This window comes from Pelmatolapia mariae, linkage group LG9 (genome assembly GCF_036321145.2).
Source record: "Pelmatolapia mariae isolate MD_Pm_ZW linkage group LG9, Pm_UMD_F_2, whole genome shotgun sequence".
NCBI classification, from domain to species: Eukaryota; Metazoa; Chordata; class Actinopteri; order Cichliformes; family Cichlidae; genus Pelmatolapia; species Pelmatolapia mariae.
Window position 1 is genome coordinate 36901745 of NC_086235.1, and position 72089 is coordinate 36973833.

A 72089-nucleotide genomic window follows, 5' to 3' on the forward strand; every position below is an offset into this window, starting at 1 on the left:
CTCTTCATTCTGTCAGAAACAGTTATCACAGCTCGTACATTTTCCTTTTTACACATATATGTAAGCATTGAGCCAAATGTAATAATGCCAACATATTAAAAACAATATTTGTCTCTTATGTATAATACATCTATATATACACTGTCAAAGGTACTTGTCTTTGAGTGAAGATTTAAGGTGATAGGACATATAAATAACTGCAACTTAAATCTTTGACCCAGAGTTCAAGCTCACTGCTGTAATATATCCTGTAATATATATATATATATACCATAATAATCTGACAATACATATAATATTGGCCATATTATATTTACATTACCACAGTGAGATGACTTTAGTCTCATGAACAACATTAGCTGATTGTTATTTACTAGCTAATCTTAAATGACTGTTCAGTACAGAAATGAAGCCCAACTATCATGTTTTACAGTCCTGTGGTCTCAGCCTCAGATACTCAACTAATCAAAGTGATGTCATGACAAAAATGAAGGACCAACAAAACATTTTTTCTCCTTCATTTCTGTCACACACTGCTGTATGACACGTTTCTCGCGGTTAGTATCATGGTTGCTAGGCAACGTGAACAGCGCGACGAAGGCTAGACCGTCCCATTTCACAAGCCTCTCACTTCCGCACTTCCCGTACTTATAGTACGCACCGTCCGTAGTACGCGTAGTGTGCGTACTTCAAGCGTGCATACCCTGAATTGGGACACAGCCAGTGGTAAGAATCAGCGGAGTTAATCTGGTGTGCGCCTTGTCCCAAATCAAGCGCTCCTTTTGTGATCACCACACCTGCTCTCCTTTGGCGCATAGACAGAGGACAGACCTGCTTCAGACGACAAGCACGTGCGATACGAGGAGTACAGCTAGCTGTGCAGCATTAACCAGAATGGTAAGTTTTGACTTATGTCACATTATAATATTGTGCTTTTGGGTTAATTTGCGTCGCGTTTGCACATTATATTAACACACAAAGTGTTGTGTGCAGCTGTAACTTAATGGTATGACTTGATGGTTAGCTAATGTTAGCTAACAACGATGCTAACTGAGTTGCTGTTAAATCTTGGTCTGCAGGGCTCGCAAAATTTCAAAATCCCTGGTAGCCCTTCGGGCAGGGACTCTTCAGTTTTTGGTAGCCCAAAATAAATTTAAGTAGCCCGAATAAAAAAGGGAGCAATTTTTTTTATGTTTTGTTTCCGTTACAATATTGTAACGGAAACAAAACATTAATCAAAAAATTGTTGAAACACAAATTACAATATTGTATAAAAATTACAATCATCAACTCAAATACTTGGTTGTAAATGAACAGAAATTTCTATGAACTTGTAAGAACTGTACAACAGGAATTAGTCTGTGTCAGATCCTGAATTTGAAATTTCCACTGAAATCACAGGTAAGAGGCAAGTGGAACCAAGATCTAGGACATTTGCTTTTTGAAGTTTGCAAAGACTGCTAAATTTTGCCAGTGGTAGTTCACTCTTTGCAACACAGTACGCTGTTCTAAACAGATTTTTCAGGTTGATTTTTAGTATGTTATTTGCAGACTGAGCAATAATCCATTTCTTGCACTTGTCGACTCAGAAATCGAGGGAAACCAACAACACACCCGGCAGAACATTATGTTATTTACACGGGTGCACATAAGTGGTCCGCATGTGTGCATTCGCTGTCAAAATAAAAGACGCGCACCAGATAAGAAGTTGCAACGCGCGTTTGCGTCCATATAAAAGGCACTGTTTTTGTCCGCTAGAGTGGGATTTTCATGGCACATTCTGCACCAAATCTCTGTGCGTTCATCATTTGTTTAAAGCCAGCTCACCTCCTGCAACCACTTTTCCTAGAATACGCGCTTCTTTTGTGGTTCGGACTCCATCTGACATTTCGTTGGAGGTGGAGGAACACCAAAGTAATTGCTTAAAGGAGCTTCTTCGACATCTTTACGAGTTCTAAACAAATGTCTGTCCTCCTCCAGAAAATCTTATGGACGCAAACGCGTGTTGCAACTTCTTATCTTGTGCGCGTATTTTATTTTGACAGTGACTGCGCACCTGCGGACCACTTATGTGCACCCCTAGTTATTTAGCTTGTCATATTGCAGCCACAGAAATTCTTTTGTCCATGAAACCATAAAGCTGCACTTTCTTTTTGCCTTATAGTCTGATTTGTCATAACTTTTCCGTTTTGTGGTAGGCTTTTCTTTGGCTGTCACTTCTTCACCCTGACCGGTCTTATTTGGCTCAGCAGAACTAAAATATATATCCTGCTGCCTTTACACACGCACTCACATAACGCTCAGCGATTCTCTGCGCGATCAGCCTCTCACATGTTTAAGCTTGCTGCGGGAGATTTCACTTGTCATGTTTGATAGTAAACTAACGATTGATAAGACGATGTCAGAGGAATTGGTGCGCAAATTATCGTCACTCACCAATCAGTACTGTCGCTCTCTATACACAGTTCGCGCGATTGCAAAGTGAAAGCAAAAAACAAGTGCAAATTCAAATGAGATTTCAATATGTCACATATAGGGCTGCTCGATTATGGCAAAAATGATAATCACGATTATTTTCACTGAAATTGAGATCTCGATTATTTGACGATATTTATTTAACAATAACAATGTATTGAATAATGGCTTTAAAGATTGTCAAAAATAGTATAAAATAGTGTGCAAATACTGATAACAGTGCAAATGTTTGCAATATAAAAAATAAAATGTAAACATCTATGTTTAGTGAACTTTGCCATGTCGCTCTGTGGTGCAGCTACGACACCAAAGTTTACACACTATGTCTACTTGATCCACGTCTGACTCCGCGAACCCATAATGTTTCCACACCACTGAAGGGTTTTTTACCTGTCTTTTCAACCAACAGCAGTCACTCTCCTCTTCAAATAACTTCTGCTTAGCTTTCCGAGCTTCCCTCTGTTAGCTCCTCTTAATTGTTGTGACGAGTGTTCGAAACGCAGAGAGGTGCGCTCGATTTGCCACACGGAGCAGCGCGAGTGTAAAGCACGAGGGAGGTGCTAATAATCGGCTCAGTCATTTTTAATGATCGTTGAAAGCCCAGATCGTAATTTATATTAAAATTTGATTAATTTAGCAGCCCTAGTCACATATTGACAGTGGCTCACCGATGCCAATGACATATTTACCCAGCTACATTTCCGAAAGAATGCAAAAGCATTGACATATATTTTTCCTTCCTATGATAGCCCGACGGGCAGGGCAGGGATAGATTCTGGTAGCCCGACTGGAAAAATCGCTAGCCCCGGGACGTCGGGCTAGCAATTTTGCGAGCCCTGGTCTGCCTATGCTTTTGTCAAGTAAAATAAGTTTAAAACGGTGCAACAATTGGCTGTAAAAATACTACGGACTGTGGTGATTTTTATTTTAATGCATCTATAGTATTTTCAAAATGAATTTCTGTTATTGGTACTTAGTTGATACGAAATATTTTGCTTCAACACAGTGTTACATTACACAAACTACACCGTTACAGTAAACTGTTCAAACCAAACCATCAAAATATACTGTTTTATTGTCTTGATAGATATTTCAATTTATACTAAAACTGTAATGGTGTTACGGCTGTAGTTGATCCGCGATCCCTTTATATCACTCTGCACAGATGCGCGTATATGCACAGATTAATTCAAAATTGTAAAGCTTCAACATCATACATCGTGTTTTAGTGGAACTACTACTATTTAAAGTAGATTTAATGTTTCTCTACGTCGTCTTAGAGCTGCAGTGAAAAGATACCATGTAGGAAGGTTATCACGTGAACGGCGCATAACCGTGACTGTCATGGTCAGCGGAGGAACGTGAGCTGCCTCGCGCATCATTTCATAGTATGTGATCGGTGCACAGGTGATGAGGGACAAACTAGCTTGTATTTAATTAGCACATGAAAAGAGCAGTGAGTGAAATTAGCAGATGTGAGAATATAGTTGAGATTTCTGCTCTGTCCTCTCTGTCTGTGACCGAGGGCAGGGTTCAGCACCTGCACGCAGAGCGGGCAGCAGGCACTGAGAGAGCGTAGGTGAGCTGAGACTTTAGTTTGTGGGACCTGACGTGTTACTGCACACACGACAAAGGTTAAAAAAATTAAAAACAAAATTAAAAACATTATTCTGACACGCTGTCAGAATAATGATAACGCCGCGTCTGCATTCACCTATGCCACCAAGCTCGTTAACCACAACAAGCTTGTTTGTAAATTGTTAGGAACAAGCTAAAACGAAAACCCGACTGTATGTACATCTGTACTGCATCTGTAATTTACTACACACTTTAAAATTGAGCTGGTTCTGGTCACTGTGTCTGACAACAGCTCTTAGACAATGAGAGCAGTCCCTCCCTCTGCCAGGTGTAGCATCCCTGCTCAGCCATATAAGAATGGTAATATATCACAGGACCACCCGTTCAAAACATCAACCTTGTATGTAAGGGAAAGAAGACAAAGCTATTGCTGTAGTTTTTGATGATCTGTTACATCCCTCAAAATTCTAATAAATCACCATAGAAATTGTAGTAAAATATTTTCTGTCATTGTACTGCTTTAATCATACATCAGAATTTAAGTTAGTAGCTTTGTCACTTGACTGTATATTGGCAATGACTGTACTTTCATAAAGATTTCACAGACAGGAAAATATTAGGAAATGTTGTGGGTAATAATAACCACCGTGACAGGCTATCATGTCACAAAGTAACATACATCAATATACTGCCAAGTTGTACAACTGGAGCTCACTGAAATACAGTGAAATTTGATTATGTTGGTCCTTAAAGTTTGACTAACTGTTTCACTTGTGCTGATAGGAGGATGGCCCAAGCTTTGCATCTACCAATGGCAGTGCTGAATGCACAGGTAAGAAAGCTCTGTATTACCCTACATTTTGCTTTTTTCCTTCATTGTTGGTAAAACTGTAAATTGGCTTCTGTCATTTTTAAATTGCAAATTGTACAATTGGTTCCAAACCTGAATATATCAAATAAATGCAGTTATAATTCTCATTGAGGTAGAACTGCAAATCACCAGAGAAATGAAAAGCTACAATTCAGATGTGTCTTCAGCAGATACTCTACTGTCACTGTAAGTAAATAACATGAAAGAATCATAATTTTTTTTGTTAGAAATAATTTTATTTGGTGTAAGTAGAGGTTGTGCAACAACTATTCTTTTCCAATAAATTCAGCCTTTCAAGTGTTTAGGCTATTTTAAGGCAAAACTCAATATATTGTAAATTAAACACAATGCTCAAAGACAGTCTCAACTTGCTATTGTTAGTTCATCTTGAACCAAGTCAACATTTTTAATTTTGCGGTTGCTGATGGGACATATGCCTTTAACCCTGCACACAAGAAAGAGGTAGGATATGCCATCTTCTTTTGTTTCTTAAAATGGACCAGTAAACCAGCTGTGCACTTAAACAGCTGTGATAGACATTGCACATTGTTAACGCTGACATATTCACTTTACATTATTATTTAAGGAGCAGTTTAGGGTTGTTTGAGTTCTCATCTACACCTTACACATTATACAGCTGTCAAGCCAATATTGCAATTAATAATCCATTAATATTGAAATTTCCACTATTCATTCAGTGTACATCATGCTAGAATGACTCTAAGAATGATTGCTGAAAATATCACATGCACACATTATGTTTTTGCCGTTGAAAATAAGCATTCTGGGATTGTTTGATGTGTAATAGGTACAGTTCGTTCAGCTTAAAGCAAAGGTTAGACTGCAGTGTGCTCAGACGGTTTAATTGGTAGAAGGATTTTAAGTAGGCAAACTCCTCCAGTTTGGACCTCAATATAAAAGGTAGTAAATTAGTTTATGCACTGCAGATACATATTCATGATTTCTGATGTGATAAATATTCTTAGTATTTGTTTTAATGATTGGTTCCATATATTTTATTTATGTCAATATATGTACATCTTGTGATGTGAGAGCTAAGTGGAATCAAATCAAATTGTGGCCTTGATTTTTATGTTTTTTCTTAATTTTAATAAAAAAAATTACAAATGTCAGCCACATTAAAATGTTTGAGGACACCGTTAAAAACAAATCATTCGTTGTAATACAGTTGTTTATAATTAAATACAAGGTATGATTAGGCCTCGTCTCAGCAGTAAGGCTTCTTTTCGTACCTAGGCTTTTTGCTGTTTGTCATTCCCTCTTTGTTCTGTCTTTTGTCTCTCCACTACTATCTAATAAAGCAAAAAACAATAAAACAAGAGTTTTGATTTATTTCTTTGTTTGCAGGTTCAAAGTCGTGGCTTGCCTCGCCTCCAGAAACTCAGGAGACATCATAGTGTATGTGAGCAACGCTACGAGAGGGCACATAGTAAAAGGTTAAACGACCAGAGGGAGAGGACCTTGTTTCTACACCGTAGCCTCAATACGAAGGTTAGTTGTACTACTTCTTCTTTTGGATCCTCCTTTTAGGGGTCGCCACAGCGGATCATCTGCCTCCATCTCACTCTATCCCTAACATCCTGCTGTCACACGCTGTCTTGACTTGTTAGCACATCTCCATTTCTGTCTTTAATCACCCTAACCTGCTGCGCATCCATTCCAGCTCGATCTCCGTCTAGCCAATCAGTACAAGTCCTTCCTTCGATCCTCACATACAACTCACTATAAGCCTTTTTCTTCGTCTTTGCCACCTCTCTCTTGGCTGTACGCCTGGCCTCCCAATGCTCATGTCTACTTCCTTAATCTCTCTGACTATCACACCTTTTCTTTGCTAACCTCTTCATTTGGACATTTTCCTGTACTTCACAATACCATCAGGTTTCCTGTCATCTTTTCTCTGTCTAGAGGATACCCCAAGCGCTTTCTTGGCAGTTGCCCTCCCACTTCAGCTGTACTTTCCCAGTCATCTGGTAACTCTTCCATACTGCCCAACGCCTGTCTCAGCTCCGTCATGAACAACCGTCTTCCTTCCTCATTTTCCACCATTTAATTTTTGCCTCTGCCTTCACTTGCTTCTTTGTCGTTACGTCCAACTTCATCCTACAGACTGCCATATGATGCCGCTTAGCTACATTCTCCCCTGACACCACCTTACAGTCTCTTATGCACCTTCTGCACACTTGTGTGCACCTATCTTCACTCTCATACATCACAATATGTTCCTCCCTCTTCTTGAAGTATGAGTTAACCACAGCCACTTCCATTCTTTTGGCAAAATCCACCAACATTTGTCCTTCTGCATTTCTATCCTTAACACAATACCTAACCAACAACTCCTCATCACCTCTGTTTTCTTCAACTACACGTCCATTGAAATCTACTCCAATCACCAGTCTCTCATTCCTAGTAAAACTCTCTACCACTTCATCTCACTCAGTCCAGAACTCCTCTTTCTCGTCTACCTGACATCCAACCTGTGGGACATACACACTGACAACATTCAACATAGCCTCTCTCTTCAGCTCTACCACACTATTCACATTCTCTTCCTTCAGGATTACCCCTACTCCATTTCTCTTCCTATGAACACCCTGGTAGAACAGCTTGAATCCACCTCCAATGCTCCTGGCCTTGCTTCCCTTGCACCTGGTCTCCTGCACACACAATTAATCTACCTTCCTTCTTTCCATCATGACTGCCAGCTCTCTCCCTTTACCAATTATAGTCCCTACTCTCACATCCACACTCCCGGCACTAAGAGTACACTTAGTACTCCCACCCCCCTGTGGCTGAGTTGTACTACATCTTCTAATAATGTACTTTAGACAAAATGGTGTAATGCTGAAATATTTCCTTTTTTTCTGTCATGGTACAGATTATTTCTGGCTTCAGCTGCAGTGTCTGTCTTAGCTTTGTAAGACTTTTTCCAGGTTCTAACAAAGAAAATAAATACACTGCAGTGGTTTGAGCTGAAGGAGAGGAGGTTGTCTGATATGTGTACTTATTGATTTAGGTATATTACATCTTGCAGTAGTATAGCTTAGATGTGCTACACTGAGTCACACAGAAGATGATTTTCATACGATACAGTATGATTTTATTGCTTCACTTGCTTAGGTTCAGGAAGGTGATCATAGCAGTGTATTGTGGTGACAGCTTGTCAGACTGCTGATAATAAAATCTGCGGTTAAGAATGGTGCTTTATGTACAGTGCAGAAGCACAAGGAGAAAGTAGTATTATGATAACTCAACATGCTAAACAGTGTAATACTCAGAAAGGTCTTTCCACCCTGCCGGAAAGTGTGAGCCTTTCACAATGACAAAAACAAAAACCCTTGTTTAGAGTTTATATTTTGCTGGCCAAATCAAAACTGTGACCCATCTTATCTGAAATTGACCACAATTGTGATATTGCTAGAGCAACTGCTGCAAAAATGCATTAAAACACATATTTACAAATCTGTGTTGTAGCAATAATTATTCTGTAATTTCTTTTAATCTGTAATTGTTATTTGTATCTTTTTCTGTTTACTTTTCAGATGGAACAGCAGTTGTCCAGTGACAGCGACAGTACCATTATCATTAAACCCACTTCAGCTGATTCTGACATGGATACAAGTGTACCTGAGCTCAGAAGGACAGACAGTGTTATTGTAAGTTTATTCGTACAACTCCACTACAGATCTCAGATTTTTGTGCACAGAGCACAAAGTGAATAGACGGTAACAGTCAAATTTAAAACTAACAACTAAGTGTTGTGAAAAAATATAATTACAATAACTATCCTGTACAATCATGTCACCTTCTTGGATTAAGAGCAAGCCTTGATAGAACGACTGTAAGCTTGAGACAAGGGGTTTCTCATTTATCAATATTGTCAGGGACACTGATGTTTAATGTCTTTTCTAGTGTCTGAAGTTCAGAGGTTTTAGTGCTTCAAGTTCAAAGGTTTTCAAGGTGTTACAGTTACAGTAATAACAGTAGCTTAAATTCAATTAGCATTGCATTTGCATAGGTAGTAATGTATGATTGCATTTAGTTTGCAATAAAAGATTTTAAGGAATAGCTTAAAGTACGTAATGACTTTTGTGATCAACTGTATATTCTGTATGTTCTCATAAAAGGTGATACATGTTATTTTTAAGCTTTCTTATATTTTATCTGTGACACATTTTCAAGTCTCTTTTGTGTAGTGAGGCAACAGGATTCTTCATTGTGATAGGATCGTTTGGATCATTATTTCTTGTGAGGTGGTTCCAAAATGCCCATTTTATTGTTTATGCGCTATGACTAAAATTTATTTCTTTGAATTTGACAAAAGGAGCTCAACAACTGACTGTTATGCTTTTGTCGCCTACTAATTAAGCATTTGTCAGTCTCATCCCCTGACATTCCTAAAATGCAATGCACTACTAAAATCTTCAGTTTACCTGGAACACAGTTGATACTTGAGTAGATACTATTCTACCTTACAAACATAAAAAATGTTCTTCAAAGGTAATTGATCCAGGTAAAAATTATATCATATATTTATATAAAGAAAATCAATTTCTATAAACATTAGTGTATATATACAAAAAGAAAACAAAGTTCAGCAATTTCCTAGAAACAGTGTTAGCTTAGGTTAGTTTTAAACATCTGGGACAATGTAATCTCTAAGTGACTGTTAATGAGTGTGACATCACAGCTGTATTGACAGTCTTTGGGTAATGACAGCATATCCAGACAAAGCCACCCAGGGTTGTTTGGTAAATGTGATGCAGCAGAGGAAAGATTACTTAATATGACTAGTTCAAATTAAGTTGTGACATGTGTGGTACGGTAAATGGTATTAATACCACTGTCAATACCAGTACAGCTGTTACAATTACTACTGTACTACCTCTGGTCATTAAATGCTTGTGTGAGTGGAAAAATTTAACTATTTTCTTTCTTTCTTTCTTTCTTTCTTTCTTTCTTTCTTTTTTTTTTAGCTTACCAGACAAATGCTTGGATGCCCATCTATATCAAGTCCTGACATCAGTGAGGAAGAATATGCTCCTCAAACTGCTGAAGAAAGTGACAGTTCTGCAGAAAGTATCATACGACACAAAAGTAAGAAGAAAAAAGCACGGAAAACTACTTCAGGTAACTCTCAGGAAGATGTCCGACAACTGAAGAGAAGGTGTACCCTAACTCAATGCAATTCCTCAAATTCAAATGCTAAAGAATCCTCTTCACTTGATGCAGAAGACACAAACACATCTGCTTCATTTGATGACACCAGAGAGTCCTCTTCACCTGATTGTTCTGATGTGACGGTTATGACACTAAGGAAGAAGAAACATGGTGGCAGATTGTACAACAAAAAGTTCTACCGTAAGTTTTGCTGTAAACCTTTCAGCAAGATGGCACGCCATTTGCAATCAAAACACAAAGACAAACCAGAAGTGGCAAAAGCAATGGCTTTCCCAGTAGGGTCTAAAGAGCGGAAAATACAGTTGAGTTTATTAAGAAATCAAGGGAACCGTGCCCACAATAATGAGGTGATTAAAAAAGGACAAGGAATGGTGATACCTCGTCAACAATCCAGTGTACCTGTGAAAGCCAGTGATTACTTGCACTGTATTAATTGTCAGGGTTACTTCAAGAGAAGGTCACTATGGAGGCACATGCAGAGATGTCATCTCAGCAGGAAGGTCAAAGGTTTAAGGCCAGGAACATCTAGAGTCCAGGCTCCGTGTAAATATGCAGAGCCAGTCCCAGACAGTGTCAATGCACAATTTTGGAAATTGGTACAAGTCATGCATGATGATGAGATAACAAATGTTGTCCGCAAAGAGAGTTGCATACTGAAATTTGGGGAGCATCTTTTCAATAAGCATGGACATGATGTCACTAAACATGACTATATCAGACAGAAGATGCGTGAGACAGGGCGACTGGTGCTCCAAGGACAGAAAAATGGCAAGTTGAAAATGGTGTCTGATTTCTTTGTACCAGGTAATTTCCCTCATGTTATTGCAGCAGTGAAAAATGTTGCTGGCTTGAATGAGGAAACAAACACATACAAAACACCATCTTTGGCACTGAAGTTGGGCCACAATCTCAAGAAAATAGCAGATGTTCTTGAATGTGAAGCAATGATCGCTGGTGATGAGAATACTATTCGCAATGTAAAGGTGTTCAAGCAAATCTGTGACACTAAATAGAGTGAGTGCATATCTTCAAAGGCTCTCAGAAATCTGAGTGAGGCAAAATGGAATACTCCACAACTTCTTCCCTTTACTGAAGATGTGAAGAAGATGCACCAGTATCTCAACATACGACGGACGGAGTGTCATACAAAGCTCAAAGAAGAACCAAATAAGAAGCACTGGGCAGAACTTGCAAAAATCACATTGTGTGAAGTGATTATCTTCAACCGTAGAAGAGAAGGAGAGGTTTCCAAAATGATTCTTAATGAGTTCACATTGAGAGACACTTCATTGACTCATCCAGATGTTGAGTTGGCTTTAACTGACCTGGAAAAGAAGCTTTGTAGGCACTTCCAACGAATAGAGATAAAAGGCAAACGTGGAAGAAAAGTCCCCATACTCCTCACACCTGATATGATGACATCAATGGATTTGCTCGTTAACACTCGCCGAAATTGTGAAGTATTAGATGAAAATCCTTTCATGTTTGCCAGACCGAAAGCACTTACTCACATCAGAGGGTCAGATGTTGTTCGACAGATCGCGCAGAGCTGTGGAGCAAAACAACCAGAAGCGTTGTCCTCTACTAAATTAAGGAAGCACATGGCCACCATGTCCAAGATCCTTAACTTAAAAGACAATGAAATGGATAATCTGGTAGACTTCCTTGGCCATGATATTCGAGTGCATCGCGAATATTACCGACTGCCTGAAGGGACGTTACAGCTGGCCAAGATAAGCAAAGCCCTTATGGCCATGGAACGAGGACAGCTGTCAGATTTCAAAGGAAGAAATCTTGATGAAATAAACATTGATCCACAAGGTAAAAAATGTGTTAATAAATTGTGTATTTAAAATCGAAGTATTTCAAAAATCATGCAGTATTATGCAGATGGCCCATGAGGGATGAGAGCTCCCATTGGTGTACAGTAGCTAAGACTGTGCGTCCGTAAGCACGGTGGATGATAAGTTCTGTTCTTCTACACTGTCTACAAATGAGGAAAATTGGTAGGAGGCCTCAAATAGGAGACTGAAAAGGGCTCATCTGTAATAAGCCTTTTCAGGTCATGTGTGAAATGAAACCAACCTGGTGGATACATATGTGTTCTACCAAATTTCTGCAGACTGAAGAAACTCTCTGGCAGAGTAATAAAACACTTTAACCTAACAAGAAGTCCATTTGATGCAGTTTCTAGAAAACTTTATCTGGATGACTGACAACCTTCAGACAAATGCGTATACATGTATACAGAGCTTTAATTACAGCTATCCTCCTCTCCCTATACCCTATTGTGTGATACTTCTTAACATTGCTTAGGAGCAGTCTTAATGTTTTTTTTCCAAATGGTTGCTGTGTTTCCCAGAGAACGTAGCTGTTGACAGTGACAGATGCTGCGTCATCTGCTGCGTTATCTGCTTCACTCTTATCGACAAAATCTTCAGGTATGTTGCTAACTTGTGGATTACTCTGCTGTTGCTAAAGTATTACCATTAACATAAGGGCTATTGCAGGTTAAGAACAAGAAAAAGATACCAGATGTAGGTTGTAGTCATATCATGGATTCACGCTATAACTTGTCAGTCTCTGTCACAAATGCAGCTTTGGAGGTAATGTCAGAAGTGAAGCTTTTATCACCCCCTTTAAAAAATGTAAGTAGTTAAAAAAAATCTGAGTTTACTTTAGATATCCAAAGAACTTATTTGATGTATATTTAATATCTCTGGTCCCTTATGTAGGTAATGAGATGTATAGCAGAATTATGTCACTGAACCGCTTGCTGGCCAGGAATTGAAGGAAGCTGGGATTTCAGTTTGTGGATAACTGGGCTTTTTTCTGGGGCCGCCCTGACCTGCTGAAAGCGGACGGTCTGCATCCTACTGGAAATGCTGCCGTTATTTTATCCAGTAACATAGACAGCGGCTTAAAGCAGGTTTGACATTAGGCAATTAGCATTCGGCAGGTCACAGGTGATTAGAGAGCCTGCTAGGTTTATTGGTAGTGCACTGCTGGAGTCTATTAGCTTAGCTAACATGTCCTGTCAGGGAAATCTTCAAAGTATAGTAAGACTGCAAGAGTAACCAGACCTATAACACTGAGATTGTCTGCCACACAAACTGAGTCCTGTGTAGCCTGGAAAGTTTAAGTCCATAGTTTATTACAACTTAATTTGTAATGAACTATATTAGCACTTCAAAAGAGTAGTGAGCGAGATCAGTGTATCTGAAAATACAGTTGTGGTGTTTGTGCAGCAGCCTCTCTTGTGTTCTTTTTGGCTAAAGGCAGAGCTCAGCTCCCCCACACAGAGTACTCTTTCTGTTGAATGCATTATAGATTAAAATATACACCTCAACCAACAGTCAGTACTTTTAATTGATTAAAGACATGTATACATAAATAAATACATAATGGTAATAATACATACATAAATACTAAGAAAATATTAATTAGATAAACACGCAGGAGATGTTAAAAACAGATTTACCTACAATTTGAAATGTACTAAGTGGATGTTTTGGTGTTACTGACACTGTAACTGATTTAAGTTGGTTTTCATCAAAATAATGACACTTATCTCAATGTTTTGGTATATAGTCTCCTGTAACATCTAAAAGAAGGTAGAAGTTGCAACAGATTGTGTCCACATTGTGATGGGTCTGTAGTGCTATTTCCGAACTCTGAAGATATAGGTCCTGTGATTCTCTCTGCAGTCCTGACTGTTCTTTGTAATCTTGTTTAGTTCACTTTTGTGGCTGATTCACACCGGTGATGTCGGAACAGAGAACACATTATTGCAGTGTAGAACTGGATGAGCAGCCCTTGTCCCATTAGTAATAGAAGATGTTGTGTTTTATCTTTAGCAAGTGCACTAAAAGCTTTGAAGAACATTTTCTAAGTGTAGTCTTTGCTGATGACAAGATTGCTTTCACTGTGTTGAATATTTATTTACTAAAATAACTTTTTTTTTCCACAGACAAATCAGGGATGAAAAAGAATTCTACTACTGAAGTTGGACAAAACAAATATCCACAGTCAGACAAAGGTAATATTTCTAGTAATTGTAAGACAGGTGATTGTGGATTTTCTTTTGAAAGACATTACTTGTATAGAGGGCACGCTGTCCAGTGCGATTGCTAGCTTTTATTACTGTGATGTCTTTTACTTTTTCTGTCATTTTTATTTAGTACATTAATTTAACATAGTGTATTAGGAAATAGCAAAGGGAAGTTTATTTTGTCAATACTCTTTGCATTTATTGAAAGTCCTTCTCAGTTTTGTTCTTACTTTGACAGGAATGTCAGATGAAGAGATGCCACCGAACATTGAGGTCTGTGTTGAGTCGCACAAAATAACAGGTAAGCTGTGATTATCTTATTTGCAGAGGTGGGTAGAGTAGCCAAAATCTGTACTCAAGATTAGTGTTACTTCAAAATAATATTACTCAAGTAGAAGTAAAAACTAATCCAAAAAAATGACTCGAGTAAGAAAGTACTTGGTGAAATGACTACTAAAGTAGTAACTGTTTGATTGTAATGTATGATATATTTTTGAAAAATTATGTAATTAGACAGAAAAAATATATTAAAAATGTGCAAATTCTAAATTTCAAATAATAAATGAAAGAGTAGAAATAAGTAACATCTTTACAAAATAACAAATTAAAGCACAAACACAAATTTAATTTCTTGCCACAACTAGATGACATCTCTCTTGTAGAAGAAATGGTAACACAAATCTACTCAAGTAAAAAGTATTGTGCAGTAAAACTACTCTTAGAAGTAATTTTTTTTCAAAATATTACACAAGTAAATGTAACGGTATCTGGTATAATGGACATTTTTGCTCCAGATATGTCTGGTAGTGCTGCAGGTTCTTCAGTTAATAGTTACTGTATTGTGTGTGCTGCTATTGCTGTGAACCATTATCATTATACCCTCACTGTGACCCTTACAAAAAAAGTATAGTTAAATGCGTATTCATTTCACATGTATCAAATTAAAACTTAAATCACCAGTTGTGTGACAGTCACAACACCCAGATTGCTTCATTTACAGCAACTATGTTCATAGTTAATCAGCCAGTCGCGTTCTGTAAGTAAACTAGTAAGTAATTGAGAGGGAAGTTCTATTGACTGTCTCTTCTCACTGATAGTTTTATTTTTTTAAATTTATTTCCCACACTCTGTTCAAAAGGTAAAACATGTTACAACAATGTTTGACAAATTATTCATTTAAACATCAATTAATTCTTTCATAGTTTGTTTACAGTTAAATCGCTGCAATGCATTATGGGCATTTCTTGTACTTATACTTGAGGAATACCAACAAGTACAAAGTATAGTCCAAATGTACCTATAGCTTTTGTTATACTTGTCGACATACTCCAAGTATCAGATCTGGTCATAAGGGGAGTCATGTGATTACACACCAACTTGATGCTCTTCTTTTTGAATAACACGGTTACTGTCTACTTTATTCAGGGGCATCACAAACCACAAGAAGGAAGTGGACTGAAGCAGAATTAAAGGCTGTGGAGAAGACTCTAATGGAGTACATCAGCTCTGGAAAGGTTCCTGGGAAGGCAGTGTGTCTCAAATGTATTGAGACTTCACCATTAGCATTGAAAGAGAGACGTTGGGAGGGAGTTAAGTTTTATGTGAAAAACCGAATTGATGCTTTAAAGCGAGAGTCTATGAAAAGAAGGTAAGAAGCTAATGTCAAACAAATGGAACATAAACAGCTTCAGTTACAGTTAAAATTTTCTCCTGTTTAGAGAAAAAAAAAAGGATTGTTCATTTCAACCAGGCAATTGTCACGGTGCTGGGTCGGGGACCCAGTGTTCTATCTTTGTTATTATTGCGGGCTCATGTTTTGGTCCTTTTGCCCCTTGTGTTATGCTGTGACCCCTCTGTTCTGTGTCCTGTCATCCCTGCCTGTGGGCTCCCTCTGTTCCAGTTTAGTCAGGTCCCTGTGTTAAGCCCATGTCTCTCAGTCTGTGTCTTCGCATGTGTGTTTTCTGTTTTACTTTGAAGTTCTGTGCCTCATGTGGATGTGTCTTGCTTTGCCCTCGTCTTTGTGATTTGTATCAGCTGTGTTCCTCGTGTGTTCTGACACTCCTTGTTATTCCCCTGTGTATTTATGTCGGCGTCTCCCTCAGTTCCGTGTCGCATCGTACCCTCACCCTGCTGTGTTTCCGACGGTGTATCCTGCCTGCTATTTCCTCAGTTTGTATTCTCAGTTTAAGTTAGTGTTCAGCAATAAAGCTGCTTTTTCGGTTCACTTTCGTCTCCGTGAGTCTGCATTTGGGGTCCACCATTTCCTGCCAGTCTACACACAGCCATGACAGCAATGGTACATTAGTATTGAAAAGATTGTTTTCTTTGCTGTTCAGGTTAAGTTTAAGCAGGGAGTTTTCTCTCACATTTAACTGCAACTATATAATTTGCTGTGGACTGAATTAAAGGGTCTGTGAACCCTTTCTAAAACCATGCGACCATACTTGTTTATACTAAGTTTTCTTTTCAGTCCATGTGTGCCTTTAGGTTTAGTGTATTAATACTTTGAGTTTATGCAAGCATGAGATGGAGAATTTGTTTTTGATTGGTGGTGTCTTTTTAAATTATTGAATTTGGAAGGCTAATTATAATGATTAGTAGGGATCTGCAAAATCTAAAATAAATATAAAACAATATTGATAAATTATATTTGGATAAGATTAGATAATATTGGCCACATTAATCATACAATTAAGGCAGAATTGTTGTACTGAAATAGTCTTGATTAGGCTGGGGTCTAAAATACAAAAGTGATTAAAACTGGCTTAATGTCTTCTCACATTCACTGTTTTTTAAATGGGTAGACCACATGAAGCAGAATGTTAAATGTATGAGCACATTATACATATTAAATCTTCAGTATTTGGTATCCCCTTGTGGTATTTTGATATTTCAGTATTTCTTTTTATACTGTATATCTAAAAGATAAGTTGGGAAGCTAAGCTCTTTAGTTGAAACATTTTTTTTATTGAAAGCAGAGGCCAGTGCACAAATTTTCCAGTGAACAAATACAAGGGGTAATGACAAAATAACAAAAACAATATAAAAATCAATAAATGAAAATATGTAGCAGACACCATTCTCTGAAATCCAACCAGCACTTGAAAGCTTTTTCATTATACCAGCTTTGATTACTCTGGGTTGTAAATTCCTATAAATAGACCCTCTAACTGTAAACGTGCAACAGTGTCACCTGGTGGTGGTTTGTGAAAAGACATAAAAGCTGTGTCCCCACCAGGTAGAAAAACCTGACAAAAATTGGATTTTGTAAATTTAACAAATTGTGGTACCAAAATAGATGTTTGGGCCCTAAAAAAAAAATTAAGAGTTCAAATTATGCCTTAATAATACCTCTATTACATTTAGAAATGTTGTGTCCCCACGCATAACCTCCTAGATGGAAGTCCCCACGTGGCTGGAAAAACGTGTTTGTGTATATATGTCTGTCTGTCTCTTTACTGTTCTCCCAGTTTTTAAAAGTCTAGATTTTCAAACAATTTACCAAAAAGCAAATGGCAGATGTAAAATGACAACACATCACTCTGTGACATATTTTTTTTTCCCCCATTCACAGTAAACAAAGTCTCTAGAAGTTTACAAAGAATGACGAATAACTTTCTATTTTGGCCTTGGTTCTGACTAGAATTGCTCTGGTTTTGCTAACCTGAGAACTTTTTAAAATACATTCACAATTCTGTTCCTTATTCATCTTTGTTCATTTCTGTGTATTTCTGTTCATGTACAGGTGGTTGCAGAGTTCCACCGAATCAACAATGTTAACCTGCGCACTCAATTCTACAAGGAGCTGGACAGACACACGCCTAGACTCATCACTTTGTTCCGAGACAAGGCCATCAAGACTGGCAAGATTGCAGAGGAGCTAGCAAAGCTCATGAGAATTTATGACATTCAGGTTAATTTTTTCATTTCACATGATTCAGAATTACATTAACAGATGGTTTATACACAGCTGTAAGAAGCCATAGTGTCAATTGCTTCAACTGTGCCCCGAGATTAAGTGATTATGCCATGGATACAAGGTTGTCATTTTAGGAGAAGGACATCTTGACAAAATGTATCCTATCAAAAAGTGGTGTGTTAAAAAGATTTATCAGCTTCAATTTAAAGAAGTCCAAACAAGTACTGTTTTTGTAAAAATTGGTTTACATTTGGAAGTTTTTCCTTTGTCAGTTGTTGATGTATTTACAATGGAAACTTATTAATTTAAAATGTGTATTACTAAAAATACGGTTATCCAAAATACTGAATTTACCATCTATGGCTAGGGTAGGGTAGGGTTACCCTTCTAGATTGACAAGTTTAGCCCGTTACACAAAAAGTTTGGACACCCCTGATCTATAACAATGACAATCAGAACATGGCTATCCAACACTTTGTTTTTACTCTGCATTTGTGTAAATACTATTCTGATAGATATTGTATTTTCATCTAGGAACAGCGTGATGTAAATACAAGACGGGCCCTCATCCTTCGTGCACTTCCTGTGTACCTGCGTGAAGATGCCTCCACGTTATTCAGGACTTGTGATGTAAGTGTACTGGCCTCAGCATCAACCCCTTTGCCTAGCTGTTCAGTCGAACATATAACATCACTCAGAACTCAAGGAGAACCAGGGTGTATATCAGGAAGGAGGTTCAACACAGTCCTCATCTGACTTGTTTTCTCCCATCTATCAACTATTGTTGAATAAGATTGCAAGAAGATTGTTACGCATAAACCAGAAAACATGAAAATAGTTGAAAGATTATTATACAAAAACAAATCCGCAAATAAAAAACTCTCTCCATTTTAAAATTCAAGTGTTCTATTTTTTTGGAGGTGCCATGTTGTGGTCAGAGAAATGTTTGGTAAATAACAAAAATAAATATCTTGACATATACTTATTATTGAAAACATTTATTTAAACATATGTTTTAAAACCAAACCCAAATTAAGATTATTGTAATGCATCATGATGTATCGCAATATCAAATTAAATCGTTGACATTATAATCCTAAAAGAAACGTGCGACTTATGAAGATTCACACCTCTTATCAATAGCATGATTTGTGTCCTTGAGGGGCTGAACTCTGTTGTGGAAGTTTTTCCCACTTAAATAAAGCCTGCAGACGAGCGGTGAGCGGTAGCTAACATTCTTTAATCCGGACACACAAAGACAACGGACAACCAAGCTTGATGGAGAGCCTGCATGACCACGGGGCAGGGTCAGCAGCGTCTCACTGAGCCTTAGCATGGCTCTCATTTAAATACTTTCTCCATGAACAAAAGGCAGTACACAGCTGTTTCACACCTTCCCAGAGTCCTTGCAGAGACAAAAGACTCTTCCTGTGAAGTGGTCTGCTCCCCCCCCAACTTCCCTCTTACAGTATGGGTGTCAGACATGTTAAAATCCAGTGGCACCAAGGCATTATACAATAAAATAATGTGATTAGTACATCAGTAAAAGAAATTCCATTACAATCCCACCCTTTGATTCTTAAATCAAGAATCACATTAAAACCAGAATTTCTTTCCCAACATTCTGTATATCACATCAACATTATTGTACACTTAAAGGAGTTTCACACTGTGTATCCTAACTTCACTGTTCTCCCACCACCCTTTGTTCATCTTTAATCCTCCCCACAATCTAAGCTCTCACATGCAAATGGCTACAACAATGATACAGAGGAAAGGTCTTCTCCAGAGTGTCAAAGTACTTTGCATGGCAAAGTGAAAAAGCATTAGATGGTCATTCTCAGTTCCCGATCATGGCTCCTGGTGTCTGTGCCATTGACAGAGTTGTAATTCCAACGCTGATCTCCCTCTGTGCTGTCACCTTTAGAGCTTGGCACGCTCTCTTCATCCCTCGATTTCCATTCCAACGCGGCTGTAGATTTAAGGCAGAGCACGTCGTACACCTTAGTTGTCTTCCTCAACGTCAACGTAGAAAACTCTTTCATTTTATTTAAGATTTTGCTGTTCAAAATCTCCTCGTGACAATCCTTTGGAAGCCCAGTGGTGTAGCCCACTGTCGTTTGTCTGCTGTCCTGGAGATGGTTCCTGCTTCTCACTGGTGCTCTTGAAGCATTCTCTCCTGGTCATGGTCTGCATCTGCACTTCAGTCTCTTCTTCCATATCCCTCATGTCACGGTCTCTGTAATTTAAAAATGAAAGCTTCCACGGAAAACCCTCTTTTGCCCTATGTCAGCTTAGCACAATTAGACATGCACAATGAAGTTGTGCATTGTCTCTTAAAAATTCCCAGGGATTCTCCCCTGGAGTAGTTTCACTCCAGGCCCTGTCTTAAGAAAGGGTAAAACATTAGCCAGCGGTGTGTCCTGCTGTAAATCATGTGATTGGATCATATGATTAACCCTTTGCTGTGGAAAAATAGATGTTAGCGCAGCGCATCTGTATGCACACTTTCCCACAGTGACCTCTACACTGTAAACAATACAAGGTCATGAATAACACACTGCTGGTAAATTCAAAGACACAGAAAGTGGCGATTAAAGGTTAAGTCTGCATGCCCCAAAGGTCATGCAACCTGTTGCTGTCATCTTTCTGCTCCTGTAAAAAGAAACATACATACATACATCCACCCTTTTGTCAGGTCAAGGTGGAGGTGCAATCTTGCATACTGGTGTCAAGTCAGTCAAAGCTTTTTGTCAGTCCAGTCAGTCCCCATTTTTTATTTGCTGACAGTAGAACCTCGTGACGCAATAAGTTTCTACTGCCAGCAATGACGTCATTTCAAAAAAAGAAAAATAATTTAGACTGGATTACATCGCTGAATCCTTTTTGGCAGGGACTTGTTTTCTGATTGTCCCAAATAAGTGGCTTTCTCCCGAGCCCATTTAAATTTTTTGGAGAAACTCACTTGCGATTGTTCAACATGTTGTGTAGCGCTTTTGATTCCGATCTTGTAGGCCTGCTTCAAAAGAGAAAATTGCCAAACAAAAATCTCAGTGCACTGTTAAAAATCAAAAAACATGAAGGCCTCTTTTTAGGAGTGGTCTAAGCATACTCTCTCAGAATGATAGATCAAAACAAAACCAATTGGTAGGTTAAAAGTGGTACCAAAAGAAAATGCAAAGAAAATGCATCAGCCAAGTAAATCCCCAAAACTTTCATCCACCAGTCACACCTCACACAACAATATTCTATTAGATAATGAGTTCTGTTTTTCCCCCGTGTACCCAGATGTGTGTTATGATAAGACCTCCCCCACACATCAGAAACCAGAAACTCAATAGCCTATTGGTCCCCACTCATCTGACCCCCCTGCAGCATTCTGTTCACCCCTGCAATTATTCAATCATCCTTCCCCAAAATAATACTAGTTCACTAGTCTATGTATCACTTCTTAACCCACTAAGTGAACCGGACAAGATGATGGTGACAGCAATGCATGCTTAAAATGCTATTTGGTCTTCATGAGCTTCATCGCATGTGTGTTTGTGTTAGTAGGATTAATGCATTTTCTGTTTGTGTAATTTTTGTGTACCTCTCCTCTTTGCGGTGCTCCAGACACTTTTCAATTCTCCACGCAAGGCAGTCGTTTTCCTTCCCAGTTTCCTAAACCCAAATTTCAGTTCCCAAACTAAAACAGCCATGTTCTCCCCTGCTCCTTCCACTGTGGTCTCATCTCATCTGTCCCCCTTTGCAGCAGTCCAGTGAGAGTCAGTTGTCTTTCAGCTTTGTCCTGTGTTCTCCACTGTCTCATCTTGCCATTTGCTCCAAGGGTGGCAAATGTCCAACTCAGACAGTCTTTTCAAAGGTCCATTCACACACAGTGAAGTTGCAGCTTGTTGGAAATGCGCATCCATCCATCCAGTCATGATGATGCCATTTTTCTCCTTGCTGTCGCTGTCTTGCACAGCTGTTGCTGCTGCTGCTGCTGGACCTTTTCTTCACTGCTCAGGGTGCTGCTGTGAGTTCTTGAGATCCATCTCGTTGTTCTGGAACTGCATTTCTTGTCTTCAGGGAGAGATTCTTGGAGCTTGTGTTCTCAGGGTGACAAACACATGGAAGTTAAGCTGTAAAACAATTCAGCCAGAATTTGGCTTGAGTGTTTCTAATGGTGTTGACCTATAATTTTTCCCAACTGCTGAACGTGGAAAATTGATCCGGGTCTGCTCTTCACCTGCAAGTGACACACTGAGACATTTTGATCATTCTTCTCATTGCTTAAAACAACACGTCTCCCCTCTCTGGTTCTGAACTCCCCTTTCTTAAAAACCCAGAAAGATTGTAGTTGTTCTACATTGAAAATCACCAAACCCTCTTCCTATTTTTGTTGCTTATTTTCGTCAACAAGTCTGCTAAAAAAAGAAATTTTTGTGTGTTCACCCTAGGGGAGCTGGTGGTCTGCAGTACCACCCTCTCCCGCTAGTTGGAAACAACTTTTGCACACATTTCTACACTCCTCTCTTTTTTTTTTTCTTGTTTTCCTTGTTTTTGTTCCCCATTTTCAACATTTTTTTTTTTAAACCCCATTTTCACTCTTTTTACACACACAATCTTTTCCCACACAACCATTCTCTGCAATCTTACACACCACACATTTACTCAGTTCTTACCATACAGTCAGATATTGAGTTTTGTCCCTGGCCGCCTGGTGGAAGGTCTGCCGCTCTACTGGATCTAGATCCCATTTTACTACACGAGGCGTCCCCCGTGAGGCCCTTGCCTTCTACGGACCAAGGAACGAACACCGCCACTCCGTGCACTATAGTATGCAGAAATGGACTCCGACAGTGTACCCGAACCGATGTTCCTGTGACGTACTTGGACCGAACACAGGTCTGGGCCGGCTTCTCCCCAACAACGTGCGCAAGCCACTGTCCTTGTGATGGACCGTACCCAACACAAGCCTGGGGCCTCAAACCACCAGGATTTCCTCCCGGAGACTCGAACTCCGGGGGCGGCCAGCGTTCCCCCCCTCGGCCAGACAAAAAAACTCTCCATGACTGTATACAAGTTAGCTACAACTCACCCATCTGCAGGAGTCCCCTCAAAATCGATGGTCTCGGTGGTTGCTGAAACACGCGGTTCCGTGACTCCTCCATTTCCTTTGCTTCAACAGCTGGTAGGACAAAGGTACCTTTTCCCTCAGGGGTGATCAGCCCATCCACGGAACCGTTGTTCAGCGACCACACGGACCACCCTGCTCGCAGCGCCATTCTGTTGTGGAAGTTTTTCCCACTTAAATAAAGCCTGCAGACGAGCGGTGAGCGGTAGCTAACATTCTTTAATCCGGACACACAAAGACAACGGACAACCAAGCTTGATGGAGAGCCTGCATGACCACAGGGCAGGGTCAGCAGCGTCTCACTGAGCCTTAGCATGGCTCTCATTTAAATACTTTCTCCATGAACAAAAGGCAGTACACAGCTGTTTCACACCTTCCCAGAGTCCTTGCAGAGACAAAAGACTCTTCCTGTGAAGTGGTCTGCTCCCCCCCCAACTTCCCTCTTACAGTATGGGTGTCAGACATGTTAAAATCCAGTGGCACCAAGGCATTATACAATAAAATAATGTGATTAGTACATCAGTAAAAGAAATTCCATTACAACTCATTCTTGTGTTATTTGTGTTTTGCAGTCAGCAGATGGTCCAGACCTCACTGACACTCCTGTGGCTCTGCTGACAGTTGTCACGGATGACACTACTGATTCGGCCCTTTTCAGTCCCAAAAGCATCTGCATTGTCGTTGAGGATGAAATACTTGTGAATGGTCCCACAAATCTGGCTGACTCATTTCTCCTGCTCTTTGGGTACATCTATGCACTAGACCTACAATACCCAAAGAAACTTGAGCTTACATTCACATTTATCCAGAAGGTTGTGATGTGCCTTGAGGACAACAAATCACTGAAAGGGCGTCTACTGACGCTGAAGAATGATTTGTTCAATGAGTGAATCACTCAGAATGGACTACTTGTTGAGTATTGAGGAAGCTTTTTTTGTTTGTTTTTTCCTAATCATTTGGCTCTTCTACTTCAAATTTAAACTGAATGACTGCTCATTTCGTGGACTATTCATGTTTAACGTTCTGTTGCCTAATACCTTAATGCACTACCTGATGTTTGTTCCCAGTTATGTACAGTTGTATAAACCAGTACAAATCTGGATGCCTCATTTCTCCTGCTTTTTGGGTAGTTCTGTGCACTAGACCTACAATACGCAGACTCTCGAGCTTTTATTCACATGTGTCCAGAAGGTTGTGATGTGCCTTAAATACAACAAACCACTGTTAGGTTGCTTACTGATGCAGAAGAATTTGTTCAAGTGAATCACTCGGAATAGACAACTCGTTAAGCTGAGTATTGAAGGTTTTTCTTTTGTTTTGTTTTATTTATACCATTTTTTACCATTTGCCTCTTCTACCTCACATTTAAGATGAATGACTGTTCAGTTCATGCACTATTCATGTTTAATGTTCTGTTGCCTAATACCTTAATGCACTGCCTTGATGTTTGTTCCCTATGAAGTACAGCAGTGGAAACCAGTACTGGTTTTTTTGTATTTTTAAAAAAGAAAGTGAGCTGCAGCTGTCAAGGTACAGTAAATGTTAAATGCCTCAATGTTCTAATAGCTGCAATTGCTGTTAACACTGAAAATGTTATTGAATTTTAGAATTCAGATGGAGACCCTTGAAGTCTTTTACTTTTGTTTTATTTATGAAGCACTTTTTGTGCACTTATGAGTGAGCTCCGTTATTTGTGCCTTTTTAAAAGCACATTGTGTTTAATAAAAAAAGTTGTTAAAATTGTTAGTGTTGTTACTTTCATGTTTTCTAACACTTTTAGCTGATTATAATTTACTGGGCAAACAGTTTAGAATTATTTGTAAGTTTATTTCCCACAGTATTTTAAAAATATTGAAGATTTTAAGTGTTATTTCCCACATTATAAGTTAGAAAATATCAAAAAGTTTGAGTTTATTTCCCACAGCGTATGAGTTGCAATATGTAAAATTTTTTGAGTGTATTTCCCACCTTAATTAAGTTGAAAAACATTGAACATTGAGTTTATTACTCCCTAATTATAAGTTGAGGAATATCAACATTTATAAGTTAACATTGAGGTAATTTAAGGCAACTGCAATTTTTATTTTAGTTAAACTTAAAACTTTTACACAATTTTTTAGTGATGTTTTTAATCTGTTACACAACAATTTTTGAGTTCTGTGAACTTATTAGGTTTTACAGTGTGCCTGAACCACAGCCATGTTTGACATGTATATTCATGACAAATCCTCCTAAATGTTCCAAAACCAAACTCTGTGGAGACAAACAGATCAGTGTTTTTAATTAGGTGAGGCTGAGCAGCTCCTTTTGCTGGTGTGAATCAAAGGTGCCATGCCCCTGTATTCAGATGGACAAGTTATGAGTAAAAACTTTATCATCACAATTTCATTCTTGTGTTTGTTTAATGTTCGCTTAATTTTCATCCTTCTTTTATAGAAGAGCATAGACAGTAACGGAACTGTGTGGTTAGGAGAAACACGGGAAATGGTCTGGGCAGACTCAAACACTGACCCCTGCAGTGTGTGCCCAAATTATGAGCTAGAGTATATGGATTTTTTTGCTTAGCCACATGAGCTATTACAGCTCCAGTTGGAAATTTTAACATGGAAGTCAAAGGGAAGTGATTCACTTTTTGTCACGGCTAGTGGGGCAAGCTGTGTTGAATTTAATAAAGGATCAAGATGCGGACACTGCTGTGAAGTGAGTGAGCTTCATTGAAACAGTGAAGGTACAAACAGCAGTTGAGATGACGTGTGCAGAAACTAAGAACCTGTACTGGAAAAACTAACAAAAGCAGACCTGAAACCTTTAAACAGAGACACAGGGAGACCACACAGACAAACCAGCAACAAGCAGGAGAAAACACAGGGCTTATATACACACAGGAACAATCAGGGAATGAGAAACATGAGGGAGACAGCTGGGGTAGGCAGGGCAAGACAAGGGAAGCAAAACTAGAAACACTGATAAGAGACACGGACCTTCAAAGTAAAACAGGAAACACACCAAACACGTAAACTAAACGCATACTTGGAAGACAGAACATAGGAACCTGAAACGTGGGACAGGAGAGCGCAGAGAACACTAAACACTGGGAATAATTACAAACAACCCCAAATAAACAAAACCACCGAATATTAATAAACTTAAAACATAAACAGGGAGTCACAGACTTGGGACCATGACACTTTTTGTCTCATTTTTTCAGCCTCACAGGTGATGGCTTCACTGTTTGCCCAGATTTTGTATTGACTTGAACCTTTTTATTAAAGTATAATCAAATTATTTAAGTTTAATGTCATTACTATAAAATCCTAAGTAAATTCCACTAATTTGTCTCAAAAGTCCACAAGCACAGTTAAATGACCTAAAACTACAAAGTTTTGGTCATGGGCAGTGCCTGTGTTCGTGTCAGGGTTGGTTGAAGGAGGACCCAAATGCGGAATGCTCTGAATGGAAAAGTGTGTTTATTTATATAAAGCTATGAAACAGTGCCAACAATCCACAATGTGTTCCCAATTCCCAGGCCGGGATTCCTCTCCTTGATATATGGTGAAGTTGTGTCCTCTTTGGTGCCTATGTACACAGTGTGCTGCTCCCTCCACATGTTTCCACATTTGACCTGGAAACAAGAAATGCCACACTTAGTACAGTCCTATCCACCGTCCGACAAAAACACTTAAACCATTACACAGGAGATAACAAGAAACCACAATCACAGGGCTGACAAACTAACTGTGTTCCTAGTGTAACAATCCCACGCTACCTGCTGCTCCACTGCTCTCTTAAGTAGGGCTCCTTGATTAGGCAGATCGGCAACAGGTGAGTGATTAATCCCAGGTGTGGCTGGCTCAAAGGCGGGAGAGTCTCCAGGCCTGGTGTGGCAGCAAAACCAACGTACCGCGACACACACAAACACACACTCACTCCAACTCGTACACAGGGAAGCGAGGGACCCGGAGCAGATCACACCAACAAACAACCATAAGCATTCCAGAAGACAAATTAAACTAATAAATATTCATCAAACCCAAAAATAACACATGATCCCTGGGTCACAGACCCAGGCCCATGACAGTTTGTCCATTTAGCTGTGAAGGATGCCTTTTTCCTTTGGACCTTAAATCTCACATCAGATGCTGGACCATTTGTGGGAACAGTAAGTATTATCTCCATTTTCATTCACGTGTTTTATTTGTCCATAAACACGTATAAAGAAGCCAAATGCAAATACAAAATGGAAAAGAGGCCTCAATTAAATAAAATTATCCTCTTTAAGTCTTCATATTTTGTCATGCATTACTGCAACATGTTGTTAAGGTAAACGTGAAGAACCGCATGGACAGAGTCATTCTTTTGCATTTGAAGCAGACTATCTTTGTCAGCTTTTAATGTTTTACTGCTCCATTAATGAGTCAAGCAGCACAGAGGTATTTATCATGGCATGAATAGTTTGTAAGTTCGAGCGGCTGTAAGTTAATGTTTCTCAACATTAAAAGCTCCACTGGAGGAGCTGGCTGAGATTGCTGGTGTAAGTAAGTAAGCAAGTAAAATTTATTTATATAGCACTTTTCACAGATACAAATCACAAAGTGCTTTACAACACAAGAAATGGAAATATAAAATGTAACAGTAAATAAAACCGTAATGTAAAACAATAAAAACAACATAAGAAATTAATCAAATGCTTTTCTAAATAAAAATGTCTTCAGCTGTTTTTTTAAAAGAATCAATGGAGTCCGTACAGCGTAGAGACAGTGGAAGAGAATTCCACAACTGTGGTGCCACTGCCTGAAAGGCCCGATCACCACGTGTTTTCAAACGAGACCAGCAGTCTCTGATGTAATTACCTTAAAGCTCGAGAAGATGAATGCCGTGTCAGCAGGTCAGATAAATATTGGGGAGCTTGACCATGTAGGGCCCTAAAGGTTAGAACTAAAATTTTAAAATGAAACCTAAAACTTACAGGCAACCATTGAAGGGAGGCTAAAACTGGAGTAATATGAGATCTTCTCTTGGTGCCTGTTAAGAGATGTGCTGCAGCATTCTGCAGAGTCTGAAGACAATTTAAGGCTGATTTGTTAAAACAAGTAAAAAGGGCGGTTTGAGCCTGATAAGGCTGCTACCCCCTTACGGGACCCAGTTCAGTGGTTGATAACTGACGGACGGTTTAATAGCAGTGGAAATAATTAGCTTGAATTTTCATCTGCTAGACATCTGTTAGCTAGGCCACCATAGTTGCAATGGAGGCAGGGAGTTTGAGAGAAATCAAAACTGACTGTCTTTAACCCGCATTTTTCTTGTTTTTTTTCCTCTTATCCCATTTCTTTATCAAGTGGCTGCTTGTGGTAACACGATGTTTTACTATTAGCATTCCTGTGCTAAGAACGTGATTTGCCTGCGACCAGTTCACGGCGAGAAAAAGCCTGACACTCAACACGTTTGGAGGTGAAAAACCAAAACAGTGTTCATTGCTTAATATTTCTACTAATTTTTAGTCACAGTCATAAATCAAAACATTTTGGGCTTAAAGCTAACTCACATAATACTTAAAATACCATGCTTACTGGTAAACCTTATTTGCTCTCAATCACAACCTTTCCTTTCTCCTCACAGACAACCACCACATTTCTTGATGAGGAGCAGCTGTGCAGGACCTGGAACAAAGGCCACCAAACTGATTTTAAAACACACAATAAATATTCAATAAATAATTAAACTTCCTGTGTGCAAATGTTCTTCATGTGCAAATCTATGCTTAAAGTGTGATGCTAAAGAAATTGCTAGATAAGGTGCTTTTAATAAAGTGAAAGGTGTGCTTCTAAAGTGCTATAGAAATTATAATATAAATAATTGTAGTAAGGGAGTCCTCTTCCTTACATTTCTTCCCCCCTCTCTTAAGGACAAAGTGCTTCAGTCCTCTGTCATCCTAGATAAACAGTCAGCAACCACATGTGACTTCCCTAGCCTGTACTAGACCGTGAAGTCATAAGGCTGCAGAGACAGGTACCATCCTTTGTCAAGCTGAGTTATGCCTTTGTCTACCAGATCTGATTGGCAAGAAGTTTTCACTTTAGGCATGCTAAACCAGGCCTTTAGGTCCTTTAATTACACATTTGCTGACAAACAGACAAATCTCAAATTATTGTAAGGGGATTTTCAGCCAAAGGGACTATTGGTGGCAATGTTCATGAGAATTGGTGTCTAATAAGGCTCCTTCCATTTCTTATTGGCCACTATATCCCTGAAGGTGACAACACTTGGGGAACTCTCATGCTTCTCAAAGACATTGTTGAGCTTGTTGTGGCACCAGGGCATACTGAAGAGACACTGAATTTCCTAAACTGCAAGATATCAGAACACAGTAACCTGCTACAATTCACATTTCCAGAGTTTCTAAATACCTGTCCATTTTCCCCAGATGGCTGTGCAGCAGAAATTTACCTCAAGGATTATAGTCACTGAGGGAGATATTAGAAAGATGACCATGGAAACAAGACCGGACACATTTGATTTGCTTGGCTCGCTACGATTTCACCCTACAACATCAGGATCCGCGCCACGTTCAGCTTTTCCCCTGTTCACACAGACACGTCTTTCTCCACGCCAGTTCATGAGCGTTTTTGCTCCTCTGTTTATTCAGAGCAGTTTTTTCACAATTGATAAGTAAATAACGTCCCAAAATAATTGAAGAGAGCTTGTTTTAGTCACTCCTGCTTTTACTTTGACATTGTTCATCGTTGACTTGTCTCTAATCTGTCTCTCTCTCTGTCTCACTCTCTTCTCCCTTTGAGACACCCGCCCCAAACATAGTCAGTTAGGCTGTCCCCTCCTTTGCGATGTGTTTATTTTCATCTCTATTGTCTCTTTTCATACACGAATCTGATCACATTTGTCAATCGCAGTATTTTATTTTGGAGAATAGCTTTTATCTTCAAAATTGCCTGGATTGTCTTGTGTGTCTTGGTGTAACTTCCTGCGGAACATGCGTGGCCCACGCAAAAAATAGACCAGACACCGAAACAATCGCTTCGTAGCACTCCGTGTCTGGTGTAAACTACACCATAGATTAACATGTATTTTGTATTGTGTTGTGTATCAATTGGACTCCTGCATGGACAGACACAGGTTTATTTGATAACATTAAATGTTATTGCAGTGAAATTCAAACGCATGGTCAGTACTAATCACCATGTACGGTATATGTCAGTGTTTTAATCATTTTTGCTTGAATTGCTCTAAATGTCAAATACTTACTAGTATGCCATTTTTGTTATTATTTTGTCTCAGTAAAATGCTGGTCCAGGTTCGATACTGCCAACAGCAGAAGTATGTGAAGTTGGAAGAGGTTGATGGGCGGTTTGAGTTTATGCAGTTTCATGAAAAAGGTTTGTTTATATCTTACCTACTTTTAGTTGGGGGGACAGAATTTTTTGTAGGGCGTTTCGCCAAGTCTCTTGAATCATACAGTGGTGTATCACTTTAGTGAATGTGAGGCAAGAACAGTTTACTTAAAAGGTGCACTCAGATATATCTTATCTTTTCCAGTCATCGAGAAATTTTGCCTGCCACCTGATGCAAAAGTAGTGTACAAAGATGCAACAGGGACAGAAGTTGATGAAGTGATTTTCAGTGACCTTATCAGCCAAGGCACTGTGGTCCTAACAGTTTTCTCAAGTGATGGTGAGAAATTTAAAGGGGCAAGCTCAACACCAGACATGGGGAAGGGCTGTGTGGCTGCTGGTTGTTCCAAATAATCAGGAGCACACAATTTGACCAATCAGCTGTTTGAACATTGAGATCAGTTAATTTAAATGAGTCAGGTCTGCAGTGTGATGTTGCTTTGCTAGTTAAAAATCTGCAGCCAGATTTTTTTTCTACACCTTACAGAATAATGTTGTTTTTTCCTTTTAGAATTTTCTGATTGCTCCTTGTCTTCTGCATCTGATTGTTCTGACTCAAGCTTCAGCTCAAATGCAAGTACATCAACTATACTTCTAGATGAGGGTCCCAGGAAGAAAACAAGAGTTGAGGGTACTGTTGATGCAGCATCTGCTAAAAAGGTTGTGACAAAACTCAGTTCTCATAGTTTTTTTCCCTACTTCATTATTCTTAATATGTAGAAAAGCTATTCCTCACTTTTTGCATCTTTTTTTTCTCAAGTTAATTGAAGGTGTACTTGGAACCAATTCAGGTGGTGAAGAAGTTCTCCAGGAATATCACACAACACAAACGCTAACAGATGCTACCAGAAGAAAAATGGTCAATATAATAGTGGCTCACATGATTGCCATGGGTATGTGTGTTCTATTTGTGCATTTTATTTTTTATTTTTTTAAATACAAGTTACTATTTTGCCATTACTTAAGCATGCTAATTTAAAATCGTTTTTCAGGCACCTCCCCACCAAAGCTGTTAGAGAACAGTACGCGCTAGGGGTAGTGACATTGTTCCCATCCCTGAAAGACCCATACTCCAAGAAAGGCTATGTATAGTCACTATTATTGCACTTTGTTTACATAATTTTCATGCTGTGCATTATTGGGATTTGTGTGCGTTGACATTTAAGTTGTGAAAATTTTCAGATTGACAACACATTATTTTTGAATGTATTTACATTTTAGGAACACTTCTATGATGCTGCAAGCAGCACTGGATACATTTCTTGGCGTTTGAAAACGATACAGAGAAAGACTAGAAGAGGATCTGCACCACCAAGTAGCTCCACTGGCTTTGCTCAAGAAGGAGGTAAGAAATTAAGTGTCCACAAACTAGATAATGTTCTCATTTACATTATATACTATTTTGTTTTCATTTACCTATCTGCTCAGCACCTATGCTTTTATGTTTTTCTTCAGGGGGCCCAAATTCCCACAGGCCCATTAATGTCGACATGCAGCTTGATGGAGATGCTTGCCAGGAGGCCATCTCTTTGCTGAACCATACATCCGACACTTCCTTGATTTTCCAGAAGATGAGAGAGACCTTTCAGCATCGTCAGAAGCTCATCAATGATCCTGACAAAAGTCTTGATATCCTGTCTATCTTCCCAAGATTCTTGGATACAAAATTATTGGGGAGAATATTCAGTGGAATTTTTAATATCACTTTAAATTTCAAGATGAATGTGGCAGTAGTAGATTTTCTTTCTTAAAGGTGAATCAAGACTTCACTCTCCTGTTTGATGATGAGATATCTACCAGGCTGCTTCAGAAATGGGATCCAATCTTTAGGTATCAAATCATCAAAGAGGCCAAGCAGCTCACCTCAACAGTAGAGTTGCGTCAATTGGTGCAGTCAGCAGAGAGTCCACCAGGAAGTGATCTTGATGAGGCAGCAAGTGAGTTTGTTAAATATGATTTGCTATAAGCAGTTAAAGTTCAATAGCATCAGGATTCTATTAATAAATACCAATTCATTCACCTGTTAGCTTTGCTTCATCAGTTTTCTTTAGCTGTTAGTTTAATGTTTATGACAGCACATTTCAACTTTCTTAGGAAGTGCTTTTCTAGTTCTCCTTAAAAATTGCATATGAAAGATTTGCTGTCAATTGATTCTTGTGACTCTTTGGCCACAGCCTTTGACCAAGACATGGCCTCCCTGTTGTTACTGTTACATCTCCTTCCGCCACCTCCAGAAGGACCAAAGTATCAAAAAATCAGCGCCTCTGATGCTGTTGAGAGACTTGTAGTCTTTCATAAGGTAATTTAATATTTATAGTTTTTATCATAAGTTGTCATGTCACTGGTTAAGAGGTGAATGAAACAAATTACAGTTGAGCTTACAAAGGAGGTTTACATACTCATTTCTGTGATGCTATTATCTCTGACTTGCTCCTGTGTCTAATGCTCAGTATCTTTGTCTCAACTCCAGTCTTGCTGCAGTTTGGAAGAGCATCTCCAGAATCAGCAGAGTCAGCAGCCATACCTCCTGGCTGTTGGGCGCCAGAAGAGGAAGGTCGACAGCTTCTATGTTGCCATAGACAAGCATCTCATCCCCTGCCAGGCCAGCCGCTCCCTTGGGGCATTTGATGAGCTTTTTAAAGCTCATTTTGTGTTCAATGTGTCTTATGATGCTGCACTTGTGAATTTCTACACATTTCTGCAGACAACAGTATACAATATTGATATGGGGAAAATGAAGGCGTCCCCAAGAGTTCGTGACCTGAGAGCCAAAATCCTTAACCAGGAAATTCTTCTCACAACCTAAGTAAAAATCATTAAAATGCTGACATGTTTTTTGTGTAAGAGAGCTTATCCCAGCAGTCAGCAGCTGATTTCACATTTAAAAGGTGAACATGGTTATTATCCTGGACCTAAGTTTAAGTTATTTTGTTGGCAGCCAGGCTGCAGGCTTCAGTTCCAAATTTATGCAGGCTTTAGGAAGCACCTCAGTAGTTTTCACAGCAATGTTGACCAAAATGATCGAACTTCAGCCATTGCTTGTTTTTCTAATGACACAGTTTCACCTGCTTTGGAGGACCAGTTTAATTCCTCAAATCTTCCTCACAGTTCTCCCAGTGTTCTTCCAGATTCTAGTTCTTCCAGTGTTCCAGTGAGCATTGATTCAGTACTTACAAGGGATTCATCCAAAGAAATGTGTGCATCCATTGTGGCCAAACTGCAGGGTAGTGGCCTTTCTAACAGTTTAATATCCTCACTTGTAGGCGATTTGGAGGAATTAACAAGTGAGCTTCGCTCAGAAGCAAAGCAGGCCATTCTTTCTGCGTTACCCACAAAGGACTCCAGCATATCTTTAATAAATGAATGTTTTGAAAATTTTGAAAACCCTTTCACCAATCTGAACACAGAATGGAAACGAAATAAATACTTCAATCTAAAATGGGGAGTTGTAGAACCTAGAGAAATAACACTTGGAGTGTGGTATGACATCAGGCGAAATCAGAAGTCTGGTACTTATGATCAAGTACCTGTGAAGGATACTTTTATATATGTACCTATTTTGGAGTCTTTGAAGTTCATGTTTAGAAATCCAGAGATTTGTGTTTTCCTGCAGAGAGAGTGTAGCTCAGAGCCTGATGCTTATCATGACTTTTGTGATGGAAGTTACTTTAAAACTCACCCTTTGTTTTCAGCCAAAAGGCATGCATTACAAATTCAGCTATACTATGATGATTTTGAAACAGCCAATCCTCTTGGCTCTAAACGCGGAATTCACAAAATTGGCTGTATTTATTTTGTTATAAGAAACTTGCCCTCAAAATTTAATTCCATTTTGATGAACATTCATTTAGTGTCACTTTTCCACACACCAGATCTGCAAAAGTATGGTTTTGATGTTATACTGGAACCACTGATAAATGATGTCAAAAAACTGGAAAGCCAAGGGCTAAGTCTTCCATTTTCTGATGAGCAGGTATATGGCACAATATCACAGATCACTGGAGATAACCTAGGGATGCACTCAATTCTTGGTTTTAATGAGTCGTTCAGTAGCCGTCATTTCTGTCGCCTTTGTTTGATTGAGAAGAATGATTGTCAAATGGTGTACAGTGAGGATGATCCTAAAATTATTCTTCGTGGGAAAGATTTGTTTGACATACATTGCCAGTCTCTTCGGGAAAATCCTAAATTGAAGTCACTGTATGGGTTGAAAAGAAATTCTGCACTCAATTCATTGCAGTATTACCATATTTGCAATAACTACTCATTTGATATAATGCATGACCTTCTTGAAGGTGTGGCTCAGTATGAGGTCAAATTGCTTTTTGAGTATCTTACGCAACACTTCATATCAGAACAGAACTTGCTTTCTAGGATTTATGGTTTTGACTATGGATTTTTAGAAAGAAAAAACCGGCCCACTAAAATCATATTGGACAGTGCTGGCAATAGCATTGGTTTGAACTCTATCCAGACATTCTGTCTTGTGAAAAACATCCCACTTTTGTTTGGTGACATTATTCCTGCAGGGAACAGACACTGGAATTTGTTATTGTTGTTACTTCAAATAATGAACATTGTTTTTTCACCTTGTCTCACTCTGGGAATGACTATATATTTGAAGAATTTGATCATTGACCACCACAAACTATTTAAGCACACGTATCCACACAGAAACTTGATTCCTAAGCATCATTTTATGATTCATTACCCATCCTCTATTCGAAAAATTGGCCCTTTACTGTATATGTGGAGTATGAGGTTTGAAGCTAAGCACAAGTTGTTCAAAGATTATTTTAAAAACCTCACCAAATCGCTTGCTAAACGGCATCAGATGGCCATTGCTTATCACTGGGAAACCTTTTCTCTTAAACAGAAGGAGTTTGGGCCAATTAAATCATTTTCTTTAAGAGATGAAAGTGTGGTCAATAGTGAAATGCTATTGTCAAAAGATGTTTTCTCAACAAGTTGGGTTAAAATTGATGGTGTAGAGTACAAAGCTGGACTCGTTGTTTGCAGTACAATGGAGGAAGACATGCCAGTCTTTTGTCAAATAATTGATACACTTATGGTTGAAAATGACATTTTTTTGTTGACACACAAACTCTTTACTGAAAACTTTGATGAACATCACCATGCATTCAAAGTAGTACAAACTGAAGAACGGTGTGTCATAAAAATAACTGAACTCAAATGTCACAGACCATTTGATATTCAAAACTCATACAGTGCTGCAGATGAAAGTTTGTACATTATATCTTCATTTATTATGTTTTGATTCACTTTCTGGGAAAAAGAAGCATGATAAATGTTTTTGGACAATGTACAGTTTTCTTGAAATTATTCTCATAATTGTAATTGTTGTCGTTAAAAAGTTATGTTAATCTATTACATAAATAGATTAACATAATTTGCTCAGTGTTAATTTAACCCAGTTTTAAGAGTTAAAGAAGGAACTCTGACAAAGTGTTAAATAATTAACTATTTTGAAAATGTTAATTCAACTCTGTAGAGTGTGGAGCTATATAAACCCTGAAAAAAATGTTAAAATCAACTCTGTGGGAGTTGATTCAATACTACAGTTTTTGCTGTGTACAAGCACACCCATGCCTTAAAGAATCAGGGCCATCCTGTGGATGGGATGGATGAAAGAATAGTCTGAGGTTCAAATGAGGAACTGTAGAACACAAATGTGCCAGCTGGGCCGACTTGATGTTGCTTTGAATGGTGGTAAACGTGGAAGGTACTCCACAAGTGGTGACCCTCCCAACAAAGCCATTAAGAGGCCAAAGAAAGAGGAAATAAATTTAATGCCCAATTGTCCAGAATGAATGGATGACCACAACCTGGAAGAAGGTCATCAGGTTTCATTGGGGGTCATTGGTCATCTAGTTATCCATTATTTGCTATGTTTGTGTGTTGTTTGGCTTTTTTGTGCTCTTTAATAGAGATATGATAGTAATTATATCAGTTTCACATAATGTTCTACCTGTTGCTAAGCAGATTTTGGCCAAACAATTTCATAATGTCTGTAGTTAATTTTATACTCAGAACTGGCTGTTAAAAATGATTTAAACTATTGAAAACTCAATATTAGGTGTTTTGCCTGTACTATAGAAAAAAATAGGAAGCTCTAACCTCCACGTCATTTTGCCTGCTTTGGACCAACAATTACAAGGATTCAGTTTTGTTCAAGTTTGGAGTATCTTCTATTGTTTTTTTTTTGTTTGTTTTTTTTACAAATTTTCTTTCTCTGCTATGATTCATGTGGCAATAAAGGTTTATACCCAGTTAAAACACTGAGCAAACCACATACTGTTAGGTGTACAAAGTCAGTATGTCATTATTAAGAATCTTTTCTGCAACATTTGTGAGTTTTAGAGTTTTTAGACCCTGGGACTTACCAACATTTTAGAGATTTTTTTAAAAGTAGCTATAATGATATCCCGTTCTAGAGTATTTACATGTTGTATCTATGAAGAATTTCACCTAGCTAAAATGTTGAATTTTGATCAAAAGTAAGCTATGGTTTTTGTGAAAATGTAAAAATAAAAACGGGTCCATAGACTTATGGACGAAATATGTAGCATAACTATTGCAAAAAATGTGTGTACTAATAAACGAAAGTAGTAAATTTGCACAAAAAAAAAAAAAAATAGTAAAATTGTAGTTCTCATATTCACAATTATTGGCTACTGTACTGCATGTTTGCAGCATTGTGCTGGTGAATGGCCAATTAAAGTCTGTATGTAAACCATGTTCAGCTCATAGTTCATGGTGGCTGAGAAATTTTAAAACAAAAACCCTTAAGTTGTTAGTCAGAGGTAACGCAACTTGCAGTACTGTAAATATTACGCAGGCATGTGTTCGTAAGACAATTTGTAGTGAAGAGAAAAATCTGTTAATTTTATAAAGCAAGTCATGTTCCCTGACTCCAACTGTTGAAAGATAAAACTTGCAAATAGAAATAAAAAAATAAATATGAAAATTATTTTGTTTTGCTTTTCTTGTGGAAAATTATAAAAATTCTCATTTTGAACAAGTAGGCTAAAAGTATTGTAATTGATGAGTTATATCAACTTAGAATGTACTTTACTGGAATGCAAGTTTCAAGTATATTAATTATAAAAAGAAACTGACTTTGTTAGATATTTTTATTTAAATCACCTTAAATAATTACACTGGACTTAATAGTTTAGGTATAGTAAATAGTTTTATTATACTGGACTTAAAATATTAAGTATAATAAATATCCAAAGAAATTGACATTGCAAAAGATTTTAAATTGACTCAACTTGGAATTGAGTGTGTTGTATGTAAAATAGTTATTCTGGTTGATGCAAAAGTTGAAGTCAAGTTATCATCCCACATTACTTAAATTTGTTTACAAAATTTGATAAACTCAACTTCTGAGCTGAGAGTTATAATAATATATACAAGACAAATGCAGAAAATACACATAACTAAAGGAACACTGGGTCTCATTGACAAGCTGTGCATATGAACAAATCTGTGTGTAAATGTTGCATACTATTCAGAGACTTGTCTTCGTTTTTATATCTGAATTTTTTTCATACTGTCCAAACAGATTTACAACTGCCTCAGACTGCGCTTACAACAAAAGATGAAGTCCTAACTGGATGTCGCGACTTACTGTCTAATTTTTTGGCATGGAATCTATCCTAGTTGTCACAAGACAAGAGGCAGAACAGGAATACTGGGAAAAGGGCTAGGATTTTCTGTATCCAGAGGAAGTGTTCAGGGAAAAGATAAAACAAACTAATGAGGAAGGTCTGAAAGTTAAGGGGGAATAACAGCTGCATCTGACAGACAATATCTATCTTAATTCATCACCACCACTAACATCAGAGCATAGACACACATCTACACATACACAGATGCATGCGCTGTTACCTCCAGTGCTCTGACACATTATTTAGTCTCCCACAGGGACACTTTGTCACTCGTTGAAATAGAAGCAGAGCAAGTGTGTGTGTGTGTGTGTGTCTCTTTCTTTCTGTCTAGGGTTCAGTTCTACCACTATGTGCCTCCTACACAGTGTGCCGTTTTCCTTTTACTAGCCAGCTTTGTTTTGTTTGTTTTATTCACAGAATCTATAAAGTACAGATGAAGTGATTGGATCATGTTTTCTGGTGCAGAGGAAGTCACCATGTAACTAAGGATTTTAATTATTTCAGTCAAAGTAAATCAGTGTGTGGTGAAACTCCCACAAGAATCACATTTTCAGAAAACACAATTACACTAGAGCAGGGCGTCTACCAGTGAAAAGGTTGGTCGATCCTTGGCTGTATCGTTGGACAAATGACTGAAACCTGAATTGCTCCTGATGCACTTTGATGTAGAAAACGTGTTTGTATGAATGTGTGTGAATGACACATGTGTAAAATGTAATGTAAAATGCTTTGAGTGCCCAAGTAGAGTAGCACTATGTAAACCAGTCCATTAATTTCATAAGTGGTCATAATGAAAGTTTTAATGTAGCATTCCAACTCAAATGTTATACTGCTACTACTGTTTTTACTACTTAGTAATGTAACATTGTCAGCAGTAGTATATTAGTGTATATGGTTTATATTGTATTGTATCGTAAGATCATACTGTAAGATAAAATCACTATCCTTTGTTGTAGGATTTTACCTACAAGATGAAGAACCTACGCTATGATAAATCTCAAAAGAATCTTCAGTCAACTGTTTCCTGAGTTGGTGCCATATAATACAAATAAAATGAACTGAAATAAATAAAATGAACAGTAGCAAATTTCAGCACAAATAAGCACCAATACCAGTACTGCTTGACTTTGAGGCGGCTTCAGTTTTATACAAAGAGGTTTGTTTATTTTTTTCTTTCACACATTCAAACCTCTTTTTTATTACTTTGATTTTGAATACTGTTTTGAAAAATAATATATGTTTTTGAATTAATAAAATACGCTGCAAGTTTACAGTAGCATTTCCAGTCTTTAGTTTTACAGGTTGTCCAGTAGCACAAGAGGCAGAAATCAGCACAGTTTGTTAGGTAGGTTCCAAAGTTTCATGTCATCCGTATCTGACCAAATTAGAAAGAAGACCAATACCCTCCCTAAATAGGGACATATGCATTTCTCTATATATGTACCCCTTTCAAGTCTGTACTCACTTGGGCTTCATAAAAGAGTGCAGGCCATTTCTCTTTTATTTCAGCAATGGGAGGAGCTGAGATCACAAATTCTTCACACCTGAGTGCAAAGGTGTGCTGCATATGTTGTGTTAGGATAAAGATATATCTAGAATCCACTAACCTACTTCTTTAAAAATTGGCTTTACAAGGACACTGAAGAGTTTGAGGCAACCTTGAGAGCCAGTTAATAAAAACATTGCCATCATCAGTGGCCAGCAAGCGCTTGGATCTGACCATAAGACTGCAACCATTGTGGTGGAAGGAACAAAAATCCTGAAGGGACAGGATATCCCATGTTGCTGTGCTCTACTCATCGGCATAATATATGCTTTGAATCTGATGACGATATTAATTGTTTCAAAAACTGTTAACTGTTTTGAATATTGTATGTGTAAAATTGATTTAAAAGGTGGTTACAGAAGAAAGATGCAAGACTGAGAAGGTTGAAGTGCATAAAACGTGAACATGTACTGAACACTTTCTTGGAAGTAGTAGTTTTGCAAAATACTTTTAAATGGAGTTAACATTTTAGAGATTTAACATTTGTTTCTCTGGTGTTAAATACTTAAATTAAATAAATGTAATTACTGTAATTTATTGCATGACACATTAAAAGTACTTTAACCCTTTAAGACCTACCACACAGCAAAATCGCCAGTGTGAAATTGACACTGAGTGTTAAATTTAACACTAGAAAAGTGTCTATATGTGTCCACTCTTTTGAGTGTTAAATTAACACTTTTCAAAGTGTTATATTTTTAACAATGACCTAGTGTTATTTTAACACTGTAGAGAGTTAAAGATTAACACTGACAAGTGTCAACAATATTCTACACTGGTGTTAAGTTTTAAAAAATTAACACCAAATAGTGTTGGTAGTACTTTACACTAGCCCTGGTGTTTAAAAATTTAACACTGGATAGTGTTGATTTTCTAACACTAACAGTAGTGTCAGTCAAATCACCAATACTCCAAGATTACAATAAACTCCCATTAATCTCTGATATCTCTACTGCTACAATTAATTAGAATGTATTCACAGCTACAGGCACTCTACCCATTAATGCCTGTCTCACCCTGTCCCTCTCAGAAGATGACATCAAAAGGGAATTGGGCAGACTCCACTCCAGTAAAGTTGCTGGCCCGGATGGTGTCAGTCCCAGGGCCCTCAGGTGCTGTGCTTCCCAGCTGGCTGGAGTTCTACATCGGATCTTCAACATGAGTCTGAAACTGCACAGGATTCCATCACTCTGGAAGACATCCTGCCTGGTTCCTGTCCCTAAAAAGATTAACCTGTCGACCCCCAGTGACTACAGGTCAGTGGCTCTGACTTCACATGTCATGAAGACGCTGGAGAGACTCATCCTGAGACATCTGCGTCTGCTGGTGGAGCCTTGGCTGGACCCCCTACAGTTTGCTTATCAACCCCATATTGGCGTGGAGGATGCCATCATCTACCTGCTGGACCAGGCTTATTCTCACCTGGACATTGTTGGGAGCACTGTGAGGGTCATGTTCTTTGACTTCTCTAGTGCTTTTAAAACGATCAGACCATCACTGCTGGGGAATAAGCTCACGGAAATGCAGGTCGCTGCCCCACTGGTAGCTTGGATCACAGACTACTTAACAAGTCGACCACAGCATGTTCGGCTGAAGGGCTGCCACTCGGACAACATCATGAGCAGCACGGGGGCGCCGCAGGGGACGGTCCTATCACCCTTCCTCTTCACCCTCTACATGTCTGACTTCAGGTACAAGTCTCAGTCATTCATCTGCAGAAATTCTCGGATGACTCTGCCATTGTGGGCTATATCAGGGATGGACAGGAGGAGGAGTACAGGAGTGTGGTGGACAGCTTTGTTGAGTGGTGTGACCTTAACCATCTACAACTTAACATCACAAAGACAAAGGAACTGATCATGGACTTTAGGAAGCATGTTCCTCCTCCTACCCCTGTCACCATCAGAGGGGCTGATGTAGAGATCGTGGAGGACTACCGGTACCTGGGGGTACACTTGGACTGTAAACTGGACTGGACCAAGAACACCAATGCTGTCTTTAAAAAAGGGCAGAGTCGGCTTTTCCTACTGAGGCAGCTCAGGTCCTTTAATGTTTGTAGGAAAATGCTGACAATGTTCTATCACTCTGTGGTAGAGAGTGTTGTGTTCTTTGCAACTGTGTGCTGGGGCAGTGGGGTGAAGACAGCCGATGCCAACAGGCTGAACAAACTGATTAAAAAGGCTGGTTCTGTCCTGGGTGTCAGACTTGAGAACCTGGAGGAGGCGTCTGAGAGGAGAATGCTAAAAAAGCTTCTTTGTATCATGGACAATTCCTCCCACCCCATGCACGCCTCCATGATGGACCATCGGAGCACACTCAGCAAAAGACTCATTGCCCCGAAATGCAGAACTGACCGCCACAGAAAATCCTTTGTGCCGGTGGCAATAAAACTATACAACTCTTCCTCACTCTGTAGGTGATTTTCCTGAGGATTAATAACAAAGCTATTCTGTTCCCATTCAGACCGTGCAATATCACCCAACAGTTTTTTCATTGAATGTTTGTTTCAGCTTTCCATCATTTGCTGCTACTCTTGTGTCCATTTGCACAATACTATGTCACTTTTACAATCACCTGCACTGATAGCTAAGCTATTTATTTTTCAGGATATAGTTATACTGTTACTTAATACAGTTATTCGATATTATATTTTGCACTATCCTACTGTATATTACTGTATACTTATAAAATATGTGCAATAGAATACATCTTATTACTCTGCTCCTCTGTCTCTCTTGCTGCATTGAGCACATGTATGACAAAAGAATTTCCCTCGGAATAGTTCTTATCTCTTATCTTAAAAAAACAAAAAAAAACAAAAACAAGACAGTGTTCCAAAATACTCTGTATTCAAACAGCAGATACACCACAAATAAACAGTGCATAAAGATATACAAAACTACAATATTGGACAATCTACATTTTGTCATTAGTGTCATTTGAAAATTGCCCATTGTAAGGTCTATAATACACCACATTATCTACACAGATCACTCCAACAGCATCCAGTTTATCCTCAATAACAAATACATTTAAGTGATCACTGATCATTCCTTCAGTCTCTAAATTATTTAGATCATCCACAAGCGGCTTTAAGTACATCACAACGCACACCAAGAACATGCTCTACAGGTTCAACTATTTTCCATTTTTGCTCAAAATGTCTCACCCTTTTAGATTCTGTTAAGATATTAGAATGGATTTTCAAGCTGATCAAAACATTCAACTTTCTCCGAGGTTTCTCGATGCATCATTTGACAAACATTCAACAGATTGTTTTGCGTGTGCTTGTATGTCATTACCCTTTCCTCCAATGAACCAACTAAACACTGCACAGTACTTTCAGAACTCCTGAGGATTGTAGTTGAGAAATAACAGTCCTGTACATGTCTAGTATTTGCCTGTCTTGAGATTAGCTACATTTACAGGCTGTGAAACAGAGGTTCCATCATAAGGTGTAGGCTCAAAATAAAAATTACTGATGACCTCTGAGTCAAAGTCTCCATGAGCTTGGGAGAGGTGCTGCTTGTAAAAGAGATGAACATTTAGGCTCTCCAGAGGTCAAACGTAAAAACTTTCCTGGGTACAAACCATGCTGAAACTTGACATGTCTAAATAACACAGAACAACTTGTGTGGTGTATCTTGCAAAAGTAACGCATGAACATTTCCGGTCAAAGTGCTGTATAGTCGATGTCTTTAGACTGTACTGTGAAGAATTCTTGCTCTGATTTCCCTGACCCGAGGACTCTCCTTCACGCTGCCAACATCAATGCCATACATGGTGGTCTGGATGAATGTGTAGAAGTTGTGCAATCCCTCTTCATAGGACACAGCAAATACAAAATGTCCCTTGAAAAGCTCGTCAAAAGCTGCAACTCCTGTCTGCGTCACACAGGGAATGACCTTTTGATCTAGGACAATGTAGAAACTCTGGATGATGTTCTTTCTTTCTCCAAAACACAGGAGGAATGGCTGAGTGGGGCCAGCCTTAAGAAAAGTCTCCATGCTACCTCCCACCTGAGGGAGTGAAAGTCCACCACCAGCTCCTTGGTCTTGCCAACGTTTAGCTGGAGATGGTTGTCCTGGCACCATGATGCCAGATTCTTCACTTCATCCATGTAGGCCGCCTCATCGTCCTCTGTGGATCTCTACTGCTTTGCTAGCTTAGCTTAGCTCGTAGCCGACTCGCTAGCACCATGGCCTCTTCACCTGTCCTTAGCCAACTTCGACTGACTCCTTCACTACAGTCCTTTTTATTGTCAGCAAGCAATCATTGATGAATATGCAATTACAAATACACGTGACATTCTTAAACAGGCATATCTGAACAACATCAGTGTCTGTATTCTGTGTGTGTGGGTGTGTGTAGGTGCATGTGTGTGTGTTTCCAGCCATACTATACATAGACATACGACCTTTCAATGAACTTAAACTGTATGCAGGAAAGCAGAAGTAAGCGTCTTGCTTAGCTACAGGGTGGGCCATTTATATGGATACACCGTAATAAAATGGGAATGGTTGGTGATATTAAAGTCCTGTTTGTGGCACATTAGTATATGTGAGGGGGCAAACTCCTCAAGATGGGTGGTGACCATAGTGGCCAATTTGGAAGTCGGCCATCTTGGATACAATTTTTTTTTTTTTTTTTTCCCCCCCCCAATAGGAAGAGGGCCATGTGACACATCAAACTTATTGGTAATGCCACAAGAAAAACAATGGTGTGCTTGGTTCCAACGTAACTTTATTCTTTCATGAGTTATTTACAAGTTTCTCTTTGTTCACAGCCATTGACATGTCGAAGAGGTTAACACGTGAGGAGCGGATCGAAATCGTGTTGATATCTGGTGAACGCAGTAACCGGGTCATTGCAGCAGATTTCAATGCAAGACACCCTACGAGACCACCCATCTCCCATGCTACAGTTAGCAAACTGCTTGCTAAGTTTCGTGAAACTGGTTCAGTGTTGGATTTGCCAAAATGTGGATGCAAGAAAACTGTCACTAATGAAGAAACATCAGTGGCTGTCCGAGTTTCATTCAGCAAGAGCCCACAGCGTAGCACTCGCCGCATGTCACTGGAGAGTGGCATTAGTCGAACATCCCTTCGGCGGATATTAGCTACTCACAAATGGCACCCTTACAAACTCCAGCTACTGCAGCATCTCAACGAGGATGACCCAGATCGGCGCACAGAATTTGCAGAATGGGCAAAACAAAAATTGGAACAGGACCCTCAGTTCACGCAGAAGATTTTGTTCAGTGATGAGGCAAACTTTTATGTGAATGGTGAAGTTAACAAATAAAACCACCACTATTGGTCTGACACTAACCCACATTGGATGGATCCCTCCAAGACTGTTGGAACAACAAAAGTGATGGTTTGGTGTGGTATATGGGGTACAACGATAGTGGGTCCATTCTTCATCAATGGAAACCTCAAGGCCACTGGATATTTGAAATTGCTACATGATGTGTTTCCCTCTTTATGCACTGAAGCTGGCACGTTCCCTGAGTTTTTCCAGCAAGATGGTGCACCACCACATTATGGGTGCCAGGTCCGAGCATTCCTAGATGAACAGTTTCCTGGAAAGTGGATTGGTCGTCGTGGGCCAGTTGAATGGCCCCCAAGGTCTCCCGATCTGACCCCCTTAGACTTTTCTCTTTGGGGTCATCTGAAGGCAATTGTCTACAGTGTGAAGATACAAGATGTGCAGCACCTGAAACTACGGATACTGGATGCCTGTGCTGGCATTTCTCCTGTGGTGTTGCTATCAGTGTGTGAAGAGTGGGAGAAGAGGGTTGCATTGACAATCCAACACAATGGGCAGCACATTGAACACATTTTATAAGTGGTCAGAAACTTGTAAATAACTCATGAAAGAATAAAGTTACGTTGAAACCAAGCACACCATTGTTTTTCTTGTGACATTACCAATAAGTTTGATGTGTCACATGGCCCTCCTCCTATTGAAAAAACAAAAGTTGTATCCAAGATGGCGGACTTCTAAATGGCCACCATGGTCACCACCCATCTTGAGGAGTTTGCCCCCTCACATATACTAATGTGCCACAAACAGGACTTTAATATCACCAACCATTCCCATTTTATTATGGTGTATCCATATAAATGGCCCACCCTGTATAAAAACAGGAACTTGCAATAGGTCATGTCTCAAACGAACATTTAAAGGTGTGAAGTGTTGCACTTTTAAGAAACAGAACAGGACAGTCTGGTTTCTAAAGCTATAATGGAAATTATAACGTCAAGGCTGCTTCCTCTCGTCTCATGGTACACAAGTGCACACAGAATCTTATCAGACCTAATAAGGATATGATTTTTATCAGCATACAGATGATTATATATTTCTAAGCACAAATGACAATATGAAAAATATCAATTCCAACAGTTCGCTGTCTGAGTGGTGTCCAAAAAATGATGTGGGTTTCATAGATAATTGGCAAACCTTCTGGAGGAAACTTGGTCTTGTTAGGAGAGACGGCATCCATCCCACTTTGGATGGAGCAGCTCTCATTTCTAGAAATATGGACCAATTTATTAAATCCCCCAAAATATGACTATCCAGAGTTGGGACCAGGAAGCAGAGTTGCAGGCTTACACGCCTCTCTGCAGCTTCTCTCCTCCTGTTATCCCCCCAAAAACCCATCTCCATAGACACTGTGTCAGCTCCCAAACAGACAAAAAACAAACTAAAAACCAGCAATAAACAACTTAAACATAAAAAAATCAAAAAGAACGAACAATACAGAATCCACATCTGAACCAAAGAGTAAAACAGTGAAATGTGGATTATTAAATATTAGGTCTCTCTCCTCCAAGTCTCTGTTAGTACATGACTTAATAATTGATCAACAAATCGATTTACTCTGCCTTACAGAAACCTGGTTGCAGCAGGATGATTATGTTAGTTTAAATGAATCAACACCCCCGAGTCATTCTAACTACCAGAAACCCCGAAGCACAGGCCGAGGGGGCGGTGTGGCAGCAATTTTTCACACCAGCCTATTAATCAACCAAAGACCCAGACAGACTTTTAATTCATTTGAAAGCCTGATGCTTAGCCTCGTCCACCCCAGCTGTAAAACTCAGAAACCAGTCTTACTTGTTATCATATATCGTCCACCTGGGCCTTACACTGAGTCTCTGTGATTTCTCAGACTTTATCTGATTTAGTGCTCAGCTCAGATAAAATAATTATTGTCGGTGATTTTAACATTCATGTAGATGCTAAAAATGACAGCCGCAACATGGCATTTAATCTGTTATTAGACTCAATTGGCTTCTCTCAAAATGTAAAAGAACCCACCCACCACTTTAATCTCACTGTAGATCTTGTTTTAACATATGGCATAGAAACTGAACATTTAACAGTGTTTCCTGAAAACCCTCTCCTGTCTGATCATTTCCTGATAACATTTACATTTACAATAATTGATTACACAGCAGTGGAGAGTAGACTTCATCACAGTAGATGTCTTTCTGAAAGCGCTGTAACTAAGTTTAAGAATATAATCCACCCACTGTTATCATCTTCAATGCCCTGTACCAACACAGAGCAGAGCAGCTACCTGAACGCTACCCCAACAGAGGTCGATTATCTTGTTAATAATTTTTTCATCACAGCACAGAAACAGCTTTAGTGAAGGTTACAAATGATCTTCTTATGGCCTCTGACAGTGGACTCATCTCTGTGCTTGTCCTGCTTCCGTTCATTGGCTCCCTGTTAAATCCAGAATTCAAAATCCTGCTCCTCACTTACAAGGTCTTAAATAATCAGGCCCCATCTTATCTTAATGACCTTGTAGTACCATAATCACCCTATTAGAGCACTTCGCTCTCACACTGCAGGCTTACTTGTTGTTCCTAGAGTATTTAAAAGTAGAATGGGAGGCAGAGCCTTCAGTTTTCAGGCCCCTCTTCTGTGGAACCAGCTTCCAGTTTGGATTCAGGAGACAGACACCATCTCTACTTTCAAGATTAGGCTTAAAACTTTCCTTTTTGCTAAAGTATATAGTTAGGGCTGGACCAGGTGACCCTGAATCCTCCGTTAGTTATGCTGCAATAGACGTAGGCTGCCGGGGGATTCCCATGATGCATTTAGTTTTCCCTTTCCAGTCACCTTTCTCACTCACTATGTGTTAATAGACCTCTCTGCATTGAATCACACTTGTTATTAATCTCTGTCTCTCTTCCACAGCATGTCTTTATCCTGTCTTCCTTCTCTCACCCCAACCAATCACAGCAGGTGGCCCCGCCCCTCCCTGAGCCTGGTTCTGCTGGAGGTTTCTTCCTGTTAAAAGGGAGTTTTTCCTTCCCACTGTCGCCAAAGTGTTTGCTCATAGGGGGTCATATGATTGTTGGGTTTTTCTCTGTATGTATTATTGTAGGGTCTACCTTACTACTACTGTACAATATAAAGCGCCTTGAGGGGACTGTTGTTGTGATTTGGCGCTGTATAAATAAAATTGAATTGAATTGAGTTTGTCGCAGCGTTGAAAGCACTGTTGTTGCATTTGATCTTGTTGTTGGAGTTGAAGATGCGATTTCTAAGAATTCCAAGTTGTCCCACTGCTCGTGCTGACTTTGGTTGCTGTCATGGTGCTCGTCATCTTTGTCGTTTTCGTACTGGTGGTCACGGAAGTCTTCATCATGGTCATCGAATCCTTTCTCCTCCCCATTCCCATCATTGCCATCGGGGTCGTTGTCAACATGATTGTAGTAATTGTACTCTTTCTCATCTCCATTTCCCTCGTCATTATGCTCGACGTTTACTCGTTCTTGTACTTTTTCTCATCTAAATTGATGTTGTCGTGTTCGCGGTCGTTGTGCTCATGCTTGTGATTGTTGCAGTCCTGGCGCTCTTTCTCATCTTCCGTCCCGTCATTGTGATTGCGGTCGTCATGATCACAGTCATCGTACTCTTTCGTTATGGCAGTCTCGATTCCTGTAACACTGTGGGTGACACTGGGCGCGACGTTGACACTAGAGTGACGGTTGTGCTCAAGCTGGGGGCAATATTGGAGGTGTTGGAGATATTAAAGGTGCTGCCACCATGACAAACGAATTGTCATCCTCTGAGAAGTTGTGTGTTGATTTAGACAACTTTAGACAAAACGAAGAGCAAAAGTTGGCAAATAAAACCTCAAAAACACGGTAATTACTGTCGAGCACGTTTCCAAACAGCCCCACCACACCAGGGCCTGTGCTGCTGGCTGAGGCCATCTACACCACACCAGGGCCTGTGCTGCTGGCTGAGGCCATCTGTTAGGTTTATATTGTTGAATTGTTATTTATGCTTAGAAACATATACTCATATATGCTTAGAGTTTTATAATCGATTGCATATTGATAGGATGTCTGATCCTTAGCAGTCTGCAAAGACTGTGTGCCAGCACTCTGGCATACACACACATCTTAAGGTCACGAGAGAGGTCGTACCTTCTCTTACTGATTTATGGTATAGGAGGACACCTACTCTGTATCTGTTTAAGTATAAGAGCCCTTGTTTAGGTGGACCGCTGGACTCCTGGCACCAGCTTTGGGGAGTCGGTCACATCTTGACCCCCCCCCCCCACACACAGACACACACCTGCACGACACACAGACAAGGTACTCTTTGTTCACATGTATGCCTATGTAAGACGTCATATGGTAATGAACTTATGCATAGTCATGTAACCGCAGTGAAGAGCAGTGTTATGAGGGAGCAGACGAGAGCGACTGGGGTTCGAGCAAAAGGAACGGCGCTCATCACAGTTCTCTCCCTTGTGCACGAGATCAAACAAAGAGCTCTGCTTGGTGTCCAGTGCTTTTTGCTGTTGTAGTAGAATTGTCTCATTCCAGCGGTGGGTCTGTGCCAGACAGACCCAACACTATCTACACCACACCAGGGCCTGTGCTGCTGGCTGAGGCCATCTACACCACACCAGGGCCTGTACTGCTAGCAAAAACCAATTGAGCCTCACCAGGGCCTGTGCGGTTGCCTGAAGCCATCTACACCAGACCAGGGCTGGAAACATCTGCACATGTGTTGCTAGTGGAAGACATTAGCACCACAGCAAAGCCTGTGGTGCTTGCAAAAGCTCATTTGCATTACATCGGGGCCTGTGCTTTTAATCGAAGCTCTCTACACCACATTGGTGCAGGTGTTACTAGCAGAAGCCAACCGCTCAGAAGCCACAACAGACCTGAGCTTCTGGCTGGAGCCTTCTTGCCATCATGGGTATGTGAAGCCTATTTAATTCAGCATCAACAATCGTTGTGTGTTTTGGATAATGGCTTTTTTTTAAATAACTTTGCTTATTGGCTGTGGGGGACTTTGGGACACTCAATTTTTCTAAGTCAAGCATATTTAACAGTGTGCTCACTCTGCAAGACATGGTCCCCAGATCTATTAGTCATTGCTGCTGTACATGCTTTACAATCTCCAATGTATTTGGAACAGGACATTAATTTATCATTTGATCTACACAAAGATTTACCTCATCTTCAAAACCTTCTTGCTTTGTACTATTACAAAATTCTTTATGAAAACTTCTGCTTTGTTTCAACATTTCATAAGTCAAACTCAGTAAGTGTTAGGGTGCCTGGGTCGTTGACCCAGAGTTTTGAGTTCTCATTATTATTGTACTTTGATTTTTGCCTTTATTTATCATTTCTAGTCTTTTGGTGTCTTTGTCAGTTGTGCCTTCTGGTTTCTGTTCTGTTCCATAGTTGCTGTATCCCTGTGTCAAGTCTGCGTCTCTGTGTTATGTTTCCTGTTTTACTTTGAAGGTCCACGTCTTATGTTAATGTATCTGGTTTTGCTTCCCCTGTTTCGTCAGGCCTGATTTGCCCCAGCTGTGTTTCCCTCCTGTTACCCATTACCTGATTGCTTCCTCTGTGTATTTAAGCCCTGTGTTTCTGTGTGTCCGTGTCGCGATCTACCCTCATGCTGTGTGTTTCTCCCTGTGTCTGTTTTGTTAGATTCTTCCCAGTTTAGGTTTTGAGGAGTTTTCTATTCAGCAATACAAGCTGCCATTTTGAGTTCAGTCCTATTTCCAGTGAGTCTGCATTTTGGGTCCTTTTCCTGCCTGCACACAGCCCTCACATGACAATAAGTAATATTACAAAGCAGAGACTTCTGATTGTCTACTGCTTTATCTGGTAATGTGCAACCTAACCCAGGCCCTGAGCTGCAATGCAGTCAGACACCATCTGAATTTAAATCCTCACCTGTGCTGAAGATTTTTCATTTTAATTTGCGCAGTTTGTTACCCAAGATGGATATGATTATAGCTCATGCTAGCTAACCAGCAAGCAGTTAAAAGGACAGCCGAAGCTACGGACACAAAACCCACAAACTTATATCACCACAACGTAGCGCCAAAAATATGACGTGATTCTAGTTTAATCAAACTCAGCGCTCGAGCTCGACACAGCTGCTGTAACGGAAGACTGGCATCCACCTAACCACAGCTAAAAAAATATTTAGAGTAAACTTACCAGACACGTTTCCTCAGGGTAGAGGAGTTGAGTTTTTTCACGCTGAAAAGTCGGTTTGTTTTGGCTCACACTGAAGACACCGCGTTATATAGCTCTTCTTTTGTACTGCTTTTAAGCGAAACTGTCACGTCCGGTGTGGCAGACGTGTGGAGTTTGTAGAAAGGACCCAAAATGCGGCAGCTCTGGTGCAGGTGAGTATTTATTAACAGGAGTGGATACAAACAGCAATGGCGGGTGAACATGAAACGGGAAAACCTAAACTGGGCAAAACTAACAAACACACCAGAAACGAAGATGCAGGGAGGTCCGGGGAAATACACAGAGAGACGGATGGAGAGACACAGGGAAACCGAGGGAAACAACACAGACGAACCAGCAACTACTAAGATAGAAGACACGACTTAAATACACTCAGAGAAACACAGGGAGATAACACACAGGTGGGGGACACAGCTGGGAGTGATTAACGTGACGAGACAAGGGAGGCAACTGAAAACACTCACATAAGACGCAGACCTTCACAATAAAACAGGAAACACATACACGTAATGACACAGACTCAGAGACGCGGACTAAACACAGAGACCTACTACACTAAGGGGATGCACAAGCAGGGAAGACACCAAACAGGGGGAACACCACTAAACCCTAGGAAACCCAAAACAACAGTCATAATACAAAACTATCAAAAGTAAAAGTACATAACCAAAAACACTGGGTCACCGACCCAGGACCATGACAGAAACATGCTTTGTATATGAGGCCAAGGGTGTTCATCCTCTTCAGTTCTAGCGGAGACAATTGCCTCTGCCATGTTTTCAGTGTTTCTTCTTTCCGTGTGTCCACTGCGTTGAAACGCTTGGGCCGCTCTGCCCGCCACATTTCATAACTGGTCATGTGACTGCATGGCCACATCTGATTGGTAAAAGAGTTACAGGAAATTCCACTGGGGGCATGATCCATTATTAGCAGTATTATCTAATGTGTTAAACTAATTATTTTTTAAAAAGTCGAATATTGCCAAATATAGTGGAGTAAAAGTAGTGTTTCTTCTTCACAAATGTACACAACTAAAAGTAAAAACTATGGTGCAAAAAAGGTACTTTAAAAGTACATTTTTTCAAAATCGTACTCAAGTAAATGTAAATGTAACTGGTTAAAACCCACCTCTGGTTGGGCATCACTCTTCATCCAGGCTCTAAAAGAGGTTATTTTTGAAGAATGGAAAATATGTCGCCAACTTGTTCATTCCATGCCTAGAAGACTTGGTGCTGTCCTTGAAAATCATGGTGGTCATACAAAATAGTAGTTGTTGTTGCGGAGTGTATTCATTTTTGCTTCAACCAGTTTGAGTAAAACTGAAGATTTTTTGGTCGGCACGGTGGTTAGCACTGTTGCCTCACAGCGAGAAGGTCCTGAGGTCAATTCCACCATCAGCAGGGTCTTTCTGAGTTTGCATGTTCTCCCCGTATTTGCGTGGGTTCTCCCTGGGTACTCCGGCTTCCTCCCGCAGTCCAAAGGCATGTACTTTGTGGGGATAGGTTAACTGATCAATAGGTGTGAATGTGGGAGTAAATGTGTCTGTCCCTGTGTGTTAGCCCTGCGACAGACTGGCGACCTGTCCAGGGTGTACCCAGCCTCTTGCCCTATGACAGCTGGGATAGGCTCCAGCACCCCCACGACCCTGAAAAGGATAAGCGAAAGGATGGATGAAGATTTTGTGATCTAAGTTATATTATTAACCTTAAATTCATGTTATGAAGTTAAACAAGTGTTCAATAAAACTCAGCCTTATGAAAATTTTGGAAATTGTTCTTTTGTTCACTGAGCTACTGATTAAATTCATACTTTTCAAAGGGGGTGTACTCATTTATGCTGAGTACTGTATATATGAATGCTTCTGCTCAATGTCTTCGAATGGTTGATACTGTGTATCATGCTTCTCTGACGTTTATCACTAACTGTTAATTTCAGACTCACCACTGTGAGTTATACTCTCAGGTTGGACCGCCTGCATTGGCAAGTCAGAGGAACTCTCATTTATACAGTTTTATATATAAGCCAATACTAGGGATGGGTATCGTCTAGGTTTTATCTGATACTGGTGCCAAAACGGTAGTTTTAAAACGGTGCTGGTGCTTAAACGGTGCTTGAACCGGTGCTTAAAGAATAAAGAACACAAACTTTGTCCAAAAACCTCTTATGTTTTTATTTTTCGCAGTCATTTTTTTTTCAGCAAAATGATAAGAAAGTTATGTTGTATCGACAGAAAAGTCTAACTTCTTTGGTTGGAAACAGTGCTTAAACAATTGAAAACACAAACTTTGTCATGAAACCTGTCATGTTTAGCTGTTTTTTTTTTTTTTTTTGCAAAAAAAAAAAAATCATATTAGCCTTCTCTGGAGCTATACGGCATCGCTCTTGGCTGATAGCATGCCCAGCACAAGAGAAAACTCTTTCAGAAGATGAGGCTGGGACACAGTATTTTTCTGATAGGGCAGAGAAATTGGGGAGTATATCCCTCTTACTCCACCACTAGGCCACAGGGTCCCTTCCAGAGGTAATTCCTGGCAGTCTTTTGTATATTTCAAGCTCCTTCTGTACCTGCTCTGTGATTGAGGGGACTCTACCCGCTTGAGAAGCAGCCTGTTGAAGCTCTCTGTCCTCATCCTCAAACAGCTTTTCTAAGGGTGACTTCTGGACCTTTCTTAGCTGAAAAACAAAAAAAAAAAGTGAGGTTTGCAAAATAAATAAAGATCAATTTTAGAATGTAGTGGTAGTGGTTGTGTTAGAAAAAATCTGAAATTACATATTTTTCTGGCTTGTCCATGTCAGCATCATCCACCTTGCTGTGTGCTTTGGGGTCCTCGGTGGGAGTCTATGGACACACAGATAGTAAAAGAGTATTCCTTCAACATAGAAACTACATCATGATGCAAAAGGACAAGATTGTACACACACAGTGAAAATACCTGTGCAACTGCTGCTGTGGCATTTGCAACTGCTGCCTTCTCCAACCTGTCCCAGATGTCAGTAGCTGCCTCACCATCTAGCCTGCCTTTAAAACGTGGGTCCATCATCGTGGCCTCCTTCAGAAATTTCTGAAGGTTTTCATCCTTTAAGTAAAACAAGATATAACATAGGAGCTGATACTGAAAAAAGGTAACCCTATTTTTCATGAGCATTGATATTGTCTGCAAATACCTGATATCTTTTCTGCAGACTACCCCTGCCTCCAGCTTGGCCAGGATGGGGATGATTTGGCTGCATGTGGGTGACTTGTCACTTGACACACACATGGTTGACGTGTACAGGACTTGCATGCACTTAATAAACTCCTCTGCCTTCATTAAATCAGTGTGCGTGAACCTTTCTAGCCTGTTGAAAAATATTCACAATGTTAAAGGTAACTGATGTAATTTAGCTCTTACAAGTGATGTTCATTCACTCACTTGTCCTTCTCCATAGGCTTCCTCAGCCGTTGAACCAGAGCAGCTGCCTGGATTGCATCAAATTGCTCCATAAATCTCTCCACCATCAGGAAGAGAGAATTCCAGCGCGTCTTAACGTCAAGAATGACATTATGCTCTGGCAAATCTAAAGCACAGATAGACACAAACATATTTTAAATTACTATAAAAAAGGTCATATGAATAACAATACTTCCTGATATGTAACTGCATGTGCTACTTAATCAGGATTCGCTGCTTTTCTCTGAGCACAGTTTTGCTCAAGGATGAACGTTTGAGCCACACCACAACTGAACGGATTTTGGCACACCAGCTGGAAACTGCAGGAATGTCATACACCTTTTGTGCTGCCAGGTTGAGGGTATGAGCAAAGCATCCCACTTTTAAAAAGTCCAAATTTTTCAAAGCAACATCCATGTTGCTGGCATTGTCTACAGTGGCAGCAATTATTTTCCCTCCCAAGTGAAATTGCCCCACAGCGCTTGATATTTCTTTAGCCACAACTGGACCTGTTTGTGACTCATAAACTGCTTCAGTGCTAAGCACATTCTGCTTCATTTTGCCTTTGTAGATGTAGTGAACAGTGACTGTGAGGAAATAAAAAACATATAGCTCACCCTTTATTCAAATATAGTTTACCCTATAAACACCTAATTACATATTTACACCAATAATTTAGAAAAGACTTACAAAGCTAAGCAGCTATGAACATATTAACTTATACAGTATTATACAGTCTATAAGATACTATTTTTTTTTTATGTCAGAGTAATACAACATTTTTCACCTGAATGATGGTGACTCCACCATTGAAAATGAATTTTGTCACTGCCCTATGAATTTCGTCCACTTTTTCTTTGGTCATTTTAGCCTTTTTGGCCAGGGTGAAGGGAGTATCTGCCATCAAACAAGAAGACAGCCGGATGTAACTACGATGGTGTTTGCTAGTTCACCTTACGTGCATTAATTTTACAACATGGTTAGCCTACTCAACGTAAATTACACACAAACAACATTAAGCTACTCACCCAGAGAAGAACAGCTGCTGCTGCCATCATCATCCATCATCATTTCTACTACACTGGCAGGGCTAGGGCCTGTACGCTCCTCTTCGGGTTTTTGGGGGATGTTGCTAACTCCTACTGCAGGTGTGGTGCCTGTTCTCGATGTGCTCGGTGTGAGGTCTTGCTGCAAGCTATCAAATGCCGTGCATTTCTCGGCTTTCAAAAAAAACCGCTATGCGTCGCCAGGTGTTTCATTAGATTCGAGGTGTTACCTCCTTTGCACATTATTACCTTAAAACATTTGTTGCAGGCTGCTGAGTTTATATCTTTTAGCAGAGCTAAAAGCCTTCGGAATTTTAGCTCTGCTCTAAAAGAATGTACGTACCTGGGCCCGCCTACTATCCTTGGAAAGGTAAAATGATTGGCTAGAATCCAAAGTGTATGACATCTCAGGAAAAAAAAGCACCGAAATAACCCAGATAGCAAGACGACATTGAATCTATGTTGATTTTTCATCCGAACCGTCGTATATGGTCGGGGTTGAAATGCCAATGTTGTAACAACATTGAAATACTGTGGTAAACCGACGGTCTTACTATAGAGATGTTGTAACGATGTTGATTCACCGTTGTTTTTTTGTCATTGATATTTGATCTATTTATAGTCGACCAGGTGACAACAACAACATCGAGAAAACGTCTATTTATAGTTGACGATCATTCGGCTCCGGTCACCATCAAAAACCATCGATTTGTAGTTGAGCATTAAATTGCATTGCAACTGATCGGGTATAAAGTACCAGAGAAAGTAGATTTATTGTTCATTTGTTATCAATGACTTGGTCTAGTTCACCAGCTTTAAAAAATCGTGTCTACGTGCAATTTATGTATAGTTGACCGGGAAATTAAAGCAGCGATCACTTGGACTATTCCGCAGCACCCCTCTCACATTGGTACACCCCCCCCCCCCCCCCACTCCCCCGGTATTCATTGTCTTCTACAGTAGAGCGGGACATTTAATTTACTCTCAGCGGAATTGACCGGAGAAGGCATCAGTTCATGCACTGCACTGGCCCGCACCACGATTAGTATAAGGTAAGAATGAATGATTTTTTTTTCCTACTCGGTATTTCCATGTTTGCATTTGAATAACAGTAAAAAAAAACTTGTTAATGTTGTACATTAACAAGTTTTTTAAATTGTGTCTACTTCTTACAATCTGGCAACAAATAAATTGCACTGCGAACAAAGTATATCAACAAAGAAAATATTTTCGTTTCATAATTTCTTCGTTATATTCCCTTACAAAGCTAGCTTTAACGCTTCGAGGTTTCCTTTGTTCTTGCCGTCGCCTCGGCGCTTGACCCAGACTTTCGCTCTGTAGTTGCTTAGTACTACAAAAAATTCTAAATCTGTGATATATGATTGATAAACGTAAAGTTAACTGTATAAACGTGTTCAATGACTTTGTTACTTTTGATGATTGGAGAGCACTCGCTTCAATGCGCACACGAAAACTTTAGACTCAGTTTGAATGCTCACGCAGCATGCGTGACTGTATGTTGCACGCTCACCTAACTTTAAGTTGCACGCGTACATGACTTTCCGTTTGTGCCTTGAATAATGAATAAGGCTACGTCCACACGTACCAGCGTATTTTTGAAACCGCTGATTTTTCTATGCGTTTGCACCTTTTGTCCACACGTAATGTATGTCTGGCCGTACATTGTGTTTGTATTTCCAGGCACATTTCACGAAGCAGAACACAGTCTTCAGAGATATCCACGTGAACGCTGTGATACGTCTGACCTTCAGTCCGAAGAAGAAACCCAGACCAGTCTTAAAAGAAAGCACAAGTAAAACCTTTATATTCACAAACATATCTTTGATTGTTAAGAATTTATGATCTTGTCTTTTATACATATCTGTGGTGCTTGCATACTGCAATATCGCCACATAATATAGTCCAAAAAGTGGAAGTTTGTAAACTTTTTAAAAATGCAAAGCCGTGTACACTTGTGCACTTCAAAAATTCATTGTATACTGTACCTTCTTGCACGTCTCTGTTTCCTGTGTGTGTTGTTAGAAATCAAACTAACTTTAGGAAACAATATGCCAAAAGCATATTTAAAATTACTTAAGACCGTTTTTAATTTCTTTTCTTTAGACCAAATCCCCTGTACACATATACGGACTCAGAGGATGAGCAGCCTACAAAAAAACGGTTTCCCCAGGCCCCTCGAGTGAAAATACCAGGTAATAAAATACTGTCTAGTGTCTGTGTACATATCTGTGTCTGACACGAGGAAACTTTTTTGACAAGTTGTCTGTATTCTTAAATACTTAAAAAATTATCTTTTTCTAAACAGCCCTCATCACTCCGCAGTCTGCCCCCCAGCCCACTGATAGCAACCATCATAATGCCCCACCCAGCTTCCGGCACCTTTCGCCACTCCGGCACAAACCGACACAGCTTTGCGATCTCCCCAGCATGCAGAGTCTGATGTCTTCCCTATAGATGGTATGCTTTTAAAAAAGCTTTAAAGCTGCATCACAATGTCATTGTACTCTTATCTAAAAAAACCCCCTAATTTATACTCCTGAATGTCATCTTGTTGTGATTTTTTTTCTCTGTAGATTCCAGAGACTCTGTGAGGCCACTATTACAAGGCAAGTTTGAAAATCTTGGAATTTCACAGTTTACATGGTATAACAAATATATGTGACAGGCAAAAACTAGTAAACACTTTTAGCAGTTACAAGAACTAACAAATGAATATCCAACAAAAGGGAATAGAAATACATTGCACTGCCAATACTTTGGTTTATTCTTTGTATGACTTGAAAATCAGGCTTTAGGGAAAACTAAATGACATGTTTCTATCATCAATTACATGAAGTAAACACACAGGCACTTGCATACACATTTAAGACATGAGACTCGCTAATTCCATCTCATAAAATGTGTCTATAGGTGAGACGCTTTGCGTTGATTGGTGCTGCTGGACCACACTGGAGGTGCGAGTCCGCCGTGTAATGGTTTATGCCATTACAAAGGAGCTGGCGTCTGTACTCAACTGGGCAGGGAAAAAAAAACAAGGACCAGACAAAGCAAAAAAGGGCATTTAAAGAGACAGCGCTGTGCAGATGCATATTTGGTAAGTTTTAACATTTATTGTAGTTTTATGAGCCTAAAGTGAACAATAAAGGGATCAATTGATGTGCTGGGTGCGTTTCACATTTCCTATGTCTGTTTTTTGCTATATTACCTTGTCTTACTTAATAACAAGACTTTCATGTCCGGTTAATCTGGAGATGGAGTCTTTGGTCTTCGGCTTGTTTTGTCCTCGGGTTGTACACTTTGTACAGCCCGAGGACCCATGTTTTCTTTTTTTTTTTAAAGGATACACGGCACACCATGCTAAGACATATCGCATTTTCAGCTTATAGCTCTTTGGGAATCAAATGCGGCAGTTTGCTGATTTCCGCCTGGTGACTTTCATGTTTATCAGCCTAGGAGTTGACATACTTTCTCCCTGCTGAAGACAATTAACAAGAGCTTATTCATGTGCTCTAATTCCCTTTTTTTGTGTGTGTGTCTATTTTTTGTCCTAGATGGCCTGGCGCAGCAGGTAGGGGCGAACTCTATGTCTGAGTTCGTCTTTGCTCAAGCAGTCCAGAAATGGCTCAGATATGCTCCAGATCGTACGGGTGGTGCGCAGGACGCCCATCATCCATCCCCATCCCGGAGTAAATAATAAAAAGTGACGTGAAACATAGAAATGTAAATAGGAAACTTTGTCTTTTAATAAAGTATTTTGCAAATGATACATGTCTATTGACCTTTTTTGTTTTTTTGTTTTTTTCAATAAAAAGCAACTGTGCGAAAGAGGTGGAAAATCAATACCATATCTCAACAGTGTTTCAATATCAGAATCTGACATTGTTTCAATGTCAACAGTGTTAGAAAATATAACGTCGAATCAATGTCAGGTTTCAACATTGATTCAACATCAAAACCTGACGTTGTTTCAACGTTAAAAATGGGTGCAAGAGTGATGTTGGGTCAACGTCACACTTCAACGTTGCTTCAGTGACGTCGCCTGATATTGACTCAACATTGTTTCAATGTTTCCTTGCTATCTGGGAAAGCACCGAAATATGCGCTGCTTTTCGGTCTGGTTACTACCATTTTTGTCAGAACTGGATACCGGTACCCATCCCTAGTCAATACTTGGGTTGCTACCTTCTTATATATGTTCCCTGCTTGCAATGAAACATGCTGGTTGGTATCCTCTTCATCTGCATGGTTACTTGTTGCTTTCTGTTCCATTTGCCTAAACTAAATTTGGTAAAAGAGCTTTTGTCCATTTAGCACCCTTGACTTGAAACAAACTCCAGAACGACTGGAAAATGACTAAATCCATTTCATTAAGTGCTTTTAAATCTAAACTAAGAATCCTTGAGGCCAAGTCCATAACATGCAACTGTTTCAAATAGATTGATTGTCATTTTAACTGATTTTTTTTTTTATTTGAATTTTATTGATTTGTATGGAGCCCCGCAGGGGACATGAGAGAAAAATAAATTAAGACGGACTTTTGCGAGATCTCGCCAAAGTAACTCGGGATCTCGCAAAACTTTTGCGAGATCTCGCACAAAATAAACTTTTAAGATATTTTGAGGCGTGAATGTAGCTGTGTAAATGTCAAATATCTGCTCGGTTTAGAAGACATCACATATTTGCAAAAGTGCTCCGACGTTTTTCGGAGATCTGACACCCACCATCTCGATGCTAACGGGAGGTCGAGACCTACTACAGCCGGGAGGAATACCGCTCTCCCGGCACATCGTGCCTCGACCTCCCGGTCGGCCTCGAGCTAGCGGCCTCCGAATGCGGCTAAAACTTTTGCGAGATCCCGAGTTACTTTTGCGAGATCTCGCAAAAGTCCGTCTTAATTTTTTTTTCTCCCATGTCCCCTGCGGGGCTCCGTAGATTTGTTTTAATTTTTTTATTTTCATTTATTTTTGCATGTGTGTTGTTGGTGCCTGTGTTTACTTGAGTAATTTCTGTAACTGTGAGACACTTGCTGCTGCCTGTCTTGGCCAGGTTTCCCTTGAAAAAAGAGGTTTTTAATCTCAATGGGATCTTCCTAGTTAAATAAAGGTTAAATTTAAAAATTAAGTTAAAAAATCTGCAGAGGAATGGCTTAATTGAAAAGTTTCAGTCAGGTTTCAGAGCACATCAAAGTAAGAAACAGCCTTAATGAAAGTTATAAACAATCTTCTTATGACCTTTCACATTGGATTTACCTCTGTGCCCCTAACCCTGCTAGACTTGAGTGCAGGGATTGATACTGTTGACCATGATATTTTATTACACCGATTAGCACATGCAGTATGTATTAAATGGTTTGAACCATACGTATCTGATAGACTCTAATTTGTTCATATAAATGAAGAGTCTTCTTTACACACAGGCTAATTATGGAGTTCCACAGGGTTCCATGCTAGGACCAATTTTTTTTACATTGCTCTCAGACTGTGGGGTTACTTGTGGTTCCTACAGTATTTAAAAGTAGAATGAGAGGCTCCTCTAGAGTCTGGCGATAGTGAGCAGAAAAAATTCCCTTTTAACCAGAAAAAAAATCAAAGTATTTGCTCATAGGGGGTCATATGATTGTTGAGTTTTCTCTTGTTTTTTTGTACTATTGTATGGCTTACCTTACAATATAAAACAACCTGAGTCAACTGTGGATGTATGGAAATTAAAATGAAAACACTGTCTTTGGTAAAGTAAATAAAAGACATACATTAGCTTTATAATGATATAATTTACCCTTTTATGGTAATCAGGCCTATTTCAATTTTAACTGTAGTTAACACACAGATGTGTGTGTGTGTGTGTGTGTGTGTGTGTGTGTGTGTACGTGCATGGTCAGGCATCAGACATCATCATTTATTGATGGCATAGCAAATGGTAAAAAGACAAAGATGAATAATGTCCCTAGGTTGTAGAAACTGCTTCATGACACCTCTTTCACTTTCACGCTCCCTCCCTCTCCTTTTGTCTTATGAAGTCAGTTAGTACACTGGAGCATCTGGGATCTATTGAGACCACCAAGGCAAATAGGAGTGCTATAGGGGCAAAGTCTTTGATTTTACTGTCATGGCAGCGTATAATGATTAATGCCTGGACTTTGGGGTCACTCTATGTTATTATGAGGCCCACAACTTCTTGCTTCTCTTCTACTGCTAACTGTTATGTCTGCAAATGTACATGCAAAAATAGACATATCCCTACTTAGTTCAAAATGGAGAGTGATAGAATGTAATTTATTGTCCTGTACAGCACTTTTACAGACATAATTTATTTCAATTTATATTGCCAAATCACAACAGCAGTCACCTCAATTCAACAATCAAACCATCCCTTTTGAGCAGGCAGTTTGCAACTGTGGGGAGAGACCTGTGTAAGAAACCTGTGCTCAGAGAAGGGCGGACATCTGTTATAGCCTGTGAGGAATGATGGGAGTGAAACATTTACCTTACTGATCATTCAAAAGGGTTTAACATAGTTTTAGGCTTTTGTGCTGTGACCTGTGTACAAATACAAGTATAAAATGGAACAGCAGCATTATTTCTTACTGCAGTTTCACTTGCAATGAATGGGATCTGGCCTTTAGCTGTAGAGTAATGCTGCCTGTTGTTTGGATTCCACATGTAAAAAGTTTTGGCCATAGCCTTTTCTAGAGGACATGGGCCAAGAAGATTGCCATCTCCCAGAATCAGTGAGATGAAAGACCTTTAAAGTACACAGTATGGAAATACAATAATGCAGTGGGTATTTTTAGTTTACCCTCGAGGGGAGGGAGTATGTAATTGGTTGGTTTTGGGGTTTTTTCTGTATATTTAACTGTCTGTTAGCAGTCTGGCATACACAGTTTTCAAGATATCACTTTATTATTTTTCTGTGATGACAGAAACTGATAATAATAATAATAAACTTTATTTATAAAGCACACTTAAAAACCAAGGGTATGCCAAGGTGCTTAACAAGTAACATAAGGAATAGAAGGAAAATAATAGAAATAGGACCAAAGCAAGTACTAAGTATACAAGCAGGTAGCTGTCACTGATACATAGGAAAGCAACAGGTACAGAGCAAACAAGAAATTAAATGAGCATAAAAGTGCATAATATAAAATCATAAAAGAAATATTAACTAGAGGGAAAGGCAAGATTGAATAAGTGGGTTTTTAGTCTTGATTTGAACAATGCAATAGAATCAGATGCACGGAGGTCGAGAGGAAAGGTATTCCACAGTACCGGGGCAGCCAGAGCAAACGCACGGTCACCCCGGGACTTCAGCCGAGATCTGGGTTGGATCAGAAGTTGTTGAGTGGCAGATCTAAGTGTTCACTTAACAACTGATAACAGCTTGAACTGATTTAATCTTGGTGAAAATTGGATCAAGGTCATACCAAATGTAAAAATCAGTAAAAACTTTAAATTGTCCACATTTTTTAATGGATTGTCTTCAAACATCAAACCTGTCTTGGCCCCTGTGTCTACCCGGCTAGCCCAGTTTGGCTACAAGTGCTTTTGTCTATGTTGTCCCTTCTCGCTTCCCTCTCGCGCTCTGCGCACCACCGGGGCGGGGTTCACCGTGGACTCCCGCCCCTGGCTTCCACGCCTGCAAGCAATCACCTGTGACCAGCGCTCACTCAAGCTCAGTACTTAAGGCGGCGGCTGGAAGTGCCTCATCGTTGGATTATTGTGTTCCTTCGATTATCTAGCTTCTTCGAGTAACTTCCGTGTACTATTCTAACATCATTTTCCTGTCTCTCGCCCAACGTATACCGCTGCCAGAAAGCCCACCTCCCGCAGCCCCTTCGCAGGTAACTCCCGCTGCTGTCGCTATGCCTGCTTCCGCAGCCGCTCCAACAGCTGGCGTCGTAGCCCCGTTAGCATCCACCTTTTCGCTAGATAAACTGTTGCCCACACCTGAGGCTTTTTCTGGGGAGCTGGGGAAATGTGCGGGATTTTTAACGCAGTGTTCTATGCAGTTCCAACAGTTGCCTCATATGTTCGCCAGCGACGGGGTCAAAATTGCCTACCTTACCCAGTAACTTCATGATCGAGCTTTGACCTGGGCTCAGGCTCTGCTGGAGTCCAGCCCTGGAATTTCTTACAATGACTTTCTGGCCCGTTTCAAGGCAGTGTTTGATAAGGGCTCCAGCGCAGAGGCCGCCAGCCACCGTTTAATTAATCTAAAATAAGGTAGGCACAGTATGGCTGACTAGTCGATTGATTTTTGGACCCTGGCTGTGCAAGCTAAATGGGGCCCTGAGGCTCTAAGAACCACCCTGTTAAATAATGTCAATGTGGAGCTCAAAGATGAAATAATGATGCGTGAAATCCCTTCCTCTCTTGAGGCGCTTATGTCATTATGCATCCAGATGGACAACCGCCTACGGGTGCGCTGGGCCTCATGGACAGCCGTTTCGGGAACCTCTGGCATCGAGGGAGGACCAGCCTGAGTCACGGGAAGCCCGGAGTGTCAGGGAGGAAGAGGAGGAACAGCCAATGCAGCTAGGGCGCTCGCGGCTCTCGCCTGCAGAACGACAGCGCCGCTCTGCGGCGGGTGAGTGTTTATATTGTGGCCGTAAAGGACACTTCATCTCCGCCTGTCCCGCGCTGGCAAAAGGGGGCACCCACCAGTGATTGAGAGGGTACTGGTGGGCGACCTGTCTGGCAAACATCCTCTTCCACGTCTGTTGCTGGCTGCTAGACTCTCCCTTCGGACTGAGTCATATTCACTCTCCGCTCTGGTAGATTCGGGAGCGAAACAAAATTTTATTGATTCCTCACTAGTTGCTAAGCTCCACATTCACACCAAGCCTCTGCCACATCCTCACCGGGTGTCAGCCTTATCCAGTCAACGTTTGCCAGACATAACTCTTGTCACCTTACCTATTGCCCTCACCCTTTCCGGAAATCACACAGAGAACATTAGCTTTTGTGTTTTCAAGGCACCTGTCACCCCTCTCGTGTTAGGCTACCCTTGGCTAATGCAACACAATCCACACATTGATTGGAAAAAGAAACAGGTTATGGGATGGAGCACTGAATGTCATATGAACTGCCTTCTGGCTGCCACTCCACCTGTGCCTTCCTCCCCCCCAGGGGAGCCCTCTCTGTCCACGGATCTGTAGTCAGTGCCCATCAGCTATCATGACCTAGAAGCAGTGTTCAGTAAAAATAAAGCACTGTCTCTCCCACCACACGGACCCTACGATTGCGCCATTGACCTCCTCCCAGGGTCTCCGTTGCCCTCCACTCACCTCTATAGCCTCATCCAGCCTGAGGCCATGGAAAAGTATATCACTGACTCTCTGGCTGCAGGCATTATCAGCCTGTCGTCATCACCTGTGGGGGCAGGTTTCTTTTTTGTCGAAAAGAAAGACAAGACTCTCCGGACATGCATAGATTTCCATGGGCTTAACAAAATCACTGTTAAAAACAAGTATCCCCTACCACTTCTGAATTTGGCCTTTGAACTGCTTCTGGGAGCCACCGTGTTTAGCAAGCTCGACCTTCGTAATGCTTACCACTTGGTGAGAATTCATGAAGGAGATGAATGGAAGACGGCGTTCAACACACACCTTGGGCATTTTAAATATCTTGTTATGCCCTTCGGATTGACGAATGTTCCAGCGGTCTTCCAAGCTCTCGTTAATGATGTGCTGAGAGATTTCATTCATCGATGTGCCTTTGTCTATCTGGATGATATTCTGATTTTTTTCTAAGTCCCAGGCAGAACACGAGATCCATGTCCAACAGATCCTTCAGCGCCTCCTGGAGAAAAGACTGTTCGTGAAGGGTGAGAAATGTGAATTTCACGTCGACACAGTGGCTTTCCTAGGTTACATAATCGCTCGTGGAGATCTGAAGCCTGACCCGGAGAAGGTTCAGGTCGTTGTGGACTGGCCTCGGCCCCCCAACCGTCTCCAGCTCCGGCGCTTCCTAGGATTTGCCAATTTCTATTGGCGCTTCATTAGGGACTTCAGTAAGATTGCTTTACCACTCACCAAACTCACCTCTCCAAAAACTCCCTTTCAGTTGGACCCGCCTGCTCAGGAAGCCTTCGCCCTGCTGAAAAAGAAGTTTGCCACTGCCCCCATCCTCCGTCAGCCTAACCACCAGCAGCAGTTCGGGGTAGAGGTGGACACGTCAGACACTGGAGCGGGGGTGGTACTATCCCAACTGTTTGAAGGTAAACTTCACCCTTGTGCTTTCTTTTCTCGTTGCTTTTTATCCGCAGAACGCAATTACGACATCAGGGACCTTGTTGTTGGCGTGTTGGAGTTGTTGGCAGTCAACCTCGCCCTGGACGAATGGCGGCACTGGCTGGAGAGCGCCGAACACCCTTTCATCATTTGGACTGATCATCAATTTGGAATACATCCGATCGGCCAAGCGCCTCAACTCACGGCAAGTTAGGTGGGCTCTCTTTTTCTCCCATTTCAATTTCTCTATCACCTACAGGCCCGGATCCCGCAATGTAAAGTGCTCTCTGTAATGTGCTCTCTGTTCACCAACACTGAGGAGTGCTCTGACCCTGAACCCATTCTTCCCGCTGCCTGTGTGGTCGGAGCTGTCACATGGGAGGTCGAAACTCCGACAGGCTCAGGACACTAATCCCGATTCAGGTACAGGCCCCCACGGCCGGCTGTTCATTCCTACCTCCGTCCGTGCCCAAGTCCTTCAGTGAGCCCACACTGCTCGATTCACCTGCCACCCAGGGGTTCAACGTACCATCACCTTTCTTCAACGTTGTTTTTGGTGGCCCACATTAGAGAAAGATGCTAGAGAATATGTCACCGCCTGCGCCACGTATGCCCGGGGTAAACACCCCAATCGCCCACCGTCTGGAGTGCTTCAGCCTCTTCCCACGCCCGGCCGACCTTGGTCACACATAGCCCTGGACTTCATTACTGGCCTCCCGCCTTCTTCGGGTAATTCCACTATACTAACCATTGTTGATCGTTTTTCAAAAGCTGCTCATTTTGTCACCCTCCCAAAGCTTCCATCCACCTTGGAAACAGCTCAGTTACTTACCACCCACGTCTTCAGGCTCCATGGTATCCCGGCAGACATCGTCTCTGACAGAGGACCACAGAGTGTGGAAGGAATTCTGCATGCAACTTGGGGCGAAGGTTAGTCTCTCCTCTGGCTTTCACCCACAGAGTAACGGACAAGCAGAGCGAACAAACCAAGAACTCGAAGCGGCCCTGCAGTGCATAGTCTCCCACAACCAGACCACCTGGAGCGAGCAATTACCTTGGATTGAGTATGCTCAAAACTGCCTGACCTCATCTGCCACGGGACTGTCCCCATTTGAGGCCTCCATGGGTTATCAACTACCCTTATTCCCCGCTGTTGAAGGTGAGCACACTGTTCCTTCTGTGCAACACCATCTCTGCAGGTGCCGCCGGGCCTGGCGGGCGACTCGGGCAGCCCTGCTGCGGACTAAGGAACGTAACAAAGGTCTCGCTGACCGCCGCCGGATCTAGCGTTGTCTTTTTCTTAACCCTCTCAGGCTCAAATTAAGTTTTAGTTACAGGAAAAATCTGATATTTGGGGAAAATTATCAAAAAAAAAAAACTCATAAGATATGTATGTGGGGAAATCAGGTTGTTAGTTTTTAACTGTTGCAAATCGGCAACGCCTGCCTCGAGACACCTAGCGTCGTAGTTGACAGTGTCCTAAAAGTACAATAAAGCAATCATGGAACTTGGACTTACCAGCAGACCGTGGACCCAAAAGAAAATCACACAAAAAGAAAATCACTACAGCCGGCACCCAGTGCTGTACAAAGGAAAGTGTGAAAACGACCCACCACCTGAGGTCCCAGGGCCACTGGCACGTCCTCCGTTCTCTGAAATAAAACACAGAACAACACGTTAAAAGAAAAAAAGGGGCACTGAGCGTCCAGCTCGCTACATATCATAAAAACTACAAACCAACTTTAATAACTAAAAATATAAAAAAATAAAAGAAATCACACACACACACACACACACACACACACACACACACACACACCAAACTGGAAGGCTTACACCCCACGAGTCAAACTACAACTTGTGCTGGTGTTAATTGTTCAGGCCTCGATCACAGGCCGGTCTGGTTCCCCACAGACTGGAACCGGCAACTGAGGTGGTTTAAAGTTCTCAGCACGACACTCGGGCAGAGGATTGCTCTAGCCCAATCACAGAGACGTGGGTGCAAGCAGCAGGCCAGAATAAAATAGAATAAAACCAGGCGAACCACAAAAAAAGGTAAGCCCACTTAATCAAAACAGTCCCATGGAAATAAAAGATGACACCAAAAAAAAAGACAAGACAAGACAGCAGCTCCACCGAGGAGGAGCCCTCAAACAGCGACTAGGTAGGCGTTTTGATTCTCCAATTAAGGTTGGGCGATTTGCCACCGAGAGGTGAAGGCAGCAATCAAACCCTAAAACAAAGGATAAATGTAACCTTAGCCTCCAGTAATTGTGAATGCTAATAAAAATAGTTTTAGCAGCTTACCCCAGGATTGGAGGTGCTATACTGCACTGGTGGAGATAACTCTAGCACCTCTCTCCGCAACACTGGAGTAAAACAGAAGCTGCCGCGCTACAACTGTGAGGGAATCAGAGGTCAAGCGAAAGCGTACCTGTAGCTGTCATATGATCTGTTCACTTGCCGATCGATCCGTAGCGGTTTGCCAGCATTGACTGCTGCTTTTTACCAAACACACGGGAGGAATAAACCAGGGGAACACCGGCTTAACTTTATACGGACTGACGCCACCCTGCAATCAATATGCAGGTGGGTTCCCAATTTACCTAGTTGCGTAGCTGAGAGAGCGAGCGCAGGAGAGAGCAAGGGCGGTAGAGCGAGCGAGGGAGAGGCAAGTAGCCCATCCGGCTACACACGCAACATGCGTATTCATAATGTGTTCCATGTCTCGCAGATAAAACCTGTGCTCTCCAGCCTGTTGTGCCTTCCTTCCAGGTCCCCTCCGCCCGCCCGGCTCGTTGATGGGCAGGAGGTGTTTAACATCACATGCATTATGGACTCTTGGCGTCGGGGGAGGGGTGTTCAGTACCTGGTGGACTGGGAGGGCTACGGGCCAGAGGAACGTACCTGGGTGCCCCGGTCGGCTATTATGGCGACAGGCTTGGTCCGGGAGTTCCACCGCCAGCATCCAGGTAAGCCTGGTGGGTCGCCGGGAGGGTCCCGTTGAGGGGGGGGGGGGGTACTGTCACCTGCAAGCAATCACCTGTGACCAGCACTCACACAATAATTCAGCGATGAGGCACTTCCAGCCTCCGCCTTAAGTACTGAGCTTGAGTAACCCTTGTTAGTGTTCCTTCGATTATCTAGCTTCTTCGAGTAACTTCCGTGTACTATTCTAATGTCGTTCTCCTGTCTCCGTGTCAGATTCAACCCACTAGCCTGAGGACCTTCTGCCACTACTTGGTTGTGAGTTGGGTGAGTCGGTGTGGTGCGAGCTGGGTGAAGAATCCCCGGGAGGAGGAGTATCTGTGTGAATCTCTGCTTGTGTTTTCCCTAAACTGCCTTCGTGACCCTCGGAACCCCCTGGACCCGTTTCTCTGCACTTGTAGATATTGCACTCGGTGTAATAAACAACCTAATCTTGTGATTTCAGTCTGCGTTTAAGTCCTTCCGGTGCCCGTGACAAAACCAAAATACATGGCCTTGGGGGACATGAGTACCTAGGTTGGCGAAGGAATTGATCTTAACTTTCATTGTTAGTGGCCGACCTTTTTTTTTCAAGAAACCATATTGAGTAATAAAGACACTTTATATTTTTCAATACGATACGCTATGACATCACAATGACGCTATAAAATTTTGCAAAATCACATACGAACACATGTAAAAAACCTCATGTTTTTACAGCTTGTAGAAGCCAAAGATTTCAGCCAATTCTGTTGCGATTACATGGGTAAAGATAATAAAATGCATAATTTTAATATGCTTCAAGTTCATAGGACAAATCACTTTGTTTGAGGTCTTTAAAACATAATTTTTTAAAATATCAAAAATATTTTTAACATTATATAACTTCTTAAAGACAAAAAGATTAATATCAGTGACAATTTCAGTTCAGTTCAATTCAATTCAATTTTATTTATATAGTGCCAGATCAATTGATCGGTGGCCATGAGTACCATTCACAGAGAGTTGGGGAATGGCTGCAATCACAGCATTGTAAGATGTTGAAAGATGTACCCTTAGGCCCCCTCTTCGATTCACAGATGGTCTTTTCTTTTTCACCTACCCTACACCACAAGTCAAACGTTTGGACATACTTTCTCATTTAATATTTTTTCTTTATTTTTACTACTTTCCACTTTGTAGATACATATTGCAGACATCAAATATATGAAGCAAGATGGAATGGTGGAATGGAATTATGTAGCAAAGAAAAAACTCTAAATATGTTTTATATTGGCTATGGAGCCACGGATCAAGATGGCAGCTTAAAGTGGTTGCTCCGTGTAGCCTGCATTAAAAACCCAGAACAACCCAAAACTAGAAACTTAAACGGTATTGGAAAATGTCAAAAACGACTGATCTCAAGGACTGTGATATTTTCACCCGAAAATGCAGTTCCCAGCTCCTAACGAGGGAGCCGCTAGCGCTACTAGCATGAGTGACCTTAGCATGGTGTTAGCTTAACTTCGGTCACTGCGCTCCGAGTTCAGTGGATTCGGAACTAAGCTGGACAGCATAGATGACCGTATGGGCGAAATGACGAAATCGGTTGCTGCTTGGAGAAAAACATGATGGACGTAAAGCAAAATGTTGCTGCAAATGCTACACGACTGGAAGAAGCTGTAAACAGAATAATGTCGGAACAAAGGAATGTTCCGTGGTTTTCAGTATAATCCATGCAAGATGAGGATCCTCCACGATGGGAAGATACGCCTGTCTTCATCTCCAAAGGAGGCCAGGGATTTCCACCGTAGTCAGATTACATAGGACTAACTGTAGCGGTGAGCGTTTCACTCTCTGAAATGCAGAATCAGCTGCTCATAATTAATAGATGAGCTGTAAAATCTGTATTTTCGCTGTGTTATAGTATTTGGCTTTTTGCTACTCACTGACTTGCCATGTTATTGGACACAAAGTTTTTTTTTTCTTTTCTAGACTTTGAGAATTTTCCATTACATTTTTATAACACTACTACAAACATTACAAATGTAGTTCTTTGTTTGTTTGTTGTTTTCTCTCTTTCTCCCTCTTGAACACAACAATGTTACCTACTTTTGTTAAACTTTTATTCTTTTAAGAGGGATTCTGTAAGTCACAAAAAGGACATGGCCATGGAATTATTCTAATTTAGTGGCTAGTCTGATATGTTAAAATGTTCATATGGGTTTGTTATGTTTATCTTTTTGATTATGGTGTATGCATGGTTGACAGACACCACTGTTACTTTTGAAGTTGGGTTCTTATAGTTCAGCTACTCCCCTTTATAGTGGAATAGCACAGGCCCCTAGTTTACTATTCTGAGTAAGGGAAGGGGGGGACTTTAAGTGTTATGGATCAATGCCAGGGTTTTTTTTCTCTATTTATTTCTCTATTTGACTTTATTCAGAACTTACTTGTCACTTTTGTTTGCTCAGCATCATGTGTTATTATGTTAATATTACAGAATAAAAACTCCAAGTATGGACCAAATAAATACCCACAATATCTCTGACATAAAAGTCACACGTTGGAATGTCAGGCGTCTCAGGAAACTAACCAAACTGAAACAGCTTATAAGCAGGATCAAACCATTGAAATTAAAAATAGTTTTTCTTCAAGAACCAAATCTGACAGACTGTGAACTAAAGCTTGTGAGGAACAGATGGCCTGGCCAGGTGATCCATGCATCATACAATAACTATGCAAGAGGTGTAATTATTTTGATTCATAGATTCATACCATTCCAAATGACGAAAATAATAAAAGACCCCGCTGGTAGGTACGTAATCACTCAGGGTACCATCCTTTCTATCACTTTCAACTTGGTGAGTCTGTACGGCCCAAATGAAAATAAGCCCAAATTTTTTGAAGATGTGTTTCGTACTGTATCTGCTTTGCAAGGACTGTATATAATTGGAGGAGACTTTAACTGTACTCTGAATCCGAGTATAGATCACTCAACAGGCTCAGATACCTATAA

General features: G+C 40.4%; 1 protein-coding gene and 3 long non-coding RNA genes across 4 annotated transcripts; all 4 read left to right on the top strand.

Moving 5' to 3' along the window:
* Positions 1-832: 832 nt before the first annotated feature.
* LOC134634735 (uncharacterized) lies at positions 833-5087 on the top strand. Its single transcript, XR_010094869.1, has 3 exons — positions 833-897; positions 4837-4885; positions 5041-5087. It is a non-coding gene; the product is annotated as an uncharacterized LOC134634735 (long non-coding RNA).
* Positions 5088-12503: 7416 nt separating this feature from the next.
* Positions 12504-15845, top strand: LOC135933592 (uncharacterized). Its single transcript, XR_010573845.1, has 4 exons — positions 12504-12564; positions 14094-14162; positions 14413-14475; positions 15600-15845. It is a non-coding gene; the product is annotated as an uncharacterized LOC135933592 (long non-coding RNA).
* Positions 15846-16458: 613 nt separating this feature from the next.
* On the top strand, positions 16459-33421 carry LOC134634201 (uncharacterized). Its single transcript, XM_063483260.1, has 8 exons — positions 16459-16470; positions 17920-18087; positions 23785-23910; positions 31376-31512; positions 31608-31701; positions 32369-32531; positions 32850-32914; positions 33086-33421. The coding sequence occupies exons 1-8, from the start codon at positions 16459-16461 to the stop codon at positions 33419-33421; spliced, it is 1101 nt and encodes a 366-aa protein (XP_063339330.1).
* A 24783-nt stretch (positions 33422-58204) lies between these two features.
* LOC135933588 (uncharacterized) lies at positions 58205-58933 on the top strand. Its single transcript, XR_010573842.1, has 3 exons — positions 58205-58353; positions 58470-58502; positions 58807-58933. It is a non-coding gene; the product is annotated as an uncharacterized LOC135933588 (long non-coding RNA).
* Positions 58934-72089: the final 13156 nt, after the last annotated feature.

Coding starts and splice junctions, on each gene's coding strand:
- LOC134634201 (XM_063483260.1), top strand. Junction 18,088..23,784: donor TGAGAATTTATGACATTCAG/GTTAATTTTTTC, acceptor TGTGTTTTGCAG/TCAGCAGATGGTCCAGACCT. Junction 32,915..33,085: donor GACTTGTAGTCTTTCATAAG/GTAATTTAATAT, acceptor TCTCAACTCCAG/TCTTGCTGCAGTTTGGAAGA.